Source organism: Chiloscyllium punctatum, chromosome 45, assembly GCF_047496795.1.
Source record: "Chiloscyllium punctatum isolate Juve2018m chromosome 45, sChiPun1.3, whole genome shotgun sequence".
Classification (NCBI taxonomy): domain Eukaryota; kingdom Metazoa; phylum Chordata; class Chondrichthyes; order Orectolobiformes; family Hemiscylliidae; genus Chiloscyllium; species Chiloscyllium punctatum.
The window spans coordinates 49,016,823-49,088,911 of record NC_092783.1 but is presented as its reverse complement, the minus strand read 5'-3'; positions in this window follow the sequence as shown (position 1 = coordinate 49,088,911).

Sequence of the window (72,089 nt, the reverse complement as noted above, 5' to 3'; positions counted from 1 at the left end):
TTAGATTACTTACAGTGTGGAAACAGGCCCTTTGACCCAAGTCCACACCGACCCTCTGAAGAGCAACCCACCCAGACCCATTCTCCTTCATTTACCCCTTCACCTAACATTACGGGCAATTTAGCATGGCCAATTCACCTAACCTGCACATCCTTTGGACTGTGGGAGGAAACCGGAGCACCTGGAGGAAACCCACGTAGACACGGGGAGAATGTGCAAACTCCACACAGACAGTTGCCCAAGGCGGGAATTGAGCCCAGGTCTCTGGTACTGTGAGGCAGCAGTGCTAACCATTGTGCCACCGTACCTCATTAGCTCATATACTTCCATTAGGGGCCCTCTCAATGTCAAGGAATACAGTCCCAGCCCATCCATCCTTTCCTCATTGGTCAGACCCACCAACCCAGGCAGCATCATGGTAAATCTCATCCTGGTATGCTGTCCGGTGCAATCACATCTTTCCTATGATGTGGTTATAGAGTCATAGAGTTATAGAGTCATACAGCAAGAAAACAGACCCTTTGGTCCTTAAGGTTTAGTTTTAATCTGCTGCTGTCCGAGTCTCAGTTGAGTTGAAAGCTGTAGTAAATATCTCCTAGCTGCTATTTTCTCTGAGCTTTTGCTTGATATCTTTCCTCTGTCTCTGCTCCTGGATTGCATATGAGAAAATCTGATTTCTGATTTTTTTTGCCAAGGGGTGTGTTTATGGGATATTACTATCTTGGAACAGTTAATTAGTAATTGTTACTGCATCTATTATTCTGCTAAGTTTTCGAACAGACTTAAGTTATTCTAAGTTCTTCTTTGCTTTCTTATGTTTTAATTGTAGTGTTTGAATAAATTGTGTTTTGCTTAACATCGAGTAATTGGACCAATCAAATTGAACACAGCACCTCACACTTACCTTTAAAATAAGAACATTTAGATTAGATTAGATTCCATACAGTGTGGAAGCAGGCTCTTCGGCCCATCAAGTCCATACTGACCCTCCAAAGAGCAACTCACCCAAAACCATTCCCCTAACTAATACACCTAACACTACGGGCAATTTAGCATGGCCAATTCATCTTACCTGCACATCTTTGGACTGTGGAAGGAAACTGGAGCACCCAGGGGAAACCCATGCAGACACAGGGAGAATGTGCAAACTCCACACACACACAAGTCCTGAGGCAGGAATTGAACCCGGGTCCCTGGCGCTGTGAGGCAGCAGTGCTAACCACTGAACCACCATGCCACCCATATGTTAGGGTCTAGGATACCTTCTTAATATATTTTGAGGGGATCTGGTGTGGTCCACAACACAATCTTTCAAGAACCTTTCTCTTGCCTCAGCCATCGCCATTATGAAGGAGGAGCCCAGTGAAGTCTGCAAACATTTTCAGCCAGATCAAGAACAAGATCAGAGCAGACAAAAGACAGCACTGGCAGTGGTTGCGCAGGTTGAACACGTCCTAAACTCGCATCTGCCTGGAGCAAAAAGACCCAGTTTGCTGTACGGGAAGTGTATAAGGGAAGTGACTGGCACCTCTCAGGAACAACGGAGGATGCAAGTGGTATCATTGAACAGTTCTATGCCTCTATAAATTGGTAGAGGTTTACAAAATCATGAAGGGCGTGGATAGGGTAAATAGATAAGGTCTTTTCCCTGGGTGGAATAATCCAAAACTATAGGGCATATGTTTTGGGTGAGAGGGGAAAAATTTAAAAGGGATCTAAGGGGCAACTTTTTCATACAGAGGGTGGTGCATGTATGGAATGAGCTGTCAGAGGAAGTGGTGGAGACTGGTACAATTACAACATTTAAAAGGCATCTGGATGGATATATGAATAGGAAGGGTTTAGAGGGATATGGGCCAAATGCTGGCCAATGGGACTAGATTAGGTTAGGATATCTAGTCAGCACCGATGGGTTGGACAGAAGGGTCTGTTTCCGTGCTGTACATCTCTATGAGTCTGTGACTGCACATCCACGGCTTTCCAAGTGCTGCAACTAATTCTAGAAATATTCATCAGCCATCGAGGGTTCAGCAGTTGGTGGGTTACCATGCCCAGCCCTTCATACAGGTATCTTGCTTGACACATTCATCCAGCCCACTGTTTCTTCAGGATTTGAGTCATCATGTCAAGCCTGATGGCTATGAAAGTTATCCACTTAAAAGCCAACTTGTAACTCCACTCCATATCTGAGACACATGCGACCAGAATGGGGAAAAATGTGTGCCAAATGTTACCACACAGAGTATGAAATAAACCACTGACATGCTCAAAGAACAATTCCCAGTGTAGAGCATTCAGGAAGAGTTCTACAAGTCTCAGCCTCTGTTGTTTTATACACACATTGGATCCTGTATATTTTTTAAAGCAGGTTTTTCCATTTGTCCTGCAGTTTGTAGACCTGCACCACTTGGTTTCTCTGTATCCATAGCCCATTTAAAATAGTCTACTTTGCCTCTCATTCTTCTCACCAAACTGCCTTAAATAACACTTCTCCTTGTTAAATGACTTAAGCCAAAAACACTTGGTAAATATGCAATTCTCTTTATTTTGCTATGTTGAGCTTTAATCGTCAGTTTTAAACTACTGCTTTTTAAATGAGTACCTGACTTATTCTGAAAATAAATACTAAAGGAATTGCAATAAAATGCCTCTGGATATTCATCGAAGCATTTGCTGCCAGAAAGCTTTCATATTGCCATAAATTCAGAACCGAGAAACAACAATACAAGTGTATAAAGTACATCCAGTGAGACAAGCCTGGAGATTGCTGTGAGCAATGTTATTGTATGAACATTTAACTGTCAAATTCCTCCCTTCACTTTATCTTAATGGAGGTATGAACTTATCTCAGATAAATAAATCCCTTTGCCAAAAACCAGAGACTTAAAGGGGATTTTTGTTTCGTAGAGTACAGAGAGACAGACACCAAAATTGGTGGTGTAGTCGACAATGAAGAAGGTTATCTAAGATTACAAAGAGGTTTTGAACAATTCGGTCAATGGGCTGAGGAGTGGCAGATAGGAGTTTAATTTGGATAAATGTGAGGTATTGCATTTTGGTAAAACAAACTAGGGCAGGACTTATCCAATTAATAGCAAGGCCCTGGGTAATCTTGTAGAACAGAGAGACCCAGGGGTTCAGGTACATAATTCTTTGAAATTTGCTTCACAGGTAGTGGAGCTAAGAAGGGTTTAGCACACTTGCCTTCACTGCTGAGACCTTTGAGCAAAGGAGTTGGGGTGTCATGTTGATGTTGTACAGGATGTTGGTTATGCCACTTTTGGAGTATTGTTTACAGTTCTGGCCACCCTTCTATAGGAAGGATATTATTAAATTGGAGAGTTCAGAAAAGATTTACCAGGATGTTGTCAAGAATGGAGGGTTGAAGTTATAAGGACGTGCTGGAGTATAGGAGATTGAGGGGTGACCTTGTAGAGAGGTTTATAAAATCATGAGGGGCATAGATAAGGTGAATAGCAAGGGTCTGTTCGCGAGAGTGGGTGAGTTCAAAATTAGGGGGCATATTTTTAAGGTGAGAGGAGAAAGTTTTAAAAAGGACATGAGTTGCAACTTTATTGTACAGTAGAGTGGTTGGCATGTGGAATGACATGTCAAAGGATGTGGTAGATGCAGGTACAGTTACAACATTTAAAAGACATTTGGGTAAGCTCATGAATAGGAAAGGTTTGGAGAGTTATGGGCCAAGCACAGACAGATGGAACTAGTTTAGTTTGGGATTATAGTCGCTTGGACTAGTTCAACCGAAGGGTCTATTTTTGTGCTGTATGACTCAATGATTCTATAACAGTCTAGAAAGTTTCTGTCCAATTTTTGAATATGTTGCTAACATTTACTGGGAATGCCATCAAGGAAAATCTCCCTTTTTAGTATGAGCTTTTCAAATAATTATGTAATAGCATCAGCAAGAGTAATTTCCCGGTTCCAAATTTAAAAGATGTCCTTACTTGCAGAAGTGGGAGGAAATTGACTAAACAAGTGCCAATTATCAGAATGGTGTTGACTTACAGAATGGTTTACTTAATACAGAGAAAGCAAGAGAGGAAACAGTCAGTAATTTGGGTCAATTATGAAACAACTTTTATAGTCCAATCATCAACATCCCAGAGGTTATCATTGACCAGAAACTTAGCTGGACTCAACACATAAACATAGTGGCTACAAGAGCAGATCAGAGGCTAGGGATACTGCAGCAAATAACTCACCTCTTGGCTCCCCAAAGTCTATCCACCATCCATAAGACACAAGTTATGAGTGTGATGGAATATTCCCCACTTGCCTGGATGTTAGTAGATCCAACAACACTCAAGAAGCTTGACATCATCCAGGGCAAAGCAGCCCACTTGCTTGGCAACACATCCACAAGCATCCACACCCTCTACCACCGACGCTCAGTAGCAGCAGTGTGTACTATCTACAAGGTGTACTGCCCAGAAATTCACTTAGTTAGCATCTTCCAGACCCACAACTACTTCCATCTAGAAGGACAAGGGCAGCAGATACATGGGAACACCACCACCTTCAAGTTCCCACCATCCTGACTTGGAAATAGACTGCAGTCTTCACTATCATTCATCCAAAATCTCGGAATTCCCTTCCTAAGGGCATTATCTTTGTACAGCACATGGATTGCAGCAGTTCAAGAAGGCAACTTACCATCACCTTCTCAAGGGCAACTAGGGATGGACAATAAATGGTGACCAGTCAGTGATGTCCACATCCCATGAGCGAATAAAAAGAATTACGAAACTATCTTCAGATCCCAACAGAAGTACTAGTTTCATTACTCTAAATCATTCTGATTGCTCAGTTAGCAGAGATTTGCCAAGAAATCTTGAAACTTGGAACATAAAACAGAACTATAGAAATACAACAGATGTTAACTGGAATCACCTTTAACCTTTGTCCATTAGTCAACACAAAATAGTTACAGTTTGGATCAGTTTACAATACCAGCATAAAATATGAAACTTGTTTGAGGTTCGTTATTTATAAAAAATTTAACTAAATAATGAAATTATTTTATCTATGATTTATTTTTGTTGTATTCAGATATATAGTAGATAAACCAAGTAAGTGGAGACAAATGTACAAAATATATGAAAGATTGTCAGGGATAAGTAAGGATGTAGAATGGAGGTTAAAATCAGATCGGTCATGATCTTATTGAATGGTAGAGCAGGCTCAAAGGGCCATCTGGCCTATTTTTGTTCCTTGTTTGTGTGACAAATTATATTCTGACCTAAATATGCTGTGGCCTTTGAAAGACAAAGAGCAGGTCTTATGATGTTGCGGTGCATGTTCAAGTCCATTGAATTTGGCCGTGCAGTATCGGCAAACTTTCTCCCTGTATCTCACCACTTTAATGATCAGTTTTGAGGCGTAGCGATTATTACGTCATATCTGCATCCCATGGTGCCACATGCCATTCCCAGAAGGACGTGCCACTCACTGACAGACATCCATCATTTGATCAGCATTCTGCCATCTTCAAGAACCCATGGTGTACCTTGGGGAGCACTGGCACCTGCCCTGTGACTGAGTAAGTACTCCTTGTAATGGTACAGAAAGGCAGGCAGTCAGTATATCACATAATGAACTGTGTCAACATTGGTAGCCTGACATCACTCTGATGGTTGAGAAGATGTAGGTGCCCGCAACTGAGAACTGCTGCACAGCATGGCCACCTGTTCTGGGTGTGTCACAATTGCCAGGCAGAGTGAGGCTGGCATGCTGTGGCATGATCTTAACAGGTGACTCTGCACTGGTAGATCAAGGCAGCAGTCTTGGTGGCAGCCTCATCACCCATAGACTGGGTGCCTCTCCTTGGGTGGCCACCATACCCAATGCAGCCATTTACTGCTGTCAAGGTTAGAGTGGTGCTGGAAAAGCACAGCAGGTCAGGCAGCATCCGAGGAGCAGGAAAAATCGATGTTTCAGGCAAAAGCCATTCCTGATGAAGGATTCCTCATTGGATGCTGCCTGACCTGCTGTGCTTTTCCAGCACCACACTAATCTTGACTCTAATCTCCAGCATCTGCAGTACTCACTTTTGCCTGGCCATTTAGTGCTGAATGCCAGTGAACTCTGCTTCGCAAGGGTGGGATGACAGGGTGCAATACCAGGACATTGTATAGATGTCAGAGTGGAGATGGTGGCTTCCTGAAATTTGGGCGATAATGCCCGTGGTGAATGAATGCATATGGCTGGTATTTGTGTCTTGTATTTTGGTCTAAGACTCAGCCATTGGACAACACAGATGTCATTTGAAGCAAGCAGCTGGCTGAACCTGCCAGGTACCCGTTCTGACTTCTATGTTGAGTTTGCATGGCGCACCAATTCATGGTAAGTTGGGCTGTTAATAAGTTACTTACCAAGGAATACGATGTGCCAATTAAAAACACCAAAATAGAGTCATACAGCACAGAAATAGACCCTTCGGTCCAACTCGTCCATGCCGACCAAGTTTCCCAAACTAAACTAATCCCATCTGCTGCGTTTGGCTCTACATGTCACTCACTGGTGGGAATCTCGCTTGAGAAATGGGTGGAAGTTGTGACGAGATGATCTCAATATTGAGATAACAACCTCGACAGTACGGCCACACACCTCACCATTGTCCACTGTGTTTAATTGCTGTTAAAATTCCACTCACAATGTCTAAATCTATTGCCCCATGTGAAAAACAAAAATTGATTTGAAATGTTTTCTGAACCTAAAGCACCAATTATCCTCGAATCCCAATAGTGCAGAAAGAGGCCATTCAGACCACCAAGTCTGCACAGATCTTCCAAAGGGGATCCCACTTTCTGACCCATTTAGCCTGTACACTATGAGTAATTTAGCATGGCCAATCAACCTAAGCTGCACATCTTTGGACTGTGGGAAGAAACTGGAGCACTCAGCAGACATGGGGAGAATTTGCAAACTCCACACAGACCCAAGGGTAGAATTGAACCTGGGTCCCTGGTGCTGTGAGGCAGTAGTGCTAACCACTGAGCCACCATGCTGCCCATAAATTAATCAATGAATGATAATATGATGAAACTTTACAGGAATATCCAGATACTAATACTGATAATTAATCTGTATTTTTAGTGTCCTACATTCCCTTTTGAAACTGATACTGGTTTTACTTTTAAGTCCATTATGCAGATCCTGCAGGCAGTTGGGAAAACTAATGGTACACACTCATCTTTATCACAAGAGGATTTGGACACTGAGATCCTTGTGAACCTTTGGAATTGTCTACTCCAGGAATCTGTAGAAGCTCGTCACAGAGTGTGTGCAAAGAAGAGATAAACAGATTTCAAACTACCAATGATGTTAAGGGATATGTAAGGTGCTACATTTTGGAAAGGCAAATCAGAGCATTATACCATTATACACTTAATGGTAAGGTCCTGGGGAATGTTGCTGAACAAAGAGACCTTGGAGGGCAGGTTCACAGTTCCTTGAAAGTGGAGTCGCAGGTGGATAGGATAGTGAAGAAGGCATTTGGTATGCTTTCCTTTATTGGATAGAGCATTGAGTATAGGAGTTGGAAGGTCATGTTATGGCTGTACAGGACATTGCTTAGGCCTCTTTTGGAATATTGTGTGCAATTCTGGTCTCCATCCTATTGGAAGGACGTTGTGAAACTTGAAAAGGTTCAGAAAAGATTTACAAGGATGTTGTCAGGGTTGGAGGATTTGAGCTACAGGGAGAGGCTGAACAGGCAGGGCCTGTTTTCCCTGGAATATCAAAGGCTGAGGGGTGACCTTATAGAGGTTTACAAAATCATGAGGGGCATGGATAGGATAAGTAGACAAGATCTTTTCCCTGAGGTGGGTGAGTCCAGAACTATAGGGCATAGGTTTAGGATGAGAGGGGAAAGATATGAAAAGGACCTAAGGGGAACATTTTCACACAGATGGTTGTAAGTGTAGGGAATGAGCTGCCAGAGGAAATGGTGGAGACTTGTACAACTATAACATTTAAAAGGTATCTGGATGCATGTATGAATAGGAAGGGTTTAGAGGGATATGGGCCAAGTGCTGGCAAATGGGACTAGATAATGTTAAGATATCTGGTTGGCATGGACGAATTGGACCAAAGGGCCTGTTTCTTGCTGTACATCTCTATGACTCTAGGGCAAGTATGGAGCAAAAGGCATTGAAGTGAATGATCAGCCATAATTGCATTGAATGGCAGAGGTGGCTGGATAAGCTGAATTGCTTATATGTACTCTTATGTTCCTAAATTGAGCTAAACTCAATCTGTTCATTTTACTAATGATTTTGGTGAAAGCACAACTACCTTTTGACATTGGCGACAAGTTGCTCAGAAGTTGGTGATACATTAAAACTGACCAATGGACCAATGACACGTTCCTGTCTCAAAAGGGAATCGCAAACTCAGCCTTCTATTGTGGTTATGTAAAACTCACTTCTTACCTGTCAAAGACTGAAGCAAAATCTCTCAGTTATGCTTTGGTTAAGATTTGGTCAATACTAATCAGAACTTTGAAGCCAGCACCAGTCAACTATTTCTCCATGATTAAAGCAGTTGACTGATTAGAGAGGCATTGCTTCCCTTCCGTCTTCCTATGTCTGTAGAGTTGAGTGTATTCTGGCCTGTCAGATTTTTTTTACTATATTTGTTCTCCTGGATTAAGACCATAAGACAGAGAAGTGGAAGTAAGACCATTCCGCACATCGAGTCCTCTCCACCATTCATTCATGACTGATGAGCATTTTAATGCCACTTACATGCACTCTCCCCATAGCCCTTAATTCCTTGCGAGATTATTTAAATTGACCCCTAATCCAACCTTGCACTTCCAAGAATTTAGAAATCTCATCCTTAACTATGGATTCTAGAATTTTACCTACAACTTTCATCTTTTGTCTTGATCCTTTCTTGAACGGGGGGTTACAACAGCGATTTTCCAATCATCTGGGACTTTCCCTGACTCCAGCAATTTTTGAAAGACTACACCAAACTTCTCCACTATTTCTTCAGTCACCTCTCTCAGAACTCTAGAATGTAGCCCATCCGGGCCAGGAGATTTATCAATTTTTAGAGCTTTTAGCTTTTCTAGCACTTTCTCTTGTAATGGCCACCATACTCAAATCTGTCCTTTGACTCTCCTTAACTGTTGGGATGTTACTCATGTGAACACTGGCACAAAGTATTTATTAAGTTCTTCAGCTATTTTCTTATCTCCCATTACTAGCCTTCCTGTATCAATTTGGAGCGGCTCAATTTCTACTTTTGCCTCTCGTTTGTTTCTTATATATTGAAAGAAACGTTTACTATCGTTTCTAATATTACTGGCTAGCTTATCTTCATATTTGATCCTCCCCTTCCTTACTTCTCTCTTTATTATCTTCTGTTTGTTTTTTTTTGTCTTCCCAGTCTTCTGATTTCCCAATGCTCTTGGCCACTTTATAGGCTCTCTCTTTTTCTATGATACATTTCCTGACTTCCTTTGTCAGCCATGGCTGTTTAATTTCACTCCCTGCCCCAACCAGATAATCTTTCTACTCTTTGGGATGAACCTCTGCACTGTATCCTCAATTACACCCAGAAACTCCTGCCATTGTTGCTCTACTGTCTTCCCCACTAGGCTCTGCTTCCCGTCGATTTTCATCAGTTCCTCTCTCATGCCCCTGTAATTACCTTTATTTAACTGTAACACCATTACATCCGATTTTACCTTCTCTCTTTCAAACTGCAGGCTGAACTCTACCATGTTATGATTGCTGCCTCCTAAGTGTTCCCTTACTTTAAGATCTTTTATAAAGTCTGACTCATTACATAGGACTAAGTCCAGAATAGCCTGCTCCTTTGTGGGCTGTATCACAAACTGTTCCAAAAAGCCATCCTGTAAGTATTCTATGAATTCCCTTTCTTTAGGTCCACCGGCAACATTATTTACCGAGTTCATTTGCATTTGAAGTCCCCTATGATCATGGTGACCTTGCCTTTCTGACATGCTCTATCTATCTCCTGATACATCATGTGCCCCTGATCCTGGCCACCATTGGGAGGTCTGCACATAACTCCCATTATGGTTTTTTTGCCTATCTGGTTTCCCAACTCCACCCACACAGACTCCATATCATCTGACCCTATGTCATTCAGTGCCATAGATTTAATTTCATTCTGAACTAACAAGGCAACCCTGCCCCCTCTACCCACCTCCCTCTGTTTTTGATAAGTTGTAAATCCTTTGATGTTTATCTGCCAGTCCTGAACCCTCTGCAACCAAGTCTCTCTGATACCTACCCCATCATAATCATTCATGATGATTTGTGCTGTTAATTTATCTACTTTGTTACGAATACTACGAGCACTCAGGTAAAGCACCTTAATGCTAATTTTCTTATCCTCACATTTTCCATCACCTCTAGTAGTACGCCTTAAGTAATCCTTCCTTTGTGCTTCATTCCTAGTCTGTCTTGAACTTAAACCCTGCACACATGCTAACTTGCTGCTTATCTTTCTACTTGACTCCATATTCTCTGTTGCTTTCCCTTTCCCCTCCCCCCGACTCACAAGTTTAAAGGCCTAGTGACCACCTTATTTATCTCTTTCGCGAGAACACTGGTTCCAGATCAGTTCAGGTGGAGGCCGTCCCATCAGTACAGATTACCCTAGTTCCAAAACTGATGCCAATGTCCCATGAAATGGAATCTCTCTTTCCTACACCAATCTCTTAGCCATGTGTTTGCTTCCCTAATTTGCTTATCCCTGTGCCAATTGGCACGTGGCTCAGGCAGTAATCCAGAGATTATGACCCTTGAGGACCTGATCTTCAATTTCCTTCCTAGTGCTTGATACTCCCCAAACAGGTCCTCCTTCCTAACCTTGCCTATGTTGTTAGTGCCAACTCCCTCCCGCTCTAATATCCTTTCAAGCCGGTTGGAGATGTCCTGCACCCTGGCACCAGGCAGGCAACACACCATGCGGGATTCCCGATTCTGCTCGCAAAGGATACTACCAGTCCCCCCTAATTATAGAATCCCCTATAACAACTACTGGTCGCTTTGCTCTCCCCTCTTGAATGGCCTTCTGCACCGTGTTGCCGTGGTCAGCTGGCTCATCCTGTCCACTGCACGTTTCCTTATCCATACAGGGTGCAAAAATCTGCTACCTGTTTGACAAGGGCAAGAGCTGAGGCTCCTCCACTCCTGAACTCAGAATCTCCCTACCTGCCTCACTTACAGTCACACCATGTTGTTCCTGATCACTATCTGAATTTGAATTACTTATATAAGAATGTTTGGATTTCTTTTGTTTAGAGATGGCAACTAAGTTTCTGTTGCTTAGGTCTCTCAAATATGAAGCTAAAGCAAACCCGCTGGATATAGAGTGTTTCATGAGAAATCTGTGTCTGTATAAGCTAGTTGATCATGAATTCTTCATGGAGGGAATCTCTATCTAGGAACCATGTTCCACCCAGTATTGCTATTGCTGTTGGTGTTATATTTGATGCTGCAATTGCTCAAACAGAATAAATATGTGTTGCTACAGCAACAGATCCATAGGATTAAATGAAAATAACACCCACAAGAAGTTAACTGGGAAAAAAAAAGATGAAAAACCCAGCGACAAATGTGGTTAACATAACCATATTTTATACATGGAATCAAGATCATTTTAATTATGTGAATTCAAAAGTAGCAAGGAGAACCACAAGCAATTTGTTTTTTGATAAACTAGCTACGTTTTGATACTGAATTGTAAAAATATACTTGCAAGACAGAGCTGATGAAATCTCAATGGCCAAAGTAACAACAACATGAACAAGTGACCTACTGGTTTTGACAAAGTTTTAACCATTGAAATTATTCAGTGGAATATAGAATGAGTGATGAACCTCACAACCAGTAACTTGTTAGAAAGACCCAGTTACTTCAAAGAGAAACAATATTATAGAAAGGATATTATTCAGATAGAGAGGGTTCAGAAGAGATTTACCAGAATGTTCCAGGAAATGGAGTCTTTGAGTTATAATGAGAGGCTTTTTTCACTGGAGTTTAAGAGGTAGAGCAGTGACCTTATAGAGATTTATAAAATCATAAAGGTGGGCTGTTTTCAAGACTATGGGCATAATTTTAAGGTGGGAAGAGAAAGATTTTAAAGAGACACGAGAGGCAGTTTGGTTTAAAGCAATGAGTGTTCGTGTATAAAATGAACTTGCAGAGCAAGTGGTAGATACAGGGACAGTTGCAACATTTAAAAGACATTTGGATGAGCACAAAAATGTTTGGAGAGATATAGGCAAAGCGCAGGCAGCTGGCACTAGTTTAGTTTGAGATTATTGTCAGCGTGGACTGGTTGGACTGAAGGCTTCATTTCTGTGCTGTATGACTCTATGACTATTTCTGGAGGATATTCTGGTCCTTTAAACCTTGTGGGGCTGCTGAGACCCTCCCTTGCCATGTGATAAACATTCCATGAATTTCCAAGCTTGAACAGGGATGTGCACACCCCACCACCTTACTCCCTTCTCAAATAACTTGGTCATTATACAGATAGTCAGAAAGGAAAAAGGACACGGAGCTGGGAGAGCCAGCTTGTTCAGTTCAATCCCACTTTGACTTCACAGTCAACATTTTTTTCTAGATCTGATCTTTAATTCACCCCCAGAGTTCAGTTACAGATCACTACTTTGAATCTTCCTGCAAATACCACTGGGTACTATGAAACTCAAGGTGAAAACCCCTACACTCAAACAAAACCAGTTTTTGGATTAAGATACTTTCTTGTGCGTTATACATGGGTAGTGTTCAATGTAGGCAAGACAAGCAAAATCATACATAAGTTGAAGTGTTGTTTACCATTGTGTGTTTCAGTAAAGTTTTGACACTCATAATCAACCTGAATCTATAAGCAGATCTTAAAACCTTTTCTATAGCTTTAATTTTATGATTCCCCCTGGAGACCATTTTTCACATCTAACATAATGAAAATTAATTTTTAATTTGTAATGATAGTCATACAACTTCAGGACAGAAAGCTTACAGAGAGAAAGATCATTTTCTTAGCATACTAATTACTGCAATGATATACAGCTTGCTGAGCTGTAATAATATACTGTGCAATGTTAATTGTATAAATTAAGGTTAAATGTCTACAGTAGCGGGGGCAGTCATTGGATAATTGCTTGTGCACATATAAAGAGACACTTCCAGTCAGCAGGCGGTTAAGGGGATTGTTAAACCTGATTGTCTATCTTTCTTATTTTATATTTGTGTCGGTGTATCCTGGGAGAGGCAGTGCAGAGTCTCCATTGCTTACTTGAGGTGTTCCATGACCAATGGCCTTCACAAGAGGACCACAGTGCATCATCCACCTGCAAAATATTACTTTAATTTAAATTTCAGTTTCCTTTAAAGGTTGAATTTTGTTATCATGCCCATTTAAAGGCTTGTTTCCCAGTTAACTAGCTCATTGCTTTAAGAGGATATTCACTGATACATATCCATGACCAATATACACAGCGAGGGTTATAGTGCATCATCCGGGAAGTTGGAAATGATATTTTAGTTTACCTTGATCAGTTTCCTTTAAGGATTTTTTGTGATGTCCCTGTAAAAGGGTTATTTATTAGTTAATTTCTTTAACTCCTTATTGTTAAACCTTCATGACAGGATACCTTATAACACAGGTAAGTGGTTTGTAGAGTTAGGAGCTGAACATTTGTCATATTTCACTTTGTGAATAAATCTAAAAAGAAGGAATGATTGACATACGGTCCTGTCTGGCTGTAAGATATTTAATATATATAGCTAATTGATCCATTTCCTCTGTAATAACTGATCCATGATTAGACAATTTAATTCTACTCCTTTCTTCACTAAAGTAATTTATCTTGTTTTTCATATGAATAGTTAGAATGAATCACCTCTCAAAATGGGAGAGTAAACCAATAAACCTTATTAAATGCTTTTTGAAACTCTAAGTACACTAAATCCACTGACACCCCTTTATCGACGGCACAAGTTACTTCTTCAAAGAACTCCAATAAAATAGTTAAACATAATCTCCTTATGACAAAACTATGTTGGCTCTATCTGATTACCTTTAGTTTATCCCAGTGCCCTGTTACAACATCTTTAATAATAGCTTCTAACATTTTCTCTACAACAGATCTGAAGCTAACTGGCCTGTAGTTTCCAGCTTTTGCCTCATTTTTGAATAAAAGAATTACATTAGCTATTTTACAATTAAAAGGGGCCTTTCCTGAATCTAATGAATTTTGGAAAATTAAAACCAACAAAATCAACTGTCCCACTAGCTACTTCTTTGGAGATCCTAGGAAGAAACCCATCAGGAGCTGGGGAATTGTCAACTCACAGTTCCAGCAATTTCCTCTGTACTACTTCCCTGATACTTATAATTTTCGTGAAGTATCCCTCTCTTTTAATAACTCACTGACAGCTATTTCCAGGGTGCTACTGGTATACTCTCAAGTAAAAACTGACGGAAAATAATTGTTCAATTTGTCTGCCATCTCTAACCTCCAGATTCATTTTCTGTAGAGCCAATATTTACTTTGTTAACTTTTTTAAAAAATATCTGAAGAGATATTTCTTTTCTGATATATTTTTGGATAAGTTTCTCTCATTCTTCTCCATTTTATTTTTCCCTCCTTATTAATCTTTTAGTAGTTGTCTGCTTTTTTAAAATATTCTGTCCGAACTTTTGAGCTGTCACCCATCTTTGCATTAACATATGTCCTTTCTTTGAATTTGGTATTATCTTTGACTTTTTTAGTTCAGTACGGATGGCGAGTCTATCCCTTATAATTTTTCTTATTGTTGGAATGTATCTGTTCTGCATTGTCTGGGATATCCCCTTAAATATTTGCCATTGCATCTCTGTTGACTTGTTCATGTAAATTGTCAGTTCACTTGCCCTGGCCTGCTTTCATGCTCTCATAATTGCTCTTGTTTCAATTCAAGATAGCAAGCTTCTGTTCCTTAAACTGTACCTCAAATTTGACAACATTATAATTGTTGTTACCCAGGGCAGCTTTCACTATGGGCTCGCTAATTAATCCTATCTCATTGGTCAAAATCAGGTCTGGTACAGCCTACTTTCTGGTTGGTGCCATAACACGCGGGTTGAAGAAAAATTGTCCTGAAAGCATTCAATGAACTCCTCATCTAGACTACTGTTCTCATCTGTTTTTCTCAGTCTATATGTAAGTTATAATCTCCCACAATAATCCCTGTACCCTGTTGACAAGCTCCTATTATTTCTTCCTTGATACTTTGTCTCACTATTTGGAGACTGCCGGTGTTAAAATAAATCACACAACACAAGGTTATAGTCCAACAGGTTTAATTGGAAGCACTCTAGCTTTCGGAGCGCTGCTCCTTCATCAGATGATAGTGGAGGACACAATTTTAAGGCACAGAATTTATAGCAAAAACTTACGGTCTAATGTAACTGAAATTATACATTAAAAAATACCTTGATTGTCTGTTGAGTCTTTCATCTGTTTGAATACCACGATAGTTTCACTTCTTTCATGTGTAAATCACAAAACCTTCTTTTAAAAAAGTTGCATTCTCAGGTTAGCTGTAACAATGAGTGTTAGTTAGGCAATATGTTGAAGGTGTTAGCCCCCTGTGTTCTCTGTCTCTGCCATGATGTTTAGATTGATTCTAATCTGAAATGTGAGATAACAGTTTTATATGAACTCATGCAGTTTTTGAGCAAAGTACAATGTAGCTCTGCAAGTACAAATTCACCCCACAGAATATATATGTGCATGTGGGTCTTTGTCTGTTTGTGTGTGTGTGTGTCTGAGTTGGGGGTTGTGAGTATGAGAGAGTGAGTGTGTGGAGTGAGTGTAGAGCGTCTTAAGTCTGTGAGGGGTCCAGGACATTCGACCTTGGACCTTCGGGTGACCATCCTCCAAGGTAGACTTCGGGACAGGCAGCAGCGAAAAGTGGCTGAGCAGAGGCTGATAGCTAAGTTCGGTACCCATAGGGAGAGCCTCACCTGGGACCTTGGGTTCATGTCACATTACAGGTGACCACCATTGCACTATACACACACACAGATACTCCTACACACACACACACTCACAGACACACACTCACAGACACACACACACTCCTACACTCACACAGGCATCCCCTCAGAGACTTAGACCACTCTACACTCATGCACACACATATACACTCTCTCTCACAGACACTCACAATGCCCCACCCCAGACACGCACATACACTCCTACTCTCACACATACACCCCCTCACAGACTTAAGACACTCTACACTCACTCCACACACACACATACACTCCCTCTCCCACTCAACCCCAACCCAGATAGACAGACACACACAAATAGACAAAGACCCATTTGCATACATATATTTTGTGGGGTGAATTTGTACTTGCAGAGTTACATTGTACTTTGTTCAAAAACTGCATGAATTCATGTAAAGCTCTGTTATTTCACTTTTCAAATTAGAATCAATCTAAACATCATGGCATAGACAGAGAACACCGGGGGCTAACATCTTCAACATATTGTCTAGCTAACACTCATTGTTACAGCTAACCTGAGAATGCAACTTTTAAAAAAAGGTTTTGTGATTTACACATGAAAGAAGTGAAACTATCATGGTATTCAAACAGATGAAAGACTCAACAGACAATCAAGGTATTTGTCAATGTATAATTTCAGTTACATCACACTGTAAATTTTTGCTATAAATTCTGCACCTTAGAATTGTGTCCTCCACGATCACCTGATGAAGGAGCAGCACTCCGAAAGCTAGAGTGCTTCCAATTAAACCTGTTGGACTATAACCTGGTGTTTTTAAACTTTGTCTCACTATGTGGTTCTCATTAGAGGTCTGTACACAGCTCCCACAGGTGACCTCTTTCCTTTGTCATTTATCTCCACCCCAATTGGTTCAATATGTTGGTTTTCTGAATTCAGGTCATCCATGTGTATTGTGCTAATATCACCTTTAATTAACTTTGCTGTTCCTGTCCTTTCTAAATGCCACATACTCTTCGATATTCAAATCCAAATCTCGATAATCCTACAACCAGAATCACATTATCGTGTAATCCCTTCCTTTCACCCCTTCATTAGCAGCTGTGCCCTGAACCACCCACTATCTCATTCTCTCTTATTTGAAGCTCCTGTCACTTCAATTTACCCTCCTCCTTCAAATGAGTACTTTTATTTCCCAAGGTAATGGTTACTTCTGTTACAATCTCTGTCTGAGGGGGAGTCAGGTATGAAGTGGAGTTAAGGCCTGATCTTATTGAATGGCTGAAAGGCCTGAGAGGTGAAATGTCCCACTCCTGTTGTTATTTCTTATGTGTTCATTTCCTTCTTTCTCTCTGCATCTATGTTTTGATTACAAGGCTGTGAATCACCTCAGGGTGATTTTTCACATTAACGGTTCACCATAAATGCTTGTTGCTATTGACATTGCTCACTAAGGGACTAGAAGTTATTGAAACACAGATTTCCTTTGAGGATGGGGAATTACCAGTGAGTGAAAGACGTCCTACAACATACACCTAAACAGGTTGTTGTCAATCTTTATAAGTTGATACAAGGCAGCGATAGTGCAAGTTGAAATAATCACCTTGGTTAAGGATTAGGCATCTTTTTGAGCAAATGATTATCATGCAAGGCATGTATGTGTATCAGTCTGAGTGGCCTACTAATCAATAAATGTTAAATTAAAACAAAAAGAACGGAATGAAAAAAGAAATCTATTTAGTCCTTCATCTTCACTCCTTCCATTTTCTCGTCTGCCACTTAATTCCTCCATTTCATTTCTTGAGGACAAATATTCTGTAAACCTCAAAAAGAACCCAGACATAAAAAATAAAATCAGAATATCTATGCTGACACTATTATTGTTTAATTTACTTGCCCTTGTCAGAAACATTCTTCTGAGTGCCGTTCACAGTCATATTGGGTATTGTCTATGGTTTATCCTGGGCTGTTCTTAATTGAAGACAATAGCCTCCAGCATTGTAATGATGGTTAGTGGACCTGCCATGCTTTTTTTTGGTCAATTTACTGTTTGGAATCTAGCTTGACTTTACAACATCTTTCTAAATTTGAAAAATGGAAATCATGTAGCTCACATTGAAATGACAAGTTATGATAGTTGGATAAAAGGGAATCAGTTTAGCTCAGTTGGCTGGATTGTTGGTTTGCAGAGCTGTGTGACACCAACAGTGTGGGATCAATTCCAAACTCTGGTTTGAGGTTACCATGAAGGACTCTCCTTCTCAACCTTTTCCCTTGTCTGGTGGCCCTCAGTTTAAATCATCACCAGTTGGTTCTCTCTAATAAGAGAGCAGCTCCAATGGTTAGGTAAGACTATGGTGAGACAACAACTGAACTTGGATAAAAACACACACTGATTTTGGAGATTATTGAAGGTAACCTGATCACACTACAACTGCAACCTCTTTTTAAAAAGGGTTAAGCCTCTAGCTCCAGTCCATCTACTATTTATTTTAGAAGCAATATAGTTGGCCTAACATCCATAGAAACAACTAACCTGTGTGACAGCATGGTTTCTAACTAATGTTTCACCTCAGGAATCTGGGCTCCTTAAATCCTTTTGTTACCTAACATATGAGAGTCCATAATAAAATAACTTCCATAAATTTGCTATTGGGAGTGAATCCATGCTGGAAGATTACCCAACATTGGTACTGATTTGGCAACTTTACTCAGAGCTATGAGCAGTCTGAGCATAGTCAAAGTACAAACATGCTCTGCTGACATCAATGATAGAGTCATAGAGCCACACAGCATGGAAACAGATCCTTTAGTCCAACTATTCCATGCTGACCATGTTCCCAAACTAAACTTGCCTGTGTTTGGCCCATATCCTTCCAAACCTTTCCTATTTATGTACTTATCCAAAATGTCTTTTAAACATTGTAACCATACCCACATTCACCACTTCCTCTGGCAGTTCATTTCACACATGAACCACTGTCTGTAAAAAAATGTTCTCCCTCATGTTCTTTTTAAAACTTTCCCCTCTCACTTTCAAAATATGCCACCTGGTTTTGAACTCACCCACCCTAGGGAAAAGATCTTCGCTATTATCCTTATCTACGCCCCTCATGACTTTATAAATCTCTATAAGGTCAGTCCACAATCTCCAACGCTCCAGTGAAAAAGATCCCAGCCTTATCCAGCGTCTCCTTGTAACTCCCACTCTTCTTTCCCAGCAAAATCCTGGTAACTCTTTGTAAAGCATATTCCTGGAAGATTGGAAGGAACTTCTTTTTGTTTTATTTGTCCTTAGTCTGTCGGTAACACAGGCAAAGCTCCAATGATTGCACATCTAAGTTTCCATCAGTAGATTACAGAGGAGCTATACTTTCTTACACAGAATTGTTTTGGTTCAGGAAAAGCCTATCTGGCCCATCATGGTACTGTGAACATTTTGACTTAGTTTTATTGAAACATAAAAGATTCTCCAAGGGCTTGCCAGGGTAAATATATAAGAATAACGAATGATATAGTTCAGGAACACAGACTGTTTGGCCCACCAAGTCGGCGCTGACACAATGTCATAGAGTCATACAAATGTACAGCATGGAAACAGGCCCTTCGGTCCAACTTGTCCATGCCGACCAGGTATCTCAACCCAATCTAGTCTCACCTGCCAGCACCCGACCTATATCCCTCCAAACCCTTCTTATTCATATACCCATCCAAATGCCTCTAAAATGTTGCAATTGTACCAGCCTCCACCACTTCCTCTGGCAGCTCATTCCATACATGTACCACCCTCTGCGTGAAAAAGTTGCCTCTTACGTCCCTTTTATATCTTTCCCCTCTCACCCTAAACCAATGCCCTCTAGTTCTGGACTCCCCGATCCCAGGGAAAAGACTTTCTCTATTTATCCTATCCATGCCCCTCATAATTTTGTAAACCTCTATAAGGTCACCCCTGAGCTTCTGATGCTCCAGGGAAAAACAGCCCCAGCCTGTTCAGCCTCTCCCTATAGCTCAAATCCTCCAACCCTGGCAACATGGTTGTAAATCATTTCTGAACTCTTTCAAGTTTCACAACATCTTTCCGATAGGAAGGAGACCAGAATTGCACACAATATTCCAACAGTGGCCTAACCAATGTCCTGTACAGCTGCACCATGACATCCCAACTCCTGTGCTCAATACTCTGACCAATAAAAGAAAGCATACCAAACGCCTTCTACCTGCGACTCCACTTTCAAGGAGCTATGAACCTGCACTCCAAGGTCTCCTTGTTCAGCAACACTCCCTAGGACCTTTAAGTGTATAAGTCCTGCTAAGATTTGCTTTCCCAAAATGCAGCACCTCGCATTTATATGAATTAAACTCCATCTGCCACTTCTTGGCCCATTAGCCCATCTGATCAAGATCCTGTTGTAATCTGAGGTAGCCCTCTTCGCTGTCCACTACACCTCCAATTTTGGTGTCATCTGCAAACTTACTAACTGTACCTCTTATGCTCACATCCAAATCATTTATGTAAATGACAAAAAGTAGTGGACCCAGCACCGATCCTTGTGGCACTCCACTGGTCACAGGCCTCCAGTCTGAAAAACAACCCTCCACCTTCTACCTTTGAGCATATTCCGTGAGATCTAACCTTGCTAACCAGTCTCCCATGGGGAAACTTGTCGAATGTCTTACTAAAATCCATATAGATCACATCTACTGCTCTGCTCTCATCAATCCTCTTTGTTACTTTTTCAAAAAACTCAATCAAGTTTGTAAGACATGATGTCCCACGCACAAAGCCATGTTGATTATCCCTAATCAGTGACTTTCTAAACTAAAAACCTTTTCCCTCCAAGACCAGATGGCATAATCTCAGAATAAGTAGCCACCTATTTAAAACAGCAATGAAGAAGAATTTCTTCTCTTGAGAGTTTTGAATCTGTGGAAGTCTTCACTGAAAATCCCTGTCAAAGCTGGGTTATTAAAATATTTTCAAGGCTGAGATATTCACATTTTAAATTCTCAAGGAGCCAAGGTTTATAGGGGAAACGGCAGGAAAGTGGAGTTGAGGATTGTCAAATCAACCATGATATCATTTAATGATGGAGCAAACTCGATGGGTTGAATGGCCTACTTCTGCAGCAATGGTTGTATCAAGGCATAGCTCAATTACTGACCCTTGGCCCCTCTATGCCCGGCCTTGCACATCACAGACCCCACCCGCCCTTCCCATAACCCTTGACATTCCCACCAGTCCCTGCAAAGAGACCACCACACCTACATCAGTTCTGAGTTCTGGGACCTTGAGGGGCATTGGTGTAGTGGTCTTATCATTGAGTCGTAACTTAGAGACCCAAATAAATTGTCTGGGGCACAGGGTTGAATCCCACCATGGCAGGTGGTGAAATTCCAATTAAATTAATAAATTTGAAGCAAAAAGCTAACATAATGGTGAAACAATTAGACCACAAAATCATTGTAAATCGTTGTGTTTTATAAAATGGTTCTGGAGGAAGGAAAATCTGCTGTCTTTACCTGTTCTGGCTTACATGTGACTCCAGACGCATATCAATTTTATTGATTCTTATTTGCCCTCTGACATGGCCTTAACAAGTAGCTGTATCTAACTATAAAATTTTCCTAGAAAAAGAAATGACTTTTTAAAAAATTCAGTTGTGGAATGTGAGTGTACCTGGCTAAGCCAGCATTTATTGCTGGTCCCCCTTAATCCTTGGAAATTAACACATTGGTTATAGTGGATCTCCATTTTGAAGTATTTGAGATGAGTTGGCTCAGAATGTGTCGTTCAGGTTTTAATGCTTTCTCCTTCTGGGTGAGAAAAGAAATGAAACTGAACAGACCACCTGATATTAATCAAGGCAAACATTCCTGAGGACCTTGCAAAGTCCTCCTTGCTATGTCAAAATTAGCAGGGTTGTTCCACAGACTAATAAAGCAACAGCCTGATTTAATAATTAGCATCGTAGAATCATACAGCATGGAAACAGACCATTCAGTCCATGTCAACCATGTTCCCAAACTAAACTAGTCCCATTTGCCTGCATTTCAGAGAACTGCTCATTCTCACAACCACCTGATGAAGAAGATTGTAAGAAACTGAATTTATAGAATCTATAAATTCTGTGTCTTACAATGTTATTTTCCACAATCACCTGATGAAGGAGCAGTGCTCCGAAAGCTAGGGCTTCTAAATAAACCTGTTGGACTATAACCTGGTATTGTGTGATTTTTAATTTTGCACATACCAATCCAACACTGGTATCTCCAAATCTTGCCTGCATTTGGCCCATATCCCTCCAAACCTTTCCTATTCATGTACCTATCCAAATATCTTTTAAATGCTTTAATTGTACCTGTGTCCACCACTTTCACTGGCAGTTCATTCCATACACTAGGCACTCTTAAAAAAAATTGCCCCCATGTCCTTGTTAAATCTTTTTCCTCTCACCTTAAAAACATGCCCCCTTTTTTTGAACTCCTCCACCTGAAGGAAAATACCCTTGTCATTCACCTATTTATACACCTCATGATTTGAATAAACCTCAATAAGATCGTCCCTTAACCCTCAATGCTCCAGGGAAAAAAGCCCAGCCTTTTCAGTTTATTTTTATAACTCAAACTCCCCTTTTCCAGCAACATTCTGGTAAATCTTTCCTGAACCCTTTCGGGTTTACTAATATCCTTCTCATAATAGGGTGATCAGAATTGCACACAATACCCCGAAGAGGCCTCACCACAGAACATAGAACATAGAAAAGTACAGCACACTATAGGCCCTTCGGCCCATGGTGTTGTGCTGAGGATCAATCCTAATCTAAAATAAAATAACCTAACCTACACTCCCCTTAACTCACTGCTATCCATGTGCATGTCCAGCAGTTGCTTAAATGTCCCTAATGACTCTGCTTCCACCACCACCGCTGGCAACGCATTCCATGCATTCACAACTCTGTGTAAAGAACCTACCTCTGACGTCTCCTCGATACCTTCCTCTTAACACCTTAAAACTCTGACTTGTGGCAGTCAAACTTGCCTTGGGGAAAAGTCTCTGGATATCGCCTCTATCCATGCCTCTCATTACCTTGTACACTTCAAATCAGGTCACCTCTCTTCCTCAGTCTCTCCGCGCTCAGTCAACCTCTCCTCGTAAGACAAGCCCTCCAGTCCAGGCAGCATCCTGGTAAACCTCTTATGCACCCCCTCCAAAGCCTCAACATCGTTTCTATAATAGGGTGACCAGAACTGCACACAAGATTCCAAGTGTGGTCTCACCAGGGTTTTGTAGAGCTGCAGCAAAACCTCACGGCTCTTAAACTCGATCTCCCTGTTAATGAAAGTCAAAACACCATATGCTTTCTTAACAACCCTTGGGTTGCAACTTTGGGTACCAACGTTGAGGGATCTATGCACTTGAACACCAAGATCCTGCTGTTTCTCCACACGGCAAAGAATCCTGTCTTTAATCAGCATTCAAGTTCGAACTTCCAAAATGCATCATTTCGCATTTATCCAGGTTGAACTCCATCTGTCATTTCTCAGCCCAGCTCTGCATATTGTCAATGTTATGCTGCAATCTGCAATAGCCCTCCATACTATCAATGTCACCTCCAACCTTTGTGCCATCGGAAAACTTACTAACCCACCCCTCAAACTCCTCATCCAAGTCATTTATAAAAACTACAAAGAGCAGAAACCCAAGAACAGAGCCCTGCAGGACCCCCACTCAACACTATCCTCCAGGTAGAATACTTTCCATCTATAACCACTCTCTGCCTTCTGTCAGCCAACCAATTCTGAATCCAGACAGCCAAATCACCCTGTATCCCATATCTCCTGACTTTATGAATGCGCCTCCGGTGGGGAACCTTATCAAATGCCTTGCTTACGTCCATGTACACCCCATCCACTGCTCGACCTTCATCAACCTGTCTTGTCACCTCCTCAAAGTACTCAATAAAATTTGTGAGGCATTACCTGCCCCTCACAAAGAGGGAACATCTCCGAGACACCCGCACCAATCAACCAAACCGCCCGTGGCCCAACATTTCAACTCCCCCTCCCACTTTGCCGAGGACATGGAGGTCCTGGGTCTCCTTCACCGTTGCTCCCTCACCACCAGACGCCTGGAGGAAGAACGCCTCATCGTCCGCCTCGGAACACTTCAACCCCAGGGCATCAATGTGGACTTCAACAGCTTCCTCATTTCCCCTTCCCCCACCTCATCCTAGTTTCAAACTTCCAGCTCAGCACTGTCTCCTTGACTTGTCCAGACTTGTCCGACCTGCCTATCTCCTTTTCCACCTATCCACTCCACCCTGTCCTCCTTGACCTATCACCTTCATCTCCTCCCCCACTCACCCATTGTACTCTGTGCTACTCTCTCCCCACCCCCACCCTCCTCTAGCTTATCTCTCCAGGCTTCAGGCTCACTGCCTTTATTCCTGATGAAGGGCTTTTGCCCTTAACATCGATTTCGCTGCTCGTTGGATGCTGCCTGAACTGCTGTGCTCTTCCAGCACCACTAATCCAGTATTTGCTTTCCAGCATCTGCAGTCATTGTTTTTACCTGCCCCTCACAAAGCTGTGCTGACTGCCTTTAATCGCGCTATGCTTTTCCAAATAGTCATAAATCCTGTCCCTCAGAATTCTTTCCAAAACCTTCTTGACCATAGACATCAGACTGACTGGTCTGTAATTGCCAGGAATTTCCCTATTCCCCTTCTTGAAAAGAGGAACAACATTCGCCTCCATCCAAACCTCTAGTACAATTCTCATGGAGAGTGAGGAAGCAAAGATCTTCGCCAGCGGCTTAGCAACTTCCTTTCTCGCTTCCCGGAGAATTCTAGGATAAATCTGATCTTGTCCTGAGGATTTATCAATCTTAACATTTGCCAAGGTTTCCTCACATCAACTTCCTCAATCTTGATCTGTTCAAGCCTGTTTCCCAGCTCCTCAAAGTTCTCATTCACAATCATGTCCCTTTCCCTCACGAAAACCGAAGCAAAAATACACAGTTAGGGCTTCCTCTACCTGCTTAGACTCCATACACAAGTTCCCCAAGCTATCCTTGATCGGCCCTACCTTCTCCCTGATCATTCTCTTATTCCTCACGTGTGAGTAAAGTGCCTTTGGGTTGTCCCTAATCCTTCCTGCCAAGCTTTTCTCATGCCCCTTCCTGGCTCTCTTCAGTCCGTTTTTGAGCTCCTTCATAGCAAGCCTGTAATCCTCTAAAGCTGTGCTAGATCCTTCCTTCCTCCACCTTACGTAAGCTGCCTTCTTCCTTTTGATAAGAAGCTCCTCTGTTCTCATCATCCAAGGCTCCTTAATCTTATCCCTTCTTGCCTGTCTCAGAGGAACAATTTATGCATCACCCGCAACAACTGCTCCTTAAAAAACCAAATGGTCTCCACATGTCTGGTGTGCCCTTCCTGTGGAACAATTGCTCCCAATCTGTACTTCCCAACTCCTGCCTGATAATGTCATAATTACCTTTTCCCCAATTAAATCTTTTCCCATGGTAACTGCTCCTTTCCCTCTCCATGGCTATAGTAAATGTGAGGCAGTTGTGGTTACTGTCACCAAAGTGTTCTCCCGCAAGATCTGACACCTGTCCTGGCTCATTGCCGAGCACCTATATCCAAAATGGCCTCTCCCCTCGTCAGCCTGTCTACATACTGAGTAAGGAAACCCTCCTGAACACCTGATAAAATCAACTCCATCCAAACAAACAATCTGCACTAAGGAGGTTCCAATCAAAATTGGAAAAGTTAAAGTCACCTATGAGTCCTTTGATCTCCCTACTGCTATTAGGGATCTGTAGAAGACCCCTAATAAGGTGACTGTTCCCTTGCTGTTCCTAACTTCTACCCATACGGACTCAGTGGACAAACCTTCCTCAACAACCTTCAGTTCTGTAGCTGTGATGCACTCTCTGACTAGCAATGCTACACCCCTCCTCTTCCCGCCACCCACCTCCCCCCCCATTCTTTTTAAATGTTCTAAACCCTGGAACATCTAGCAACCATTCCTGCCCTGTGAAACCATGTCTCTGTTATGGCCACAATATCGTAGTCCCAAGTACTGATCTATGCTCTAAGTTGATCACTCTTATTTCTGACACTCCTTGCTTTAAAGCAGACACATTTTAACCGATCCCTTTGTTCCATCACATGAAAACTTTCCCGATAGATTCACTACTTCCTGTCAATGCCTCATCTACAACTACCTGTCCCCCTCAGATGTGTGGCTCTGGTTCCTATCCACCTGCCAAACTTGTTTAAACCGTCCTGAACTACTCGAGCAAATCTCCCACCCAGGTCATTTTCACCCCTCTAGTTCACCAATGTCCTGTATAACCTCAATATGATCTTCCAACTCCTATACTCAAAGATCTGAGCAATGAAGGCAAGCATGATAAGCAGCTTCTTAACCACCATGTCTACCTGTGATGCAAATTTCAAAGAATTATGTATCCGAACCCTTAGGTCTTTCTGCTCTACAACACTACCCAGGCCCTGTATAAGTCCTGTCCTTGTTTGTACTACCAAAATGCAACACTTTACATTTATCCAAATTAAATCGCACCTTCCACTCCTCAGCCCGTTGACCTAGATTTCTTTGTAATTTTATATAATTCTTATGAATCATAACTTACAGCCAAATGTTTGTGACATCATCATCATTGGAGGTGGAGTGGTGTAATACAGTTAGAAGGGACATAACCTGGGAGTCTTCAACATCAACTACATGAACTATCATGGCTTAGATCAAACATGTGCATAGAAACAGCCTATGCCCTATTCAACCCCAACATCGATTTCCTCCCACTCAAATCATAAATCAGTGGCCATCCATGTTGAACACCACTTGACAGATGCACTGAGGGGATGTGGATATGGAATGTAATCTGGGCAAAGGAGTTTAATGTCTGTCACCAGAAGTTTCTTGATATAACCACAACTGACCAAGCTGGCGGAGTTTGAAGATCTCAACCCATGGGAGGGGTCTCTCGGCTCCGCGATTGGTCAATAAACACTAGCAATTCGATCTGGTTCTGTAAGATTTCACACTTTAATTGTCATGGCCGGGCACAGGTTGTCCAGCAACACAGAGGTTAAACACTTCTGTGTCTCTGGGAGGAACTGCTGCACATGGCTTAAGACAAATACATTTTTAAATACCTTTTAGAAAAGAGGTATAGCCATAAATAGAAAGCAAGTTCAAACAATTACCAATCAAATTTAATAAAATGGCTTTACTGACAGCAAGTTAGCGCAATAGTATTTCCTGGGAACCAACTTTACTTTCCACATGCAAGTACCCCTATCTTGTGAAACTATTCTTTGCACCAGTACTTGTGAGGTCAGTTAGGATGGCTACTAATGTCTTATCTAGTCTTGTTATTTCTATGCTATAAGGGAAGCATTGCCAGCTCATCTTTGTTGAGGCACACTATGGTTAGCTCAGCAATGCAGCTTTTAGCAGGGTTAAAAGCCATTTTATGCCAACTTTTAAGCAGAATGGTCAATTTGCAGCCTAGAAGCCATTTTGTCATGTTATTTGCATTAAGAAGCCATTTTATTGCTGCCTATATTAGTAAGAACATGTATTAAATGGCTGTTACTAATTACTAGTTACTTCAACCTGTATCCAGATTTCAGATCCTCAAGACCTGAAGGACCCATTTGCTGGACTAGGCCTACGGCAGGTGATGAGGAAACCAACAAGAGCGAAAAATATACTTGACCTCATTCTCACCAATCTACATGTAACAGACACCACTGTCCATAGCAGGATTATTGGGAATGGTCACCATACAGTCCTTAGGAAGACAAAGTCCCACCTTTACATTAAGGATAACCTCATGGTGTTGGAACAGACATCAAACAGATCCAGCAATACAAGATTGGGCATCTATGAGGTGCTGTGAACAGCAGAATTCTAGTCAACCACAATCTATAACTTCATAAGACTGTAAGACCAAAGGAAATAGGAACAGAAGTAGACCATTTGGCCCCTCGAGCCTACTTCACCATTCAATACAATCATGGCTGATTTGACATTCCTCATATCCATTTACTGTGCTATTCCCTTACTGATCAAGGAAATATCTCCATGGATTCTGTTAGCACAGCTCACCATCACAAGAAATTCCAAAAACTCAAAACCCTCAGAGGAAATTCCTCCTCATCTAAGTGTCGCTTTCATTCTGAAACTATGCCCTTTGTTCCTATGAAGTGAAACATCTCAGCATTGAGCCTGTCAAGTGCCTTAAGAATCTAATATGTTTCAAAGAGATCACCTCTCATTCTTAACCCACTATTTTTCCCTTTCTAAATAGTGAGGAAGTGGTGGAAGGATTCTCAGGCTGATTAACCAACTGGAACCTTGTCATAGACATTCCTTCCATTTTCTATTAGTTCGAGCACAAACCCAAACTGGCATCTGGCAGAGAAGCTGGCAAACTACCACTACACCAGAAAGTCTCCAAGATTGGTATTATCTACATAACATGAATCAAGGAGACTGTATGTGTTAAAAGCTTTAGCATGCATTTATTGTCCATAAAATACAAACACATGATGCTCATCACTTTACTGGAAGTTTTCCAACAGATAGGCATCACTATCACAGAGGATATGCCAAATTCCTAGCACCTTATTGATTCACAGCCTCAATCTTAAATTCCACAACTTTAGATCATAACCCCAATTTTGTAGTTGTTGTTATTTTTTTGAGGAGAGGGTGGTGGTTTACTTCCTTCACTTACCCCTTTCTGTAACATTCATGGTAACTATCTAACCAACCTGTTCAGAGATATCATTATATGCCTCAGGACCAAGTGGGGCTTGAACCTGGGTTTTCTATCTGAGTCAAGGACACTACTACTATTACACCGCAAGAATCCTCAGATAACAGCCATGTTTCTTTTCAAGAGCTGACTGTTCCATTCTAACCTCCAACAATAAGGGTGAGAAACTCAAACAGCTTGTCCTTATTTTATAATTCATCTATTAATGATGTTATCACACTTCTGAAGCAGGTGGGGCTTAAACCTAGGCCTCCACAGCCTAGAGATAGGGACAATACCACTATTCCACAGAGACTTCATGTAACATTCAAGTGGCTGCCATTTAACCATTTACAACTGGAAACAACCTTTGTTTCTTTACAAAACCAATAAACACACTCTCTGGCTTCTGTAGTATGATTTTTTTGTAATCTATTTCAACCTTCATACTATCAGAAATTTTCCCCTTTGTTCTTCCTGCTTCTATCCCTTCCTCTTGTTTAAAACCTCTTGCATTTCAACATTGTTTAAGTTTTAATTAATAGATATCAACCTTTAATACTAAACATTTCTCTCCACAGGTATTGCCTGACCTGCTGAATATTTCCAGCAGTTCCATTACAGACTTCTGATACCTGCAACATTTTGTTGTTGTCTAAAATAGGACCTTCACTAAATGAGCTCTTGCAGGATAGATAATGAAGTAAAGTGTTTTATTTCTCAGTAGTGTCCACATACTCACCAATTATCCTATTTCCTCAGTGCTCTTTCAGGTGCTTAAATAGCCCATAATTGAAGGTTCCAGCTTGAAGGCTAAATGCTCACAGCTTTGGCTAGTTGGATAACAAGTTAAAAGAAGCAGCTCACAGTCTGAAAACAAGAATGTTGTGAGTAAACCAAGGCTGGGAGATCATTTTCATCTTAAAAATAATATTGGTATCTAGTTTACACAGGAATCTTATATTTGTACTTGAGTGGTGAGAACTCAGCAAATAAAAGACATTTGATTTAAGAATGTCCTTTAGTTCACAGGATAACTGAATTATATTACATTCATTGTAAACTGTTTGAAGCTTGCAACCAAAGGAAATGGTTAAGACCACCACCTTAAAGGCATTCAAGGGGAAACAAACTGAGTACAAGCAACAAAAGGAAATAGAAAGATAGAGACAAGGAAGTTGGAATGTCAGGAGTACATATGCTGACTCAGAGTAATTAGGCTGAATAGCCAGTGTCTTCAATATTTTAAATCAACCTGTTCAGACACCCCTTTGGAGGAGGTGAACCCTGAACCTGGGTTTTCTACCCCAGAAATTCCACAAAATCCTTTTCTGTGCTTTATGTGCTGTGCTTATATTAAATGCACTTTAAAAAGAAGAGCATGCGAACTTGCACAATCTATACTATCTGTTGATAAGATGAATGGATTTTTACGAGTACAAAGAAACTTTGTGCACAACATTATGACTGCAACATAATTTGGTTAACAGTGACTAAGCAAAGGACATTCTTAATTTGTGTATTTAATTAAGTATTAATGGTGACTTAGTCACTAAATTATGAAGGACTGGCAAACTCCAGATTTAATTTAACAAAATGAATCAAAAGACAATAGGTTATGAGGAATAGAATGAGTATAAAATAGAAGTAGAAGTGGTCTAAGAAAACAGACTTGAGATTCTGTGCAAGCTTTCTAAACATTGAAAAGGGAATTAATTTAACACCTAGTAGGATGGTGATGAAACCAGTGCGTGTAGAGATTTGCAGATTACAAAGATGGATTGGAAGAATTAAATGTTCTTCCATGCACTACTGGAATACATAATTCACCATCTTACCAACTCAACGTGGTTTCTCCTGTGGGCCTGTGTGCTTTTTGATGGATTAAGCTTTTAATACTGCAGGGCCTACTAGATTACCTTGAATTTACACCACACAAAACTGTTGTATTCTGGGTCATGTTTATAAAGTTATATTTTGCCGGCCAGATGACATGCCTGCAACTTTGAATTAGTGCAAAAAGATACAGCAGGCTGGATTTTTATCCTCCGGCTAGGATCCCAACAGTGGTCTCTGAGTTAGGATCACATATTGGATGGGCACCCTGTGGCCTGATGGTGTTTGTGAACAGCTGGCCAACTAGCAGCCAGGAAGAATACTCACCAACCTTCAATTAGAATTAGTGGATGTGGTAGTGGTGCAGCTAAGCTCAAATTTTCAGCTGACCACTGTATACGGTAAAATCACTATAGTCTTACCAGGCTGCTCTGTCCTTCGAGATAGATAACAACTAGTGATGGTTTAACATGTCTCAGGTGAGGGGAGAGGAGGAGAATCCTTAATGGTAACCTCCAACCAGTGTGGGAATTGAACCCATGCTGTTGGCATCATGAATTGTCTAACAGCTGTCCAGCCAATTTAAGTTAAAGCCATTCTTACGAACTTTTACAATCTAGCTGGACCCTTAGTCTCTATAAGGTTGATTTGCTACCACTGCGTTTAGGTTGGTATCTATAGGGCTTGCTTTGTCTGATGTTGTAGACTCTTGCCTTACACAAGATGGTAATTTATTATATGGTAATCAGGTACAGGTTACATTGGTATGAGAGACTTTGTTACCAAGACTATGAGGAAATCTCGATATAAGCAGGTCTGACTCCTTCAGGTTCTCGAGCCTTTTTTTGCTCTTCCACGCCTAAGTCCTTAGGACACCTTCAGATGGAGTGGAGCTTAATGCAGTCTTAAGCATTAACCCCTCCAGAATCATTGTTATACAGCAGCAGGTGAGCTCCCAAGACAGGAAAGCGAGTCAGTGGTTCTCCAGCCATGACTGATCAGCAGGAACTGCCAGTACAGGAAGAGAGAGAGAAGGCATCACACAATAGAGACCCCCTCTGAAGACATCTGGAACAGGCTGAAATTAAACTGGTCACAGAGGCCAGACCACCACTCTGGAGGCTGGTCCCCTTCCACAGGATTTCCTGCTGCCATGCATCATCTGCACTGTGTCAATAAGGGACTTCTAATGGCCCTGACTGGCTCAGAATGTTTGATGGTCCCAGACCATTGGTTTCTAAAATGGCCCAGAGAAGCAAGCATGCTGAAAACCCAACACACTAACCTGTGTCAAATGTGTGAATTCACTTATAATCCTTTGGTTTAACACACGTGACATTTTGTAAATGGCTGTCTACTAATATTTTTAAATAGTATCTCCAAAGTTTTTTTAGATTAGATTAAATTCCCTACAGTGTGGAAACAGGCCCTTCGGCCCAGCCCACACCAACCCTCCGAAGAGTAATCCACCCAGACCCATTTCCCTAACACTATGGGCAATTTAGCATGGCCAATTCACCTGACTGGCACATCTTTGGATTTGATCTCATACTAACGATTATAGAAATGCTGTGGTTCTGTTCGCCGAGCTGGGAATTTGTGTTGCAGACGTTTCGTCCCCTGTCTAGGTGACATCCTCAGTGCTTGGGAGCCTCCAGTGAAGCACTTCTGTGATGTTTCCTCCGGCGTTTATAGTGATTTGAATCTGCCGCTTCCGGTTGTCAATTCCAGCTGTCCGCTGCAGTGACCGGTATATTGGGTCCAGGTCGATGTGCTTATTGATTGAATCTGTGGATGAGTGCCATGCCTCTAGGAATTCCCTGGCTGTTCTGTTTGGCTTGTCCTATAATAGTAGTGTTGTCCCAGTCGAACTCATGTTGCTTGTCATCTGAGTGTGTGGCTCCTAAGGATAGCTGGTCATGTCGTTTCGAGAGAACAACCTAATCCCTGTATTACAGAAAAAACACATGCCACAATACAGAAACTGATGGAGATTAAACCTTAAGGCCTTATACTGTGGGCTGAGAGGTTGATTTCCCCTGGTTGGTGAGTCTAAAAGTATAGGTGATATTTTCAATGTAATGTGGACACCCAAACAAGGAAACATTTCTTTATTCAAAGGTTGTATATCGAATAAAGAACATAAAACAGCACAGCACAGATCCTTTGACCCTTAATGTTGTGCTGGCCTTTTATCCTCCTCTGATCAGACTAACCTAATACCTTTCATTATACTATCTTCCATGTGCCAATATCTTTGGAATTCCCAAGCCCACAGAGCTACTGGGCATGCTCATCCTTTTTGCATATTCAGAATTAAGATTGATATATCATTGGTTACCAAAATAAAAATTGAAGATTAGAATAAAAAAGTATCATCCTGTTAAACTATGCACTACGGAATGTGGGAAAGGCTTGAGTAGCTCATATTGTCTTGTTCTGTCCCAGTTTCTATATTCTTTTGGTGTAATAACAAAAACATGTTTTTATTTAGTTCTTCTATAATCACCTTAAATCATCCCACTTCATTTCACTATAGGCTTTGACCAACTTCTGAGATTTTCTTGAAAATCCATAGTCGAATGGTCAGCCACCTTGTAATCTAGTTCCATGAATGGTAAAACTAATTTTAATATTTGATTTTAAATTTAACTTTTTTTATACCTCATGTTCACATTTCATAACTTGAAAACCAATTTTTAATATTGATTTAAGTAAATGTTATGAACAGTAGGTTATAAATTGATTGTTTAAAACCTCTCCTGCTCCAACGGTTTACAGCACTACAGATTGCAAATGGAGGTCAATGTGTGTGGGAGGCAGGCATATTACTCTTAACTAACAGCTTACTGAATAATACACATAAAACTGAAACTCAAGGATATTTACTACTCATTGCAAAGTGGTTAAAATTCAAGCCATTACAGAAATATTTGTATCATCCACAACTATGGGTTAGGTGCCAGATGACTGGAGAGCAGTTAATGTTCTGCTTTTGTTTAAGTAGAGATGAATGGAGAAGCCTGGGAACTACAGACCCGTGAGTATGACTTCGGTAGTGGGTAAGTTTTTGGAGATGATTCTAAAAGATACAATTTATGTGCACTTGGAGAGGCAAGGAATGATCGGTGGTAGTCAGCATGGTTTCGTGTAAGGGAAGTCATTTCTCACAAACTTGAATTGAGCTTTTTGAGGAAGTAATCAAAACGACTGAGGGCAGTGCGGTAGATGTTGTATACGTAGGTCTTGATAAAGCCTTTGACAAGCTTCCATATGGTAGACTAATTCGTAAAGTTAGATCACATGGGATTCAGGGTGTGCTTGTAAATTGGATACAAAATTGGCTTAATGAGAGGATAAAGAGAGTAGTGGTGGAGTGTTGGTTTTCTTTTTACTGGACGCCTGTAATCAACAGTGTTCCACAGGGATCAGTGCTGGGTCCCCTTTGTTTGTCATTGATATAAATAATTTAGATGAGCATACAGAAGGCACGGTTATAAGTTTGCAGAAGACACCAAAATTGGTGCTATAGTGAACGTTGAAGAAGGTTATCAAGATCTTGCTGTAATCTTAGATTAAATTGAGTCAAATGAGCTGAAGAGTGGCAGATGGCGATTAATTTGGAGAAATGCAAAGTATTACATTTTGATAAAACAAACAAACACAAGACTTATACATGTAAAAGTAGGGTCTTGGGGAGGATCAGAGAGACAGAGGACTTCAGGTATATAATTCTTTTGAAGTTTGTATTGCATGTAGACAGGGTGGGGGGTTAAGTGTCTAACTCGCTTGCCTTCATTGTTCAGATCTTTGAATATAAGAGTTGGGACATCATGTTGAGGTTGTATAGGATGTTTCTGAGGCCTCTTCTGGAGTACTGTGTCCAGTTCTGGTTGCCCTGTTATATGAAGGATATTGTTAAACTGGAGAGGGTTCAGAAAAGATTTACCAGGATGTTGCTGGCAATGGAGGGTTTGAGTTACAAGGGCAAGTTGGATAGGCTGAAACATTTTGCACTGGACTGTAGGAGGTTGAGGGGTGACCTTATAGAGGTTTATAAAATTGTGAGGGGTATAGATAAGGTGAATGGAAGGTGTCTATTCACTTGGGAGATGGATTTCAAGACTAAGGTGCACCTTTTTAAGGTGAGAGGAAAAATATTTTAAAAAGATATGGGAGTCAACTGTTTTTACACAGTGGTTAGTGTGTGTAAATGAAGTTCCAGAGGAAGTGGTTGACGTGGGTACAGTTAGAATATTTAAAAGATAAGTACATGAATAAAAAATGTTTGGAGGGAATTGGGCTAAGAACAGGCAGGTGAGACCAGTTTAGTTTGGGATTGTGGTCGGCATTGACTGGCTGAACTATACTGTCTGTTTCTGAGCGAGGTGACTCTATGGTTCTATGTCATAAAATAAAATTCATTAAAAGAATTTAATGGAAAATACCTCATGCTATTCATTTTTAGGATAAATCTTAAAACTATCTCTTCAATTTCATTTGTATGGTTCTTTCTTGAATTCTATTTTTTTTGATACCAGAAGTTGTCTAACAAATTAACATAAGTTTTTTTTTAAAAGAAATTAGTTTTAGTTAATATTGTCACTTGTACTGAGGTATGGTGAAAAATGGATAATGTTGCCACTTTCTGGCTCCATCTTGGATTGCAGAATAAACTACCGACTAAATTGTATAAATTGCAAAATACTGAATAAGTGAATATTAAAGTGATATTACTAAAACTGAAACAGTTTCAAAAGTTAATTTTTCCCTCTCCATAGACTTCACCCTCTCTGCTCCTCCAGTTGCCACCTCTGACATCATCCCGGGGTCCTGGCAATCTGCTCCTTTCCTGCTGCCACATCGCTCCCACGTCTGCCGTTTGAGCGGGAGACGGTCACGCTGTGTGGGTCCCGCACCTTCCCTGACACTGGACATTGACCGCCATGGCCCTGGCTTGTCGCCACCCAAGATGGAGCGGGAATGAAGATACACAGGGCCCCAGCCTCCCATGGGAGGCCTCAGCGCAAAACAAACTGCAGTCCTCACATTACCAAGCTGTAAAGACCATACTGAAGCTGCATGGATGTGGTAAAACCCATTACATGAACTCCGCACCCAGGAGCTGAACACTGCCAAATCATCTTTAAAGAATGGGTCTTTGCTTATAGTCATACTCCATAGCTGCACTGTCAACACAAACCTCTTACTTTAGATTAGATTAGATTCCCTATAGTGTGGAAACAGGCCCATCGGCCCAACAAGTCCACACCAACACTCTGAAGAGCAACCTACCCAGACCCATTCCCCTATATGCATCTAACACTACAGGCAATTTAGCATAGCTAATTCACCTAACCTGAACATCTTTGGACTGTGGGAGGAAACCGGAGCACCTGGATGAAGCCTATGCAGACACGGGGAGAATGTACAAACTCCACACAGACAGTTGCCCAAGGCTAGAATTGAAGTGGGACCCTGGTGCTGTGAGGCAGCAGTGCTAACCACTGAGCCACCGTGCTGCCCCACAGAGTTTGAGCAGTGATTTCAATCAGCATTATCTAGTGTCTGACATCACTAAAACATGCTCTTATTGATGTTAGATATTGTCCATCATTGTGGCATTACCTTACTGCAGACTGTGTCAGCCTCGAATCCCCTCAATCTCAAAAGCATGAAGACTGACTGACTGTGAATTACATTCATGTCATATCACCACTTGTGACTGACATTTCCCAGTACTAAGAGGTATTTGTTATTGCAGCAAATTTGATATCATAATTGGCAAAAAAAACAGAATTTAAATGCATTAGCCATATCAAAGTTACTTTGAGAAATAGTATTTGAATTAAACCAAGTATTCTGGGGTCACATAACTGAATTTTATAAATCTTGATTGGGAACTGCAGGTAGTAGCAATATAATGCTGTGTGATTTGGATGGGTGGTTTTGGATGTAGAGAGCTTTTCAAATGGAAAACTTTGGTCGAAATTGACCTCAAATCTCAGTTTCCCAAAGAGTTTGAACTTAACGAACATATATATGCTTATATAGTGCACTCATGATTTTAGGGCACACCAAAATGCCTACAGCCAATAAAATACATGTTTGAAGTGTACTCACACCATTTAAAACAGAGGAAGAAAATTCTTGCAGTCTACTTGTGCAGAGAAAGCTGCAACAAACAACCATGTGCTGATAACCAGAGAATCTTTGTGATGTTGATTCAGTGACAAATATTGGCCAGGACATGAATGATAACACGGTTACTCTTCTTCAAAATAATATTGTGTAATTTTACTTTTTATAGTCATCTGATGCAGAGCCTTAGGTTAACAATCACCCCTGAAAGACAGCATCTCTAATGCACCCTCACGAAGATTGTTGCACTTAAAATGGAGAGTAGGATTTGAACCCATGGCATTGGTAAAACTCTGTCTGTGCATTACAATGAGTCACAACTGAAAAAAAGGCAGCCCCCTAGGAGGAAAAGGACACTTTTTGGTGTCTATTCCTGCACCAGCATTTCTTTAGACTGGTCAATCCAAGAACAGCATTAATAATGTCCATGGTGATATACAAAGGTTTCTTCCCTGGGTGAGTGAACTGAGATTGTAAATTTAGTGAAGAATGAGAATAAATGGGGTTGAGTAGATTTTGAAAGAGAATGGTTGACCAATTGTAGGAGTATCTTAACTGTGCACATTGACTCATGCAATAATTAATATTACTCCAAATCCCCTCTCAACATAGGTTCCCTTGGCAACCATATTTAGTTGCATTTTAAAAAACCACTGCATTATTCAGAAAGTCAGAAAAGTCCAGGTTTACTGTAAGCTATCTCGGTTCATATTTAAGCTAATAATCTTCTGATTTCTGAGTGAGGAAGGAACCTGACATCATCCTTTAAAATAAGGAGAGAGTGTCTACTTGGAGGCAAAAAGAGGTGACAATAAATTTTCCAACATTATCATCTTTCACCCGAGCAGAACAACCTGTCTTGGGTTCAGTAAAAATGGTGGAAAGTTTAATTAAACTGCTCGTGATATTTCTCACTTGCCAGATTCTGTTAAACAAATTAAAGGGACATTTTGGAAATAAAAGTATAATTTGTTAAGTTATATTATGCTGCTTCTGCAATCAGTCAAGTGAGCTGTAAGTTAAAGTGGACCAGGAATTTTCTAGCTTTAGATCTGCAACTTGCATCCAATGTACCCTCTTTTGGGGGATTTTGGCAGCCACAGCTGATTCATTTAAATGTGTAGGCCCATTAATTGTTTTTTTTTGAACGACCAGCTCAGGGGTCCTCAGGTTGCTATGTAGCCACATAGCCTGGGGGGAATATTGCTTGCATTTATATAATATTTTGAACTTAGTAAAACATCACAAGGCACTTCAACAGACCATCAATCAATCACATTTTGACCATGAGCCACATATGATGACAGATGAGCTAAAGCTTGGAGATTAGAGCTTGAGAATTTAAGGCATGGCCACCAATACAGAGAGATTAAAATCAGGAATGCTCACTAATCCAGGATTAGAGGAGCACAGAGCTCTTTGGGGTTTGTAGATCAGAAGGAGGTAACAGAAAAAGGGAGTAGCAAGGGCTTTTAAAATCAGAACACGAGTATCAAGATCAAGATATTGTCGGATCAAGATCTGATGTAAGTCAGTCAGCACAGGGCGATAGGTGAATAGGATTTAGTACAAGTTAGAACATGAGCAGCAGAGTTTCGATGTGCCATTAATTCGGAAGCGTGGAAGATGGGAGATGGCCAGGAAAGCATTGGAATACTTCTGCTTAGGGATAACAGGGGAGCATGGAGGCTTTCAGAAGCAGATGAACTGGAACAAGAGCATTGGAAGTGTGGGATTTTGCTGATGGAGCATATTTCTGTTGGAAGTTTTTGTCTGGCTCAGTAATGTTAATGGTTTCATTCAACTTCTGACTATGACTAAGGAGAGAAATGAGGTCAGTGACTTGGAAACTGCATTTGTAGCTGGGACTGGTTTCAGACTTCCCAGTATTTATTTAGCTAAAATTTTAAATTTCTAATGAACTTCAACTTAACTTGGCAGAGAGTTATTCTGAGAGATTTACCGGGGAGGAGGGAGTAATGAAATTAAATGAGGACAAGAGCGTTAAAGGATAGAGATGAGAATGCAATTGAACAGATTGGCAGCTGCATAAATATCACGACAGGAAGGCTAAAACCTTTACCTGTGGGAGTTTGCAAGTACTGTTATAAAGGTTTAGGGAGTTTTATCCGAAGATCAAATTGATGGGAACAGGGTTGGGAGAAGGAAGGGAGATGTAGGTGGAGAGTAATTCAAGGACATGACCAGAATGGACCAAACCTATGATTGACATGATGGAAAATGGAAACTTAGTCAGCAATTAAAAATGAAAATGGGCAAATCAATCTGGTCAATTATCACCTCATTAGCCTATTCTCAGCCAGCAGAAGACTGTCTTTGGCAGTATAATTTTGGATATTCAACGCAGAGGCCTTAGTTTCATTCACAATTCCTCAGATATTAATTCTGTCTGTACCTATAGACCTGGATGACATCCAGGTTTGAGCTGACAAATAGCAAATAAGAAAAATTCCTGTTGCACTAGTGCTAGTGATGATGATATCCAACAAATGAGTCTAACTATCTTAAACCTGGATATGCAATGGCAACATCATAACTAAGTTCCCCATCATCAACATCCTGGCATCACCATTAACCAGAAACTTAACTGAACCAGTGGTACAAATATTATGGCTGTAAATGTAGGATCAGAAACTAGGAATCTCCTGGTGGGGTCTCACCTCCTGATGCCCTGTAGCCTTTCTATCACCTCCCAGCAAAAGTTAGTGTGTCAGGAAATATTATTCTCCACTTTCCCGAATGATTGATTGCAAACACAGCAAAACTCATGAATGTCAGCAACTTCCAGAATGAAACAACTTCCAGAATGAAACAACTTCCAGAATGAAACAACTTCCAGAACGAAACAACTTCCAGAACGAAACAACTTCCAGAACGAAACAACTTCCAGAACGAAACAACTTCCAGAATGAAACAACTTCCAGAACGAAACAACTTCCAGAACGAAACAACTTCCAGAACGAAACAACTTCCAGAACGAAACAACTTCCAGAATGAAACAACTTCCAGAATGAAACAACTTCCAGAATGAAACAACTTCCAGAATGAAACAACTTCCAGAACGAAACAACTTCCAGAATGAAACAACTTCCAGAACGAAACAACCTGCTTGATCGCTAGACTATCAACAACCTTAAAGAACTGTTTGATGAAGCGGCATTGACATGTAATGTTAACTCTGGGTTTTTGTTTCTCTCCACGGGTGCTGACAGACCTGCTGAGTACTTGCAACATTGTCTGCATTTATTTCATGTTTCCAATATCGATTATCTTTTGTTTGTATGAGAGAACCTTGTTATTTATCTTTTTACTATTTATGAAAGCTGCCTGTGTGCAAATTAGCTATTACATTTCCTACATTATGACAGGTCTTACACTTCAAAAGTTACTTCATTGGGTGTAAAGCATCTTGCAATGCCCTGACGTTGTGTACAGTGATCTATAAATGCAAATCATTCTTTCTTTCCATTCAGGTTGTCCCAGAATAGGAACAAGAACTAATTCTATGCATTAATGCATGTTGTACTAACATTAATATTCATTAGCCATTCATAATATTCATGTAACAATCATCGGATACTTAACAATATGGTAAGATGGAGTGAATCAGCTCTCTTTTTTTTTAACCTCTTCACCTGATCACAACAAAAACTTTTTTCGCATGTAGCTAATAAGCTTCAATTAAAAGGTTGTACAGTCAAAATTAAGGAGTCAACTACAAGGTTTCCTTGAGTGAAAGAAATAGGAATTTTATTACACCCAAGAAAAATAAAAAAAAGACATCAAACATGTTCATGAATACAATTAAAATGCTTATAAAGAGGAAGCGGTCTTGTATAAAAAAGAAAATCAAGAACAAACCGTTTTAAAGATCCTTGAAAGCTCTGCAGTGTTAGGTTTCAGTGTTGAGAGTGTGTTGCTGGAAAAGCACAGCAGGTCAGACAGCATCCGAGGAGCAGGAGAATCAACGTTTCGGGCCAGAGCCCTTCATCAAGCTCTGGCCAAAATGTCGATTCTCCTCCTTGGATGCTGCCTGACCTGCTGTGCTTTTCTCGCAACACACTCTCAACACTGATCTCCCGCATCTACAGACCTCACTGCCTCAGTGTTAGGATTCAACCTAAGGCTGTAGTTGTTCAATGAATATCTTATATCCTCAACACTGGCAAATTGTAGATATATTTGACTTCTCAATCAATGGACGCTTTCTCGACCTGTTGCATCACTGTTATTTTTGAGAGGCTGAGAACAAAAATAGAAAAAGAGAGAGTAAGCCTTCCAGTTCTATGTTATGAATCCACATTTTCTCTGGGTCTCTGTCTCTGTGTCTCTGTCTCTTTGAAATACAATTTCTACCTGAAATATAAGTTACCTTTGCATTCCCAAGTCTGGCTTCATAGTTTCTTCAAGCTAATTAGTCTGCAGGCAGCATTCATCCCAACTGGTGAACTCTTAGGAAGGTTTGAATCATACAGAAGATACAGTTCTAAGCTTTAATGTCTTTTTATAATATTAATTTCAACTGTGAAAAGTTACTGTTTTTTTTGATGGCTTCATGAGCTTGGCTCAACTGATCAGTGACCACCCTGGTCATCTTTATATTTGTATTTTTCTTTTATTAAAAACTGTTTTAGTCTGTGAAAAGTCTAAGATGTTAGAATCAGATGATTGAAATTAAGGATTGATGCTCCATTTTAACACAATTATTCAAAGATACAAAAGGATTGAGGGAAAGTAAAAACAAAATTCATACAACAAAAAGATGGAAGTGATTTAAAAAGCACATCTCTAAGTTTGTATTTCCAGCTCATCATTCAAGGAATCTTAGCAAAATGTGCAATTATCCATCACATCCCACCTAACCCTTTTAGAAAGCTCTTAAGTCTCTGACCCTTTATTTCAGAATGATTTGGGAATCTCTTTGCCGTGATCCCTCATCAAATGCTTTCAGAAATGAAGAAAATCCTTCAAGTTTATCTTTTTTTTTCAAGCCACAATAAGTCAGACTGTGGAGTTCATTTATCATAGGAGTACCTATGATATCATTGGGCGGCACGGTGGCACAGTGGTTAGCACTGCTGCCTCACCGCGCCGGAGACCCGGGTTCAATTCCCGCCTCAGGCGACTGACTGTGTGGAGTTTGCACGTTCTCCCCGTGTCTGCGTGGGTTTCCTCCGGGTGCTCCGGTTTCCTCCCACAGTCCAAAGATGTGCAGGTCAGGTGAATTGGCCATGCTAAATTGCCCGTAGTGTTAGGTAAGGGGTAGATGTAGATGTAGGGGTATGGGTGGGTTACGCTTCGGCGGGGCGGTGTGGACTTGTTGGGCCGAAGGGCCTGTTTCCACACTGTAAGTAATCTAATCTAATCTAAAATCTACCCATGATTATCCACTGACACACTGTGAGCAAATTCAAGGAGAGGAGACTATAATGATACCTATGTGGGGTTTACTGGGGTTTCCATTAACTTTTCCTCTTACATTCTGATGGACACTTGCGGAAAATCCCCATGGAAATTAATAGCATATGTCTTTCTAGATAGTGTCAGAAACATAAACTTGAACGAGTGATTGGATTGTGCATTAAGTGTGGGTTTAGATCTAGCTCCATTTGAATCCTGAAGATTCTCAAATCCTTGCAGAATCATCAAATTTATATGCATCTATCATTTGTGTTTCTGTATAAGTTTTTTTTTGACTGGAATACCACTTCTATTTGAATAGACTAGAAACCCCAATCTATATTTACAGCACTGTTTTGTGTAAGAAATTCTGTTAGTCAATTCCTGGGACTCTATCAGTTTAAAAGAAGTCATATCAGTTTTTGCAAGAGATTGGACAGATGAAAGATGATCCTATTTGGATTTAGCTCCTTTGATATTCATCTGTTATTTACAGGGATCTTTTCATTTGTACATAGGACATGACGGATGTTGAGGTTAGGGATAGATGTTTAATTATTCTAGGTCAAGCTGGCATAAAGTGGGAAGATATGTTAAGAATTCTAAAGGATTAAGGTGGACAGGTCCCCAGGTCTGGATGGGATCTAACCCAAGTTACTGAGGGAAGCAAGAGAGGAAATAGTGGGGTCTTAACAGATACCTTTGCAGCATCCTTGAACCCAGGTGAGGTCCCAGAGGACTGGAGAATTGTTAATGTTGTCCCCTTGTTTAAGAAGGGTAGCAGGGATAATCCCAGGTAATTATAGACCAGTGAGCCTGATGCCAGTGGTAGGGAAGCTGCTAGAGAAGATACAGAGGGATAGGATCTATTCCTATTTGGAAGAAAATTGACTTATCAGTGATAGGTGACATGGTTTTGTGCAGGGACATTCATGTCTTAGCAACTTAATAGAATTTTTTGAGGAAGTGATAAAATTGATTGAGGGCTGTAGATGACATATACATGGACTTCAGTAAGGCGTTTGATAAGGTTCCCCATGGTAGGCTGATGGAGAAGTAAAGTCACATGGAGTCCCGGATGTACTAGTTAGATGGATAAAGAATTGGCTGGGCAACAGGAGACAGAGTAGTAGCGGAAGGGCATTTCTCAAAATGGAGAACTGTGACCAGTGGTGTTCCACAGGGATCCACAACCTAGTAATTGAGTCCCCCACTCTGAGAAAAGCTTCTTGCTTTCCACCCTGTCTATACCTCTCCATGATTTTGTAGACCTCAATCAGGTTGCCCCCTCATCCTCCATCTTTCTAATTAAAATAATCCTAATCTATTCAAACTCTCCTCATAGCTAGCGTCCTCCATACCAGGCAACATCCTGGTGAAACTCCTCTGCACCCTCTCCAAAGCATCCACATCCTTTTGGTAATGCGGCAACCAGAACTGTCCACAGTACTCCAAATATGGCCAAACCAAAGTCTTATACAACTGTAACATGAGTTGCCTCCTTTTTGTACTCAATACCCCATCCAGTTAGGGAAAGCACGCTGTTTGCCTTCTTGATCATACTATTGACTTGCATTGTCATGAGTTTAAAAATGAGAGGGGAAAAGTTTAGGGGAGATATGCATGAAAAGCTCTTTACACAGAGGGTGGTGGGATGTGTTGCCAGCGGAGGTGGTTGAGGCAGGCATGACAGCATCATTTAGGATGTATTTAGACAGATACATGAATGGGCAGGAGGCAGAGGGTTACAGATCCTTAGAAAATAGATGACAAGTTTAAATAGTGGATTTGAATTGGCACAGGTTTGGAGGGGCAAAGGGCCTGTTACTGTGCTGTAATATTTTTGTTCTTTAAAACATTTGTACAGAAAGTGGGAGCAATCTTTCTTAGTGTCATTTCATTCAAATATTCGCTGTTTCTCTCTTGTAAGGCTATTGCACCTTGACTCCCAATTTTTTTTTGCTACATTTTATACCATGCATTCGGACATTTGTCACAAGACTTGCCTCATTAGAGCCCATAACACACTTGACGTCCAGGATTTTGCAATAATGAGGGTGGAGTTTTCCGTTTTAGAGCACTTACTTCTGCAGGAGCAGACCTGCCTGAGACTGAAGTTTTAATGCGAATTCCTGCTGAACTATTTCACAGCAGAGTGGTTATACACTTCAGAAACAGTGACCTCCAAAGTCAGCTGCTGTGGTGATTTGCAAACTATTCTTTGTCTTTCCCTGTCAAGCTTTTAAGCAGTGATTCTAACCTTTTTTGTAAGGCTGCAACAGAATATATACATTTTCTTTTTCCCAAAATAATGCAAAACAGTCTAGCCACAAACATGAGTTAAATTGTTTCCCAATCTAATTACATGTCTTCAAGTTTATAATTAATATGAAAGACAATTAAATCATGCTACCAAATATTTGCATCTACTTTTTAAATTTTTTTTTTACAAAACATCTTTTGAGCAACCAAATGATCATGCTCTGATTCTAGATACACACAGAGCTCTCACCTCTCTTATTTGTGCATTGGCATTCTTCAGTTCCACAGGCATCTGCTGAATGGAAAGGAACCAGCACACTTGTGAAAACAAGACAACACAGAATCACTGTGGCATTAGGAAAGCTCTTGAGAATGGTCTATAATTGAGAGTGTTTAAAAGTTGAATCTGTCTCGTACCAGGTATCAACAAGGGACCACATAACAAGAGGATTGTGACTCATATTTGATTTTACTAACAAAAAGAAAAATGGTGACTGAAATATCAAATAAGAACAGAAAGGTGAAATAAAATGGTTCTGAAGAAAGGGGATATGCAAAACCCTCACCTCTCCTTTTCTCTTTCCAATATTGATTTACTTATATGAATTTCCAGTAATTTTTGTCTTGATTACATTAAAAACACTAAGCATGAGTTATGTTATGCCAAAGTTTTATGTTGAGTAGCAACAGCTTTTATTGTTCACTTAGTGTTTCACACATGCATTTCCATGTTTAACATTGATCATTAAATCCTAGATTTAGGGAGAAAAATAAGTTTACTGACTTGTTGTCAGTTGAGAAATGTACTGCTGTTAACTAATTGGTTTATAGTATCTCCATAACATTTCATGCTATCAATAAAAGAAATTAAGTTGAAACATTGGACTTAGAAATAAGCATCTTTAAATCTTATTAATACCAACAATACCCATTGTGTAGCCTCTTAGATTAAAGTAATGGATTAACAAAATTGGATAATATGTTACATAGCCCTGGTGAATAAGAAACCTGTTCACATCATTACTTCCATTAACTTGCTAACTAAATTACTCTGTTGTGCCATTATTTCGAACACATCAGATAAAATTGCATGCCTCTGGCATAGGAATGAAGAAAACTGACTGTGTACACAATATAAGCCATCAGAGACCTTCAAAATCTTTACAATGAAATTAGTATCTTTATTGCAGTAGTGTATTGTGGTATCTCTATTCCATCCTATTTCATTCTTCTCATCATCACTCTCATACATAGTCAGCATTCCCTTCCTTCCTCTCCTCTGATCCTTATTCAATCTTTCTATACCAACTTAATGCTTCCATTCTATCCCCCAGTACCATCCTTCCTATTGCACTTCTCAAGTCATCTTCTTCCTTTTTCTTGTGATACAAACCCATTCTCACTCTAGCAATCTGACCCCCACACCCCTCTCCTCTCCCCATTCCTAACCTTTCATCATCAGTAAGTCAGTATAAAGAGCAGCAATACCTGGGGGCAGGGAGTAAACAAGGCAGATAAGTGGCATGGGTTAAGAGCCAGAAAGCAATTTTTGTGTGCTCGGCTCCACCGCTCAAATAAACCAGCAAAAACCAGAAAATACTGACAGACAGAATCAATGTAGTGAACCTTTTCAACCTCTGAATGATGTGGGCAATGATCAGTCAGTTGGAAAAATCGGGGAAAAAGTTAGATGTTTACCATCGAGATAAAAGATCCAATCTTGAATTGAATTGAATTAGCTTTATTGCCACATACTCAAATGAGTACTGTGAAAAGTTGATAAGTCACTACTTAGTGCGCCATCTTAGGGATCTAGGTGTAACCAAGGTTTGAACAGTGAGATGAGCAGTCAGATACCTGTTTGAGTGCATGAACAGCTTATCAGTATCCAATCTGATCTCCATTGATAACCAGTTTCCTTTTCTTCCGTGCACTGCAGAGAAACTAGGCCGTGACAATTCCTGACAAAGTCAGGGTGGGTACATGGTGGACCCAGCTTGTAGCTTGCTCGGACAGACTATGCTCTCTTTCTTGGAGAGCAGTCCCTAATTTCTCAGTCATTCTCCTTTAGCAGTGACTGCCTGCACCTCCCTATCCATTGAGATTGATACTGGACACTGGTCAGCCTCACCAAATCCATGTGACACATCTCTGACTCACTTAGAATATAGTTCACTTATTCAATACATTTGTGAGCATTGGCAGCGTTCATTGCAATGCTACAAGCAGGCCACTTTGTGTGCAGGGATAAGCACCCATCTTATTGGATTGGAGCTGGATGCATCTCAGGGCTCCTCATTTGCTCTCTTAGCACTCACTCACTTCATACTTTCATGGATGCTCACTGCATCTCTAGTTTGATCTACTGTCTCATTCAGAACTTAAAGGCTCACTGTAGTTTTATATTGCCTTACCATTTAGCGCAGACACAAAATCTAGTAACTTCCTATGGCTGTTCATCATGACCAGTCAAGTGGGGGGGGGGGGGGGGAACATGTTGCTATATTGCATATGCTACATGTGCTACATCAATGTCACAGCTACAGCATGTGCCAGCAGCCTCCATGGCAAACACACTGAAAACACTTCAGCGAAATGACCAAGGGAAGTAGCCCTTGGTCAATATACTCTTATGTGCAATGCTGCCTTTCTTGGGTGATATGGGACATAGAGATGGGGGTTTGGGGGGAGGGGGAAGCGGGGAAACAAGTAATCATACAGCATTCCTAATCCCCTAATCATAATGATAGGGATGGACAGCACAGAAAAACAAAACCTTTCAGCCTGTTGCATTCATGCCAGTCGAAAGCAACCATGTAACTATTCTCATCCTATATTCCAGCACTTGGCCCAAGGCCTCATATACCTTGACATCACAAGTGTACATCTAAATGCTTCTTAAATATTATGAAGGTTTCTGCTTCTACCACCGTTCCAAGCAGTGAGCTCCAGATTCCCATCACCTTCAGGGTGAAAAAGGTTTTCCTCGCATCTCTTCTGAATTATCTGCCCCTTACCATAAATCCCTGGCTCCTGATCATTGATCTTTCCATTAAGGGGAAATGTTTCTCCCTTCTCGTCTTCCCCCATCTTTGCTCCTCCATAATGTTATGCATCTCAAACATTTTCCTTCTCAATTCCCTCTGCTTGAAGGAACACAACTCCAGTCTGTCCAGTCTCTCTTCATTACTGAAACTCTCTAGTTCCAGCCACATCCTGGTATATCTCCTTTGCATCGTTTCCAGTGCCATGACAACACTTCTTCTAATATGGATTCCAGAACTGTAATTGAAATAACCTCACAGAGGCCCATATCTCATCATCGTCAGCTTTTATTTACTCATTGGAAGTGCTTGACACTGATCCAGCTCCCTCCAAGCTAGTTTTCAGAGTGAGCAGAAACTCTGACTCTCCTGTTTATATCTGTCCAGCCAGGGCTCCCTGATTTGATCAGATTAAAAGCCCCAATCAGGGAACTCATATTCTGAGATCTACCTGACTGTCCTCAATACAATCACTACATCACTCAGTACTCTAAATGTGGCCTAATTAACATTTTATACATTTCCAACATTGAAAGATTATGTGATCCAAAGTGCTGGAGTTGTGTGCCTACCAGGCTTACTGCTACTAAAGCAATTGGCTTTTTTTGGTGTTGATGTTTACTGCTAATTTAAGTAAAATCCTCATCTGAAATTATTTTCTGTTAATCTTGGTATTCTGAAGCTCCAGCAGAGTGGTTTTTCCATTCACTGCACTTGCTGTAAAATTAGTCTTGCGGAACAGCCTACATCTCCCAATTAAATAAACTACCCCATTTCAACCAAAGATAATATGTCAATTTGCAGCTGGGATATAAGTAGAGCTTTAGGTTCACTAGAGATTCTTTCTAAAGGTCTTGAAACAAATTATCCGTGTTTCGGATATGTCACTCAATCTGGGATTTCAGTCATTTTGAGAAGTGAAGGTGTAATTAGTAATTTCTGCAATGGGTGGCCAATTTGCAAATCCAGTTCTACTCCTGATGAAAAGCTGAAAATCTACCTCATTAACTGTCAAAATGCATGTTTGATCCATGCAGAAAGATCTTCTGTCATTTTCAATTCAAAAAGTTCAGACCCTGAGAAATAAACTGAATGACAGATTTGGTCAGCTCTGAAAAGATTCAGACAACCTGAAGGTTCCAGGTAATCATTCATTTTCTGTCATCTCAACACATCTCCAATTTTACAGATTTATCACGAATTGTATTTTAAAGATGTTGTAATGTGGTTGCACAATTTGTTTAGCAGGGTCACAGTTTTCAAAATTTAGATAACATCACACCAACTTAAACATTGCTACAGACTTGACATGCCATGTTAGTCGAGCACATTCAACTAAATCTTTTTCTCTCTTTGTTTTTAGAATCATAGAATCCCAACAGCGCAAAAAGGGACCATTCAGCCCGAGTCAAAACCACCCTCCGAAGAGCATCCCCACTCTGTAAACCCTACATTTACCTGGGTACCACGTAACCTGCACACCTTTGGACTGTGGGAGGAAACCAGTATATTTTACCAAAATGCACACAGATACTGGGAGAATCTGTAAATTCCACACACAGTCACCCAAGAATGAAATTAAATGTGGGTCCCTGGTTCTGTGAGGCAACAGTGCTAACCACTGAGCCACCGTACCACTCATAGTTGGCTGATCTTTGTTGGGGGGTGACTGCAAATGGCTTCAAAATCTCCAAGCTTGGTAGAATGGAGGAGTTGGCTATTGTTTATGCTCATGTTTGTTTTTGAACTCTTCTTATTAGCATGCATTTGTACCTTACGTGGAAGTTAGGTCAGAAGAGGATACCTAAACTTCTCTTTTCACCTTTACTGTCAAATGTAAGAGCTTCAAGGACTGATATGGCTGTCCTGAATCCTCCAATACCTCATCAAAAGTTAAATATGAAATCATCCTTTCGTCATTTATATAAATGGCTTGAATGTGAGCATAATAGTAAGTTTGCAGATGACACCAAAATTGGAGGTGTAGTGGACAGCGAAGAGGGTTATCGCAGATTACAACAGGATCTGGACCAGATGGGCCAATGGGCTGAGTGGCAGATGGAGTTTAATTCAGATAAATGCGAGGTGCTGCATTTTGGGAAAGCAAATCTTAGCAGGACTTATACACTTAATGGTAAGGTCCTAGGGAGTATTGCTGAACAAAGAGACCTTGGAGTGCAGGTTCATAGCTCCTTGAAAGTGGAGTCGCAGGTAGATAGGATAGTGAAGAAGGCGTTTGGTATGCTTTCCTTTATTGGTCAGAGTATTGAGTACAGGAATTGGGAGGTCGTGTTGCGGCTGTACAGGACATTGGTTCAGCCATTTTTGGAATATTGCATGCAACTCTGGTCTCCTTCCTATCGGAAAGATGCTGTGAAACTTGAAAGTGTTCAGAAAAGATTTACAAGAATGTTGCTAGTGTTGGAGGATTGAGCTATTGGGAGAGGTTGAATAGTTTGTTTTCCCTGGAACATCAGAGGCTGAAGGGTGACCTTATAAGTGGTTTATAAAATCATGAGGGGCATGGATAGGATAAATAGACAAAGTATTTTCCCTGGGATGGGAGAGTTCAGAACTACAGGGCATGGGTTTAGGGTGAGGGGGGAAAGATATAAAAGAGACCTAAGGGGCAACATTTTCATGCAGAGGGTGGCAAGTGTATGGAATGAGCTGCCAGAGGAAGTGGGGGTCTAGATTAGAGTGGTGCTGGAAATGCACAGCAAATCAGGCAACATCCGAGGAGCAGGAAAATCCATGTTTCGGGCAAAAGCCCGAGGAAGTGATGGAGGCTGGCACAATTGCAAGATTTAAAAGGCATCTGGATGGGTATATGAATAGGAAGTTTGGAGGGATACGGGCCAGGTGCTGGCAGGTGGGACTAGATTGGGTTGGGATATCTGGTCGGCATGGACGAGTTGGACAGAAGGGTCTGTTTCCGTGCTATACATCTCTATGACTCTATGATCCTGGTCAACCAGCATTAGTCTCACATTACTCATGTGCATTTGACAATTGAGTTGTTGACTCTACAATGAACACCAATGGTTTCATAGGCTGCCAAACATAGCAGTCTAAAACTACAGATAACTAATCACCATTCAGTGAGGGAATCAAAAACCCCTGGCTTTGATCTGCTGGAATAATACATCAAAATGAATCCACCTTCAAGATAACTTCCTGAGACAATTAGAGAGGAAAGGAATCTGTTGAAAGTGGATATATCTGACCTGATGCTACATGGCATGTTGAGGAATTATGCAATAACCCAAGACTAATTAGTATTTTACAACTAAATTTAAGCTGAAATACTGGGTAGCATTCATGAATGGGATGGGCAGTGAATTTATTTTGGCCAAAGCTGACAGTGATGCCTTTATGTGCACGGCCAATACAAACATGTTTTCTTTAATTCTAATACAGCAATTACTACCGTAGCTCTCAAGGGGTTAACAAAGCGACTACTGTCAGAAGGAATGGAACAGCCAAAGTAAAAATAAATTCCTCTTCACATGCCTATGCTTAATAGAGCTATATTATTAACAACAAAGCCTCCTTTCAGAGAGACTATGCCCGCTACATTTTCATGATTTATATTCTGTTCCCTGGGAACAGGGGAAAATTGATATTGTAGAGCAAGAACATTTCATGGTGTAAAAATATCTGTTTTTTCCACTAATTTCTCCACTATAATGAATATTTTTAGACTGCACAAACAACCTTTATGAATAGGGCGTCGGAAACTACAATTTATTTTTGAAAGAAATTAAGTACTAATCTCGGGCAATCTGTGCCACAAATATTTAAGGGGTTTTGGTCCATAATGTACCCAAAGTTTAGTGTTGAAAAAGTACATTTCAGGTTTGGCCAAATTCCAGCTGATCTGAGCTTGAAGCTGAGTGGAGAATCATGTGGGGGAAAAAAAACTCATAAAATATTCCATTCTGGATGAGTTTGAGGAAGGTTGCTGTCAATGTATTCACCTCCCAGGGAGAAAGTTAATCAATTGAGGTGGGGGAGTGGGGATGCTGGATTGGGGGGGGGGGGGGGGGTGGGAAATTAGATTAGATTAGATTAGATTACTTACAGTGTGGAAACAGGCCCTTCGGCCCAACAAGTCCACACCGCCCCGCCGAAGCGCAACCCACCCATACCCCCACATCTACATCTACCCCTTACCTAACACTACGGGCAATTTATCATGGCCAATTCACCTGACCTGCACATCTTTGGACTGTGGGAGGAAACCGGAGCACCCGGAGGAAACCCACGCAGACACGGGGAGAACGTGCAAACTCCACACAGTCAGTCGCCTGAGGCGGGAATTGAACCCGGGTCTCTGGCGCCGTGAGGCAGCAGTGCTAACCACTGTGCCACCGTGCCGCCCACGGAAGGAGAGGAGGGGCCGAGGAATCTAACTGCTTTCGATTTAGAAACTTGTTATTAGGTTCAGTGATATCACTCACTCACTTAAGTGGATCTTTGGTCCAAAGTTGACTTGTACTGTCTGGGTTGTGCAATGGTGCAACGAAAAGCCACAGTCGATTGTGATCTAGGTATATGTGCCATTGCATGTGCCTTTTATATCTTTTTGAGCATCTGTTGTGAAAGACTTGGTAAAAAGGGACTAGCTATGAATTGCTTAGTTAGCCTTATTTTGCAGTGAGGAACATTCAGGACAACAATGATGACTGGGCAGTAACTCAAAATTCTGAACAAACTATGCCTTCAACCATCAGTCTTTCTTGACTTAGGTGAAATAATTCCCTTTTATCATTGTACACCATTCTATTATTATTTTATGCATTCACTGGCATGTACTTCATCTAAGATGCTCCACTCCTGGAAGCAGTTGAAGCTGAGGTTGATGGTCTTGAGATGAATGATGTTGGACCCTTAGCCCTTAGTCATTCTGCAGACAGCCCACAGCTCAGCAGTAGAGTCATCATCAGAGGTTGATGGTGAGGGTTGGACATTGAAACTCAGTGAAACAGCCATGAGCAGGAGTCCATGGTCTGTGGAGAGAGACCATAAGATGAACACAACAAGATCAGGGGCTTCTACTGGATCTTTCTTGAATCATAGCATTGATTCATTTATTTCCTTTTTCACGCAATTATGTATTGAATTAACAGTACTTTTATGCTTCATTTCACCAATTCTCTGTTTAAAATTTATACCTTTTAATTATTTTCCTGATTACATTTCTACTCATTGGTAATGTTTGACAGACTAGTGAAAATACTTACCTCACTTACCTTCATAGTCCTGAAGATGTACATCTAATTTCTCTTTGCATCCTCAGCTCTAGTGAAGGTAGCTCTTGACCTCTCAAATTTCTTGAAAACTCCAGAACAAAAAATGCTCAAAAGCTGAAATAAGGACAGAAAGTGCTCAAGTCATACAGGAGGCCCACAGTTTTTTGCAGGGATATAGCCTTTGTTATCCATAGCTGGTTACCGCTCCATAAACCAATCACCTATTTGTAGCTGGCTGAATCCTACTTTGTACACACAACCTGGTGCCAATCAATCAGCCTCCCCCACTTCTTGAACAAGGTGGTAGTGTATGTATCACTTACAATGAGTTTTAAAGAGTGGCAAAGGGAAAAGCACACCAGGTCTCGTAGCATCCGAGGAGCAAGAGAGTCAACGTTTCAAGCATAAGCCCTTCGTCAGGAATTTCTGATGAAGGGCTTATCCCCGAAACATTGACGCTCCTGCTCCTTGGATGCTGCCTGACCTGCTGTGCTTTTCCCATCGCCACTCTTTTTGACTCTGACTCTCCTGCATCTGCAGTCCTCAGTTTCTCCTAGTTACAACAAGTTTTGGCAACTTGCTTTTAAAAAGAGCAGCAATCTCTTTCACAGTCATTTTAAAGCAGTCCTTTTCAGTTAATGATCAAAAACACAGAAAAATAAGAATGGTCTTTTGAGCCATAATATGAAAAATAAGTCTATTAGGAAGTCATGTTTTAGGTTCTTTATTAAAATCACCAGTAAAATCTCATGTGTTAGTGTGGGTGGGTAAGCTCCCTTTGTGAAATAATTTGCAAGCATCATTAATAGGAGCCGGGAGAATTCATTCTTGGTGAAATGCCTGTTCAGTTCGACAGTGGTTGTTTAGGAGTGATCTAGATTCAGCAATGAAGTTATTTCAACTTTTCAATTGGATTTTTGTCAATTCTAATATTCAGCTTATTAATTGCTGTGGCAACTTATATTAATTTGTTGGGACCATGATATGTCCTAGTTAGGTTTCACTGATTGGAAGTGTATGAGTTTTACTGTTTGGCAAATTGAGTGAGAGGCGTTAAGATAGATGTAGGTGAAGTAAAGGTCATTGTGGAGCTCACTACTAAGGATCAAAGAGCAAGAAGGAATTATAGGCTTGATCCTCTGCCTAAATGTATTTGCTGAATCTTGTACATATTGTCTACATAACAATAACTTATTTTAGAGCCATTTCATTTAAGGATTAGTTTTAATTATTTTAATTAATTTAATCGTCTGAATTGTTAACTGAATAGAGACTAAACAGATGTGTGTGTAGCAATAATAGCTTTAAAAAAAAGAGAAATTTTATGCATATAAGTCTAACTATTACCTCCAGCCGAGAAGCAAGAATTTGTTTCACATCTCTAGCTGAGACCAACTAATTCAGTGTAGAATTCCCCTTGGTTTAGCTGATTCAACTATTCCCTGAACAAATGCAGTAGGTCATAACTTTCTGTCAAATTGATGCTGATACTAATGGCTGACGTTTATATTCATACACAAATACGACAGCAACTCCAGGCAATGGACAAATGCATGCTTAAACTTAGAAATATAAAAGTTGCTGTCCAATTTTCAGCACTCTTTCACTAGCTTCAAGAAAGCAGCATCTTATTGTTCAGCTCAACATTGAAATGTGTTGAATGATGTGGGACTCAATGCTACACAGTTCAGAGCTATAGCAGGCTTCAATAAAGAGCCTGCAACCCTTTCAGAAAAATAAATCTCTAATGAGTTTTTCTCCAACCTTGTGTCACTTCCCACAGTCAGCATATTTTATATTGATAGCATACTGGTATTGCCCGAACATTTGTCACCCCATGAGAATGGGTCGATTTCAATTACTGCCTTGCCATCCATTACAAAAACCATCTATTATCCCATAAATTCTAATCAACTTGGGCAATTATTTGTTAATCAGTGATTCTTTTCACATACTCACCTGCAATTATGATAATACAAGGAAACAGTGATTACTTGGGCTCTCTGTGATTATTTCAATATCTTACCACATTATGTTCAACATCACCTTGGATTCTGTTTCATTTTCATGTAGTATCTTCAGTGATATGAGATTTACTGAGGAAACAGAGGATTATCCTGAGCCTGTCAGTCAGGAGACAATCTAATTCAGATAAGGCTTTATCAGTAAGCAGGAGCTGTGCCTGGTCAAATGAAGCATGGATTGGTTGGTGTGATGTAGATCATGGAAATGTTTCCAGTCACTGTGCACATCAAATGATCCAAGCTAACAGACAGGACACTTAAGCTCAACTGCTGGACCAGGCAAAATTTCACTCAAATGTTTAATCAGTTTTAAAGTTAAAGAGACACTTGTATGAGACCCTTTCCTTTGGGTAAATCCACTCCCTTTTGGTGCCTGTAGTGCTTACTTATTTTTGTTAATGTTTATGGCTAAAACATTCCAAGGCTTGTTAAAGGAAAAGCTTTCATTTTAAGGTTTGGTGACCTCCCTTATTAGTGAGCCTATAAGAGTCATTACTAAGCTTAACTTCCACTGCCCATCTGTCTGTGTTACATACATTGGAAATAGAAGCAAAGGATTAACTTAAATCTTACCACAGTACTGCTGCTGTGAAATAACTCTTTCTTTCCTATGGAAGGATATAATTTGAAAACTGAAAAGAACAACAGGAAAGGAAACCTCTGATCCACCAAACGTGCCTCACGTTCTGTGATAAGAGGAGCATAATAACTAAACATCTTCATCGCTGTTGTATATTTCATATTGTTAGGATCTCAGCTGATATCATTATAGAACAAGTCAGATGCCAGACAGAAATCTGGCTCACGAGATTATATTTTATTTGTTTTATATTTAACAAAGTGGTATTTCACTGAAACACAAGCACACGATGTTTCAGATTGAATTTTAACAATAAAAGTGAAGTTTGTTATGCTATAGAAAATGATAAATAGAATAAACAACTTTTTTTCACCTGACATAATTTGAAAGATTTTGAAATATGGTGGAAGTGTAACCTTATCTTTAGAACCGCAATCTGAACACTATCATTTTGCTCAAATGCCTGAGAAAGTTCACTTGTCTCTCACAACTGTAGTTTTAACTAATCTGCTTTATCAATTCCTAGTCTTGAGAATTCAATAGTCATTTCCCTGATTACTCAAACAACTGTATTTAGAATTTCTAAACTTTGTGTGATTCTTTTAGGGTTCTAATCAAACACTTTCAGTTTCGAGATTTGAAATTAAAATTCTTATACTGAGATAATCTATTTCCCAACGGTTCTAAACTTACTCTTTTTCTTCGGAGAAACTATTGCATAAATTTATTGTTAACCAAAAGCACAGCAGGTCAGGCAGCATCTGAGGAGCAGGAAAATCGGGCAAAATCAGGAATCCAGCACCACTCAAATCTAGACTGTGGATTCTTCTCACCCTTGTGGATTTGACCCTGTTGAACAATTGACACTGAATAAAACATGTCATAAAACAAAACTGTTTTAAAGCATGTCATTAAAAAAGGAGTAGGCCATTCGGCCCCTCAAACATGCTCATCCAGGATAGCAGTTTGAATTGGAGGGGTAATCAGTCTGCCTTAAAAACTAACTATGTTTGGTGTGGTGTGGGCACAAGTAACAGTCTGGCATTGACAAACATGTAGTCAAAGCAACAACAAACCTAATTTATATTGTAAATAAAAACCAAAAGAACTGCAGAGCTGTAACTCAGAGACAAAAACAGAGGTGGCTGGAAAAGCTGGGCAGGTCTGGCAGCATCTGTGAAGAGAAATCAGAGTTAATATTCCTGGACCTGAAACATTAGCTCTGATTTTGCTTCACAGATGCTGCTAGACCTGGTGAGTTCTTCCAGCAATTTCTTTCCTTGTCTCATTTATATAGTACTTGTGTACAGAAGGCGACTCTGAATAGCTCAGTATAGAGGAAGAAAAGGAGAACCACAAGTCTAAGTGGAGAATTGAAACAAAGGAAATATTGTTACAGGGGAAAGTGAGAAAACAGAAGTTATTGTACACACTGTTAGGATTGGCACAGTTAGGGAAAAGGTAAAGGCTTTACAGACTGAATAGGTTAGGTGGAAGATTAAAAAGACAGCTCCTCAAAAAGTAGTCATCTCTGTGCCAATGAGGGAAAGAATTAAAGGATAAAGGAAATAAATCAGTGGCTGAAGAGGTTGCGTAATGTTCAGAGATTTGGGAGGGATGATTGGGATCTCTTCTGGGGCACAAAAGACCTGTTCAAAAAGGATGTGTTTTACCTCTACTGGAAAGGGACAAATCCTAATAAAAAGATTCATAATTCTATTAAGGAAGACAGTAAACTACGGGGGTGGGGAAGGGCACTGGAGAGTTCCTAACAGGAAGAGTTAGTAGAAAGATTGAGGTTGGTTTTGAATCTGAAAATAACAAGTAAATTAGAAAAGACAGATAAGAGCGAGTCATAGTCATAGAGATGTACAGCGTGGAAACAGACCCTTCGGTCCAACCTGTCCATGCCGACCAGATATCCCAACCCAATCTAGTCCCACCTGCCAGCACCCGGCCCATATCCCTCCAAATCCTTCCTATTCATATACCCATCCAAATGCCTCTTAAATGTTGCAAATGTACCTGCCTCCACCCCTTCCTCTGGCAGCTCATTCCGTACAGGTACCACCCTCTGCGTGAAAAAGTTGCCCCTGAGGTCTCTTTTATATCTTTCCCCTCTCACCCTAAACCTATGCCCTCTAGTTCTGGACTCCCTGACCCCATGGAAAAGACTTTTACTATTTATCCTATCCATGCCCCTCATAATTTTGTAAACCTCTATAAGGTCACCCCTCAGCCTCTGACGCTCCAGGGAAAACAGCCTCTCTGTTCAGCCTCTCCCTATAGCTCAAATCAGAAGACAAAAAAAAATTCCGAAATATTAAAGTTAAAAATCACACAACACCAGGTTATAGTCCAACAGGTTTATTTGGAAATACTAGCTTTCAGAGCGCTACTCCTTCATCAGATGAACAATCACCTTTTAACTTTATACACTCCAGTCCAACACCTACACCTCCAAATCATGAAAAATTAAACTGCATTTACTTCAATGCAAGGGGTCATACAGGTCAGGCTGATGAACTCAGGGTGTGTTTCACAAATAGGATTGCAATGTCATAGTTATAACAGGAAGTTGGCTGACGGATGAACAGGACTGGCTACTCTGTTCTGGGTTTTGGATGCTACAGGAAAGATAGAAAGAGGCAAAATAGGAGATAGAATGGTGTTTTTGATGAAGGAAAGCATTTACTGTTGTAACTCAAAAAAAGATATTTCTGAAAAATGGTTCTATGAAAAGTCTCCGATCGGGTGTATAAGGTTCTAAAAGGGGAGGGCAAACAGCCAGAAATCGTGTTACATATTGGCACTAATGATATAGCCAGAAAAAGGATTGAGGATATAAAAAGTGATTTCAGGGAGTTAGGATGGAAGCTGCAAAGCAGGACGAACAGAGTAGTGTTCTCTAGTTTACTACCGGTGCCACAAGATAGCGAGGCTTGGAACAGGAAGCAGGCACAGCTTAACACATGGCTGCGCAGCTGGTGTAGGAGGGAGGGCTTCAGATTTCTAGATAATTAGGATGCCTTCTGGGGAAGGTGGGACCTGTACAAGAAGGATGGGTTGCATCTGAACTGGAAGGGGACCAATGTCCTGGGTGGAAGGTTTGCTCGAGTAGTTCGAGAGGGTTTAAACTAGTATGGCAGGGGGGTAGGAACCTGAGCTGTATACCGGAGGTGAGAGTTGATGCAGATGAGGCAATAGCAAGAGGTAGACCAGCTAGTGGGAAGGATTTTCCTGGGAAGGAACCAAGGGATCAGTTAAAGTGTGTTTGCTTTAACGCAAGGAGTATCAGGAATAAAAGTGATGAACTTAGAGCATGGATCAGTACCTGGTGCAATGATGTTGTGGTCATAACAGAGACATGAGTTTCTCAGGGGCAGGTATGGTTGCTGGATGTTCCAGGGTTTAGAGCATTTAAAAAGAATAGGGAGGGGGGAAAAAGAGGAGAAGGTGTAGCACTACTAATCAGAGAGGGTATCACAGCTACAGAAGCTTCCATTGTCGAGGAAGATCTGCCGACCGAGTCAGTATGGGTGGAAATTAGGAACAGTAAGGGAGCAGTCACCTCATTAGGGGTTTAGTACAGGCCCCACAATAGCAGAAGGGAGATTGAAGAAAGTATAGGTCGGCAGATTTTGGAAAAGTGTGGACGTAGTAAGGTTGTTGTAATGGGTGACTTTAACTTTCCCAATATTGATTGGAACCTCCTTCGAGCAGAAGATTTGAATGGAGCTGTTTTTGTAAGGTGTGTTCAGGAGGGTTTCCTAACTCAGTACGTTGACAGGCCGATGAGGGGAGAGGCCATTCTAGAGTTGGTGCTCGGAAACAAGCCGAGGCAGGTATCAGATCTTGTGGTGGGAGAGCATTTTGGTGATAGTGACCACAACTGCCTCACAATCTACATAGCTATGGAGAAGGAGAGGATTAGACAAAATGGGAGGATATTTAATTGGGGAAGAGGAAACTATGATGCGATTAGACATGAGTTAGGAAGCATGGACTGGGAGCAATTGTTCCATGGTAAAGGCACTATAGACATGTGGAGACTGTTTAAGGAAGAGTTGTTGCAAGTGATGAATAAATATGTCCCTCTGAGACACGCAAGAAGTGGTAAGATAAAGGAACCTTGGATGACGAGAGCGGTGGAGCTTCTCGTCAAAAGGAAGAAGTAGCTTACATAAGGTGGAGGAAGCAAGGGGCAAGCTCAGCTCTAAAGGATTACAGGCAGGCGAGGAAGGAGCTCAAAAATAGTCTGAGGAGAGCCAGGAGGGGGCATGAGAAAGGCTTGGCAGAATGGATTAGGGAGAACACAAAGGCATTTTACAATTATGTGAGGAATAAGAGAATGGTCAAAGAAAGAGTAGGGCCGCTCAGGGATAGTATAGGGAACTTGTGTATGGAGTCTGAGGAGGTAGGGAAGCCCTAAGTGAGTTTTTTTGTTTCTGCCTTTATGAAAGAAACGAACTTTGTAGTGAATGAAACCTTTGAAGAGCAGGTGTGCATGTTGGAATGGATAGAGATAGAGGAAGCTGATGTGCTGAAAATTTTGTCAAACATTAAGATTGACAAGTCGCCAGGCCCGGACCAGATTTGTCCTCGGCTGCTTTGGGAAATGAGAAATGCAACTGCTTTGCCACTTGCGAAGATCTTTGCTTCCTCGCTCTCCACTCGAGTCGTACCTGAGGACTGGAGAGAGGCAAATGTAATTCCTCTCTTCAAGAAAGGATATAGGGAAATCCCCGGCAATTACAGGCCAGTAAGTCTCACGTCTGTCATCAGCAAGGTGTTCGAAAGGATTCTGAGGGATAGGATTTATGACCATCTGGAACAGCATGGCTTGATTAAATGCAGTCAACACGGCTTTGTGAGGGGGAGGTCATGCCTCACAAACCTTATCGAGTTCTTTGAGGATGTGACTAGAAAGGTTGAGGGTCGAGCTGTGGATGTGGTGTATATGGACTTCAGCAAGGCATTTGATAAGGTTCCCCATGGTAGGCTCATTCAGAAGGTCAGGAGGAATGGGATACAGGGGAACTTAGCTGTCTGGATACAGAATTGGCTTGACAACAGAAGGCAGCGAGTGGTAGTAGAAGGAAAATATTCTGCTTGGAAGTCAGTGGTAAGTGGTGTTCCACAGGGCTCTGTCCTTGGGCCTTTATAGTTTGTAATTTTTATTAATGACTTGGATGGGGGGATTGAAGGATGGGTCAGCAAGTTTGCAGATGACACAAAGATTGGAGGTGTCATTGACAGTATAGAGGGCTGTTGTAGGCTGCAGCGGGACATTGACAGGATGCAGAGATGGGCTGAGAGGTGGCAGATGGCGTTCAACCTGGATAAATGCAAGGTGATGCATTTTGGAAGGTTGAATTTAAAAGCTGAGTACAGGATTAAGGATAGGATTCTTGGCAGTGTGGAGGAACAGAGGGATCTTGGTGTGCAGGTAAATAGATCCCTTAAAATGGCCACCCAAGTGGACATGGTTGTTAAGAAAGCATATGATGTTTCAGCTTTCATTAACAGGGGGATTGAGTTTAAGAGTCGTGAGATCTTGTTGCAGCTCTATAAAACTTTGGTTAGACCGCACTTGGAATACTGCATCCAGTTCTGGTCGCCCTATTATAGGAAAGATGTGGCTGCTTTGGACAGGGTTCAGAGGAGGTTTACCAGGATGCTGCCTGGATTGGAGGGCTTATCTTATGAAGAGAGGTTGATTGAGCTCGGACATTTTTCATTGGAGAAAAGGAGGAGGAGAGGGGACCTAATTGAGGTATACAAGATAGAGTCAATAGTTAGAGACTATTTCCCAGGGCAGAAATGACTAACACAAGGGGTCATAGTTTTAAGCTGATTGGAGGAAAGTATAGAGGGGATGTCAGAGGCGGGTTCTTTACACAAAGTTGTGAGAGCATGGAATGCGTAGCCAGCAGCAATTGTGGAAGCAAGGTCAGTGGGGACATTTAAGAGACTCCTGGACATGCATATGGTCACAGAAATGTGAGGGTCAATGGTCAGCACAACATTCTGGGCTGAAGGGCCTGTTCTGTGCTGTAGTGTTCTATGTTCTAAGCTATGGGTTTTCATCTATGCAAAAAATATGTCTTACTCTGCTAAATAGAAAGCATGGAAATGTTGCTCAATGTTTAGTCTATCTGCTTGTAAACCTCTCTTGATGCAAACAAGTTCCCATTATCACCCCAGGACCGACATTTTTGACACTGATGTTTAAACTTTCTGTTTTTGTGAGCATGGGTCGAGGATTGCCTCACTGAAATAATGGCACAGAGGCCAGTATCCCATCATGAAATCAGCCTTTATTTACATGTGCATAGTATATAGGCTCTGACCAAGCAACTCCAAGCCAATCCCTAAACTGAGGAGACCTCCTGAATTCCCTGTTTATTTATTTATTTATTTTAACCCCCACACTCCCGCCCATCTGCAGTAGTGCTTATTTTTCCCTAGCACCCAGGTTGTGTGTGTGCAGGTGTGAGACACAGTGAAAGACACAAGGTCTTTATTAAATTTCCACCACCAGGAAGAAAGGAAAACACCCGAGTGGCCAGTGACAAGCACTGCCCTTCACATCAAAGGGCAATGCTGTGTGATCAAACCAGTAAAGGGGAGGGTAGGGACTAAATCAAAATAGAGTTGGAGAGGGAAATAATGCACTCCACTCCCTGTGGCGCCCACCTCTCCCTGAACAACTCCATGGTGTTGGTGGACACCGCGTGCTCCTTCTCCAAGGACACCCGGGCTCTAACGTAACCGCGGAAGAGGGGCAGGCAGTTGGCCCTAACGACCCCCTCCACGGCCCGCTGCCTGGACCTGTTGATGGCCAGTTTGGCCAGGCCCAGGAGCACACCCACGAGGAGGATTTCAGACCTAATTCCCTGTTTTTTTTTATATTTTATTAAACAAATTACACACAGTTTACAAAAAACATTTACAGCTGTACGCAAAAGACAGCAATTTTACAAGGAAGAGGAGCAGCAAAGCTAAGCCCCAAACCCTACCATTCAACCATTTTACAGGGAGATGAGGACAAACCTCAAATCTCAGTTCCACATATGACAAGACCGTGACAATGACATTTGTACATTAGACAATACTGTTACATACAAAAGTGCAGACAATACAGACCCGGCAAGCCCCCACCCCTCCCACCTTCTGGCCACTCTAAGGCAGCCCGCCCCTAACCCACCTTCCGGTTCTCAGTCCACCCCGTGCCCCTTCCAGTTCGCAGTCCGCCCTGACACACCTTTCGACCACCTCTAGGACAGCCCACCCCAGTACCCGCCCAGGGTAATTCCCTGTTTATATTAGTCAGACAGGGCTCCCTAATTGGCCCAGCGTAGCAACACCAATCAAGGATCTCATCATCAATGAGATCCACCTAGCCATGGTTGCAATCACTACATGAAATAACTGAAGACAAAGAGTTGGGGTAAGGGGACATTTTCATGCTGGAAGCTTATATTAGTTGTGTGCAGCATAGATCAGTGCTGGAGCCATAATTATTTGCAATATATAGTAAAGACCTGGATGACAGAAGAGAGTGAGCCATCATCAAGTTTGCTGGGTGACAGAAACTTAGGTGGGAAGACAAGTTGTGGAGGATGAGGCAAAGAGTCTACAAAGGGAAATGGGCAGGTTAACTGAGTGGGCAACCTTGACAGATGGAATATAATGTGGGGACGTGTGAGGGTATGCATTTTGGCAGGAAGAATAGAAGAGCACAATGTTATTTAAATGGGAAAGACTGGAGAAAGTCACAGAATGGAGTCCTCATCCATGAATCACAAAAGGCAAAAAATTAAGTTCATGAGATAATAATGAAGGTAAATGGAATGATGTCCTTTATGTCAAAGAAAATCGAATGTAAAATTTTACTAAAACTGCTCAGGACACTTGTCAGACCACAGCTGGAATACTATGAACAGTTTTAGGCCCCTTATGTCAGGGAATATATACTGTACTGGCATTGGAGACAGTCCAAAGAAGAATCACTAGACTGATACCAGGGTATGGAGGGACTGTCTTGAGGAAAGGTTGAATAGATTGGGCCCGTACTTGTTGGAATATAGAAAAATAAAAGGCAACCTTACAGTGTTCATAGGGGACTTGATAGGGTAGATGTACAGTTTGTGTTTTTTTTTGTGGGAGAGTCTAGGACCAGACAGCACAATCTCAGAGTAAAAGGCCACATATTTAAAACAGCGATGAGGAGGAATTACATCTGAGGTTTGTGAATCTGTAGAATCCTTTACCACAGAGTCCTGCTGAGGCTGGGTCATTAAGTGTATTCAATGCTGTGCTAGGCTGAGATTTAATTAGTAAAGAAATCTGGGGCTAAGGAGAAAAGGCAGAAAAGTGGTGTTGGACATTATAAGATCATCCACGATCTCAGCGAACAGCAGAGCTGACTTGGTGGGCTGAATGGCTGACCTCTGTACCTTCTGATTTTGTGATCTTTTGTAGATTTCTAAGGCAACTGTGTGTTGTTTCTCTACCAGCTGTGTGTCTCCTGGCACCACCTGCTCTTCTTAGGAAGGAGAGGCACTTAGATTACATGTCAGGTTCCCTGCATCTCTTCCACCATGCCTTTGGTCATGAGAATCATTGGCTGGTCAGATGGAGTGCATGCATTTAGCACATGTTGAGGGTACTGGGCCTAGTTCTCCATGGTTTCTGTCAACCTGTCTAAGAATGCAGCCAGACATATTCAGGCACTGTGTCCCATAGATGCACACTCCTGCAGACTCTGGGCAATGAGAACCATTGTCTCCAAGTTAACAGTTTGCTGTTCCTGTTCCTCTCTGTGCATTTTGATGAAGTCTCTATTTGCCGACACCACAAGGTCTTCTCCTGACGGCATGTGCAGTCCTCCGAGTGCCAATCGCCTGGAGTGTTCCTTCCTCAATCAACTGTGAAGCTGTCACAGTGATGCACTTACCAGCTCATGTTCTCAAAAGTTCCATAGCTGACGTTCCCATCATGATATCAGTATCTGAGATCAGCTGAAGACTTAGCAATGCTTTCTCTGAGGCATCTGAATTGTCTTCCTCTGAGGTCAAGGTGGTGCCTCTACAGGAACAGTCTCTTTGTCCACAGTGACCATGGACATTCTGATAGTACCTGCACAGCACAAAGGACAGAAAACATCAAGTCAAGTGGTTAGATGTGGTGTGCAATGAGTGACATTGACAATGCTGTTAACGTGATAGTTGCAATGGAATGGAGAATTGGCATTCTGGATATACCATCACCATGGGCACTGCAGTGATTCAAGAAGGCATTTTATCACATTTTCAAAGGTAATTCAAGATGGGCAATAGATTCTTACCTTTCAAAAGAGAATTTGAAAATAGTGAAAGAATTTTTCAGAACAGGAGTTCAAGCTTAAATAGTCTATGATTGTACATCCATTAGAAGTAATCCAGCAGGTTCTGAAGAGAAATATGAAGAAAGTTGAGTTCTGATGTGCCACTGACGGTAATATTGACTGAAATGCACTTTGTGCTACGCACACTGGATTTCTTTGAACGAAGTTATTACCTGATGTTGTAAGGGGCCTTCACAATGTAAATATATTTATTGCTCTCTTATCCTGAACTGAGTGCAAAACATAAAGACGATTGGCAGCAGCTTAATATCTTATGTTTCACATTGATTCCTTTTAAGGGCATGTATTGTCTTTTTGTCTGTTAATGTAAATGAGACAAAATATGGCAATAGTATCAATTTTGTTCGGCCCTAATTAATGCATTCTTGATATCACTTCATACATGGTTAGAATAACTTCTAGCAATCACAGAAGCAAAAGCTAATCTATCTTAACTGATTCCTGGAATGGTCGTACTGAATGGCAGTATTAAAGAGAGATTGGATTGGTCAGGATTATATTCACCTGAGTTCAGAAAGGTGAGGGGAGGTCTCATAGAAAGCCCTACAGCTCTCAAAGGACAAGACAAGACAAACATAGGAAGAATGTTCCTGATCACTGGGGAGTCCAGAAACAAGGGTCACAGTCTAAGGGTATGGGTAGGTCATTTAAGACTATGAGGAGGAATTTCTTCATCCAGAGAGTGATAAGCCCTTGGAAGTCTCTGCCTCAGAAAATGGTTAAGGCTAAAATATTGAATATTTTCAGAAAGGAGCTAGATGTAGTTCTTTGTTTTTGATCCCTTTTGCCCGATGGAGAGAAAATGGGAAGAATAGAATGATCAACCGTGATCACGTTGACTGCACATCAGGCTCAAAGGGCTTATTTCTGCTCCTATTTTCTATGTTTTTATGTTTGTCATGGAAGTACATTAATGATCCACGTGGTCTGCCAAATACACTTGTATGTTGCCGATTTGGATTGTCAGTAATCAAGTGTCTTTTCTGCTACAGTACGCTAGTTAGTGAAGTTCTGGTTCTCACTTATGTTTTGCTCTTTCTCTAATTTATTTTATATTCATCTTAGTTTACCATGGAAGACTCACTCATTTTGGCCTATCAACAAAACACTCCACACCAGCCATACTAAATGAAAAATATTGCCAAGGTTTAAGATGCCAATCACTGTGTGAGCCAGAGAACAGAGCAATTATCAACATTTCCCAGCTGTCCAAGCCTTGCTCATACAGAAAAAGGGAGGGAAACCAAAAATAAGAAATAGTGGAATCAGAGATGATAGCAGAGTCTTCTCAATCCTAGAATAAATGGGCATTAGTGAGAAAGTTGGGTGAATCGTATGAAACCAGCAAAGAAAAATTTCCCACCGTCGAAAGCAAAATGTCCCATTTTCTATCTAAGTGTTGCAAGGCAAGACAAGGTTCTCTCTTGTGTGCAGCGTGGGGCACATTTGCATGTATTGGTGCAAGCTAGCATGCATTAGCATTCCTGTTATTGCATAATCTCATCTCCGTAATATGCAGTTTCTTATTCTCACACTTGGAACCAGACAGCAACAATCTGATCTGAAATGCACTGTGATGACCGCAACTTGCCACTTGCTCCTCCAGATCACCATCATTCACTGATACCTCAGGATTCACTCCATGGGCAGGGGCCACATGCATTCCCTTCCAGCAGGACCTCCTAGGTTTCCGACAACAAGGGAGGATTCCAATTACCCTCCATTCTGGCATGTTAGGAACAAATAAAACAAACCGCCCAGCGCACTTCCAGACTGCCAGAACTTCACTAGGTGCAGGACTGAGCTTTAAAGATAGCATCGATGTCAGGAATCCTGGAAGATTCCCAGTCACGGTGAGTATCTCCACCTGGGAGAAAGCAACGAGTGAGTCACCATAGTGGATAGGTAAAAAGGCAAGTTTGGGAAGAGAGAGTGGGAAGACTTGCTAGGCCTCAAGAGAGAAACCCCTCATGAAATTTGCCAAAAATGACATTTCTTAATGGCTCAGCCAAAAAGCTAGAATTTGCACTTCAGGGTTGAGAGCACAAAGTCAAGAGAACATGGGGTGGAGAATAGAGTTTGACAGCAGATCTCAGAACAACTTTTGAGGCTCCCAGCTGTTTAGAGATTAGTGGACAAGATTAACCTTGGTGCACTGGCACTTTGGCGATGCCAAGAAAGGGAGAACAAAGCAGAGAAAAAAAGAATACTCCATCTATCAACCCTTACTCTGCCCAAGTCCCTTCCATGCCAGTTCATGCCCTCTACACATCCAATTCATGGATTGCCATAGACTTTCCAGAATTTGTCTGCAAATAGCCCCTCATACTTTCCAAGCCAATCTATTCCCCCACTTATCCTCATGGATCCTCAATCCCTCCATGCCAACCTATGCCTCACCCAAACCATTGGCTCCTACACTATCCATGCTAATCCTTTATTCTGTACCAAGGCTTTTCATAGCTTCTATGTCAACTTAGTTCCAACTCAGGCCAATGCATGTTGCCACCCACCAATCTTTGTTCCCGCCCTCCTTCATTTCAAGTCACTTAGCATCTATCAAGGGCAAACTCCGTACCCCTGCTCTTTCTAATAGAACATGTCTATCAATTTAAAAAATCACTTTGAGAAAACCCCATTCCTTGCATTTAACCTCCATCTATCTCATATATAAACATACAATTATATTCATAATCCCACTTCAGAGACTTCATTGGCAGTTGGAGACACAAAATGGAAATATTAGGTTGTGAAATCAGTTTTTCAGAACCAATCTTGGAATGATAATCTTCACACATGTATAGACAGACAGATTGAAATAGAAAACAATGATTTTCTCCTAATATTGTATTGTTCTTTTCCAACTAATCAAAGAGTAGGAGATTGAAATACCATGACAACTTTCTTCAACAGCTTCCTTTGATAGCTCCCATTGATGGGTCCCTTTGGCAGTTCCAACGAGAGTGCCAGTTCCAATTAGTTTACCCACATTTACACATATTTAAGTCTACCTTTAACAATCTCAAAGAGCACTTTGCCTCTCCAGAAGGATAATCTCTCTTTCAAGCTGGAGGTGGTGGCCGGCTACATAGTATTCAGGCTCTGTGCCCATATGCTCATGCTTCCACTCACCTGGCCAGCCATAGTCTCCTTTTTTTTGTTTTGTTTCTTCATTTCTCTTTTGTATCAAAGTTGACCTCTTTCTTCTTTTCTGCAGCTTCAATGGCGGTGTCCCATAACCACTCCAGACGTCCACGAGCCTTGGAGCATATAAAAGATGGACTTTGTCCTAACTTTGCCTTAATTATTTCTTTCTATAATTTCTGTAATTAAAATAGTGCCAAATTGTGGTCACGTATACATATCTCTCTGTATTTTCATAAATACAAGTGACAAAGTGCTGTTCTGTTCCATTCTATTCTATTCTATTCACTGACCCTCCCTCTTCACTGGACACCAAGCTGATTGTTTCAATAGCGTAAAAATTCAGTTGCCACATCCGCAGAAATGTTCAGGCAAGCAAATTATAAATCTCCCCTGCTTTCTCTCCACAGATACTGCCAAAGCAGTTGAGTTTTGCCAATAATTTCTGTTTTTGTTTCAGATCTCCAGCATCCACAGTTCTATGTCTAATTTGAATAAACTATGAATATTTCTTCCTGTTTTATTGCATTTGTTCTGCTGTCTATATTCTCCATTATTTCTTATCCCTGGGACTTGACAGTAAAGAAACTGACACTTCAGTGAAGTGCTGTGTTTTCCAATAGTCACATCATTGTTAGGATCAGGCTCTTGTGATCTGCCTCTGGACTCGGATAGATGTTTAAGGTCCAGTGACACAAACTAAAATAGTTCTTCCTTATCCCGATTAGATTAGATTCCCTACAGTGTGGAAACAGGCCCTTCGGCCCAACAAGTCCACATTGACCCTCCGAACAGTAACCCACTCAGACTCATTTCCTTCCAACTAATGCATCTAACAGCATTGGCCAATTCACCTAACCTGCACATCTTTTGACTGTGGGGGGAAACCCACACAGACACATGGGAAAATGTGCAAACTTGACACAGACAGTCGCCCGAGGTTGGAATCGAACCTGGGAACCCTGGTGCTGTGAGGCAGCAGTGCTAACCACTGAGCTACAGTGTCAACATTTCTGTCTGATATCAGCACAAAATATCATTTTGTCTTGATTAGTAGCAATGTGTGTATGAGAAATTGATTATTTGATAGAACAAATTACAATAATCCTTGCATTCCAAAGGAATTAATTCTATGTGAAGTACTTTTGAAATGCTTCTCATCTGATTAGCAGATTCAATAATGAAAGAAATGTTGCATTCATATTCATTTTTGAAAAGATGCTGTACACTCCATTCGACTCTCCCTGACAGCCCCTCACTCTACTTCTGATTCTTCATCCATCTGTCATTTTGAATTCCACATTTTCTTTGGATTTCTGACACTGAGTAAATTCTACAACTATTCCTAGCAAACAGTAGGAACGGAACTAACTTGTAACACTGCCTAATAATGTGCAGCTTTGCACTCCAGCAAACCATGGAGATGTTATGGTGAGTGAGTGGGGCCAGGGCTGGTTGCGTTAAGAAGGTGGTTCTCAAAGAAAGAGTGAAAAGGTGGACCAACAATACATTTCTACAGTGCTGGGTAGATAATCCTTGTCTTTTTCATGAAGTTAATGCTTCCTCCTTTTGTACCATCACAGCTGATACACTTTATACTGAGGTTTTTCTTTTCAAGGATTCTTTACAGTAATGTCAGCCTGCGTGGGAAGAACCAATAGCATTTCTTTGTTGAAATATGTTAGCACAAGAATGAAAACTTACATTCTAATTTGCCTCAGCAGTTGCCATGGCAACAGTGCAAACTCAACGCATTAGAAAAAATGAATAAGACTTTGATTTATATAATTCTCTTTGTAGTATAATGGTTAAATCTGACTGTCTGTTATGTGAATGATGCAATGTGCATTGTCGTAGGAAGTGATGCAATGTCACATGACCTTACTGGCTCTTGTATTCTTGTGGCAAGATGAAGGAACAATTAAATAGTCCGGTGACATTACTACTTCTCCACCATCTCCCCCATTTATGTTTAGATCCTAGGTATTTTCTTGGGAGATAAGTGAGGGCAGGAGTGGTAGCCACATCAAATTTATTATGAACCTGATAAGACCTGCAATGTTCCAATCTGCCTCTAGATTCCTGAAATCATCAGGGAATAGAGGTATTGCCCAGACATGTCCTTCTAACAACAGAGACCAAGGGTCCAGTGCAATGGTGGTTTTGGGACCTACCCTGCCAGCCTGGTTCCACCAGCAGCAGGAGGTTGTCCTATTGAGACGCATCCCCTCCATAACATTACCATTGCTGTTCTGTCTAAAGCAATCGGAAAAAGGGTGCCTTCACCTTGGGATATCATTTCTATCCTTTGCTTAAAAAGATCAGCATTTACTTCTTTAGAGTCTTTTATTGGCCCTCTATGTTTCGGAGCTCACTTACTGTCCTTACCTGGATAGTAAACTGATTTATTGTTCTCCAGTTGACCAGGTTGAGAAAGATCAGAGTTAGAGTTCAGAAGGTCATGGCCAAAACTTTGCACTTGCAAATGAAAAGCAAAATTACAAACTAAAACAGAATTGTTCAAAACCACTGTTTTTTGGCTGGATCCTTTGTCGAACTTCAGATCAGCCTTCAGTGGGAGAATGAGAAAGACAGCAACAAGTGAAAGCTAAATATTGGCTTTCTGCTTCTGTCTCAGAGAAGACTTATTGAGCTATATGGCAGCTCTTCAATTTTTCAGGGGCTGGATAGAAGTAAACACTGGTGTTTAATATCTAAAGATCATCTCAAGATGAAAAGCCTTTGAAAGAATAACAGGAATTGAAAATACAATATCTCAATAATGTGATGAAAGATGTGGAAAAGTGTGGAAAAAAAGCCAAATGAAATTGAAGCTCAAAAATTCATGAACAAAAGAAAAATATGGGCACAGATTCTACAAGAGGTTTGCAACAACAGTAGCAATTTATAAAGGAATAAAACATACAGGGGTGTCTCCACTTCTAGAGATGAGATCCAATGGATGTCCTATATCCAATACATCAGGCTGTTTTCCCCTTACTTTCTCTTCTGAGTTCGATATCTCCATAGACAACGGTCCACCATTTCCTAACTCTCATGAAAGCATAGCAGGAAAGTAGCTGAAGTTTTTGTACTCACCACAAGACTGCAAAGTCAGCAGAGATTGTGGCTGTGTGGTGCTGGATGGACCACAATTATTATCTATCATGAGTGAGATGCTGCAACTTCACTATCTCGCATTCAGTGCAACAGCTACATAATCTCCACAGGAATTCTAAGCATCTCTACTTAAAGAAGAGGTGGAGGTTTGGAGAACCTTTTCCCTTAGGCAATAGCCTGCTTGCTGTGGACATTATGTGCCAAATGATCTTACAGGAAGTTAGGGAATATTATAAAAAGATAGCAGTTGAGCAGGGTTATTTCAAAGGGGTGAAGGGTCTGCTGATGCCCCTGCAGAATGGCCAAAGATTAAGAAAGGACAAGAGATGAACAGTCTGTTGTTTCCTTCTGCAAAAAAGCTGGTAACGCGTTAGTTCAATTCTTACTGCAAAAAAATATATTTAGCATCTGGCGATCAGACAGAGCAGAGGTGATTTATTGTTGAACAAGAAACCAGTTTGTATTCAATGTCTGAACAGTTTAATAGACATCAGTTACACAGGGAACAAAAATAAAAGCTAAGACCTGGGTTAAGAAAATTCTATTCTATCCTGCATACAGTTTTAATGCATCTACAATAATATTTTGCTCTTGTAGGTATTTTGTTTAAAAGTGGGTATGTCAACATTTATGATTAGAATGACCTAGCACACCAAAAGCATAAACAAGACTGGAATGCAAAATTGAAAAGCACAAAGAGATGAAGTTTTAAGTTTTCTTAAAGGCAATAGAAATGCCGCCAAAGTTGCAAGGGTTCAGGATTATTTCCACATCGCAGCCCCAGCAGTTATTCATTTTGACTTTTAGAGGAACACTCCATCATTCACCTAGAGACAGGATGCTTGTTCATTTGAAGCCTTGCAGCTTAATTTAAGCAGTGTGCTGTAATAGAGGGTAAGTAAATATTTCAACAGAAAGACAACGTCCCTCCAAAGATTTTAAACTTTACTTAAAAGTGGGATATTGCAGATGGTCACCAGTAGTGGTGATGAAGGTGGGAGAAGGGGATCTTTGAGGAGCC